Source organism: Sesamum indicum, linkage group LG4 (assembly GCF_026168435.1).
Source record: "Sesamum indicum cultivar Baizhima isolate 11 linkage group LG4, ASM2616843v1, whole genome shotgun sequence".
Lineage (NCBI taxonomy): Eukaryota > Viridiplantae > Streptophyta > Magnoliopsida > Lamiales > Pedaliaceae > Sesamum > Sesamum indicum.
In genome coordinates this window covers 16,509,688-16,562,500 of record NC_142660.1, presented here as the reverse complement: position 1 = coordinate 16,562,500, position 52,813 = coordinate 16,509,688, and the positions used below count along the sequence as shown (strand labels likewise).

The following is a 52,813-nucleotide window of genomic DNA, read 5'->3' as shown; positions in this document are numbered from 1 at the left end:
CGTTGGCGCAGAAAATAAAGGCAACACCTCAGTTCTTCTATGTTGAAAATGAAAGTAAAACATATTTTACCGTGACACACGCACACACACACAACCCCACACACCACACACACCCCCACACACCACACACACACACTACACTCACACACACACCCCCACACACCACACACACACACACACCGCACACGCACACACACACACACACACTCTTTCAGAACTGTACAGTTAAGAGAAAATGTTTAATCACGTAATAATTACGATGTATTTATTTTATAATTAATTTGATTCTGTCAAATTTAATTTGAACAAGATCAATTTTCGTACTTTCATTGTAAAGTTAGATAAATCCATTGCAACTTTTGCGTCAGCAAATAAAAAAGACATTGTACGGCATTTGCAATGGACGCTTGAGCGGAAAACTTGTATCCCCTTTTTATCATGCATTAATAGTTTTCGGGTAAAATGCTTGTTTAGTCCCATAAAGTAAGGACAAAATTTATTTTGGTACTATAAGTGTTGTTTTTAGTCCCATAAAACTTATAATCACGCATTTTTAGTCCCAAAAAGTAGTGTACGTTGTGGTTTCAGGGCTAAAAAGTGTTGTGATTCAGTCCCAAAGTTACATTTTTTTGGACTAAAAAGACATAATTTTGAGTTTTATGGAACTAAAAACGTCATATATCATAGTTGTGGTACCAAAAAAATTCTACCCTTATTTTATGAGACTAAAAAAACATTTCTCCCATAGTTTCCGCATCACATTTTTCCTTTCTTTTCATTTTTTCAGATATTACAATTATTGTGGCAGAGTTTTGGTTTCAATTATAGAATATTTGCGATGAGTACTCATTTTTTGCGAGTTTTTCTTCGTTATGCCCATCAAATTATGTCGTACGTGAAGTTTAATTTCTTTATCATCCATCACAATAATTTTGTTTTAGTGCAAACTTTAATAACTCAAAAACTTTTCTTTTGAGTAAATAGCTTTTACTTAATAGGTCATATACATAATTAACTTCTAAATATATATATAAAAAAAAAGAGATTTTAACCAAGCTTCTACTATGTCTATGCTTAATTTTAAGTTCTTTTATGACACGTACATTCATTTCATCAAAGTCAAACTCTACTACCCGTGGGGAAATTCTAGTTCGACTTGTCTCGCCTAAATCTGAATCAATTATATGATAAGTGTAATACACTTGTCGTGTGATTAATGTATAGTTCAAAAAGAATAATGAATCACATAGTAAGTATAGCACAATGATTCTTCAATTGATTTGATTCGACCAAATCTAATTTGAATAATTAAGAATTTTTCGTATTCGTGTAGGACAAAGACTTTTGGATAAATAAAAAGAGGCTATATAGTCAATATTACAATATCGACAGTATATATCGCCTGTTAATTATATATTGAAATACATAATTATTCAACACTTCTAGGAAAACAATATCAAAGGTATATATAAAACTGATCCAACAACCACCCTCTTACCCCACCCCCTACCCCCCAAAAAAAACAAAAAAAAAAAAAGGGAAAAAAGAATTCTCGTACATTCATAAAGTGTACAAAAATAGGATAAATTGTAAGAAGGCAGCATTTCCGGACAGCTACGTACTAAGGAGAGCAAATGCCTGTTTCCATTTACTATCTCCCTCAGTGAAGCATAAAGCTAGCGACCACCTTCTTGAATGCGTTAACCATTTTGGTATCAGGTTCTGAAGTTTGAGACACAGTCCCATCGTTCCCAGCAAGAACCCTGTACTTATCCTTCCTCGTAAAGTTGGTGCACTCAAACCCTAATGCTGCAGCCAAGATCCTCTGCACATAGTTCGCCACATCATGTGGGCTTTTACCAGCCGAGCATGTCGCTTCAACTGGCAACTGATTCAGAAAAGTGACCTCATAGATTGGTCTTGGGTTCATGAAGAAGAATATTGGGTCCATCGCTTTCCATCCTCGTGCTGTGGTAGGATGGAAGAACCCTACACTGTAATTCATGGCCACCGGCACGATTCGATCCGTTAGTTCGGCGAAGAGTGCACTGAACCTCAGTAGAAAGGGTTCTCGACAAGTTGTCCCTTCAGGGCAGACAACCAAGTCTCCTTTTTCGAGTTCCCGTTTGATTTTCTGGGCGTCGACGTCTCTATTTCTAGTCAGGCGGACGGTGGGGATGGGCGATAGGATCTCGGATAATCGGGAGATGGAGTAGGTGACGGCAGGGATTCGTCGTTGGATGGCAGCAGCAAGGACTACGGGGTCCATTAGGGTTCTGTGTGTGCATACGAAGAGAACGCCGGAATTGGAGGCGGAGGCGGGTGGCGGAGGGGTACCTTTGACCACAACCCGGCCGCCGAAAGCCGGGGCTACGCGAGGAATAGCCCACATGGGAAGCATCAAGCCTACTGCGATGCGGATGGCTGCTAGTAGGATTCCTAGAGGGATCCATAGGAGGATTACGAGGGCGGCTGATGGTGTTGGACGCTTAACGAGTCGGCCGTCGTGGAAGATCACCGGGAGGGGGCGGATGATGTGGTTTTCGTGCATTGGTTTTCTGTTGGGGAATGGTGGATGGCACTCTTCCTGTGAAGGATATGCATGAAATAGAAACTTGGTTCAACTATTCAACCATGTTACAAAATGGAACTGGAAATGAGCGAAAATTCTAGCTGAACTACATCAAATGACAGCAAATCAATTATACACAACACAACTATTTTATGGGAATTTTAGATGGATTCAATCAAACTTGAAATAATCATATAATACGTGTAATATACTTATGGTATGATTAGTGCACAGTTTAAAAATAAAAAATATAATTTTAGTCCTGTAATTTATGGGGTGGCAGTTTTGGTCATGCACGAATTGATTTTCGCAATTTAGTCCTATAACTTTAAAAATTTGATAATTTCATCTTTTTCAAGCCAAAATATTACATGTGACTTGTATATGACCTAATTAAATTGCAATCTTAGTCCTCTAACTTAGAAGAACGTAGCATTTTTAGTCCTATAACTTGGAAGAGTTTTGGCCAAATTGGCCTAAAAAAGGACTAGAATTGCAAACTTATGAAGTTACAGGACTAAATTGTGAAAATCAATTTGTACAGGACAAAAAATACCACCCTCCTAAATTACAGGACTAAAATTATAATTTTTTTATTTAAGAAAAATGGAAAACCACATACCTATTTTGTGATTGGTTTATTTTAATCAGATTCTATCTAGGCAAAAGTTTTACATATTTTATGTGACAAAAAAAAAAAAAAAAACACTTGTTGTAGATAGAATTTATTATTTTTTAAAATTATACAGTAATAATATGATAAATACGATATACTCATTCTTTGATTAGTTTTGATTTGATCGAATTTTGATGTGATCTAGAAATTTTGGAAAACTTTTGTCTGGACCCAATTTGGGCAAACTGAACCAATTATATTGGTGTACAATTTAAAAAAAATAATCAATATATTTTATGATTGAATTGGTTTGACCGAATCAAATCTCGTTAAGTATTTTCCAGAAATTCCTTAAAAATGAGCATTTCAGTACTCATAGTTTGGGTGTAGTCTAAAACTTTCCGTTTAGCACTCCTTATATCTCAAAATAAAGCTTATGCATAACCAGCTGGACATGTGATTTAAAGAAAGAGTTAATTAAAAATATTCAAATTTTACTTACATTAATGCCCTTAAAGGTATTCATCATCAAGTATATTAAGAGATGGAAAAATCCCAATATTTTGGTGTTGCACTTTTTATTCATTTCGATTTTAATTTTACAATTGAGGATAATAATTTAAAAATAGTATATCTGATCCAATTTGTGTTGGAAAATGCCAATATTTAAATGGAAAAAACGATTATCACATGCTACATGTGTTTTTTTTAATGACGAAATTGATATTTTTTGATAGAATTTTGACTAAATGTACTACTTTTTTAAATTAATATCCTCAATACAAAATTGAAATTAGAGTGAATCAAAAGTGTCATTCCACCGCAATTACGGGATGCAAAATGCATTTTTCCCATTAAGAGCTACTAAGTAATGTCAAATTATTAAGTTGACGTTTATTTTATAAACTAAAATTTTCATATGAAGAAATGAAATAGTCGCATTCAACGTGGCAACATGAAAATAATTAAAGTGATCATAATTGGGGGATCGATTAAGATCAAATTCTAAAGTAGCAATTTTATTTTCATTAAAATAGATATTATATATAGTTTTGCTCTTCATATGTACATGTCATGCACAAAACTCATAGAATTTGGGGAACTAAATCTTTTTTTACACATATAACTTATTAAAAAAGTGCAATTTTCATCGTGCAACTTACTGGGTGGCAATTTGGTGCACAAAGTTATTTTCATGATTTAGTTTTATAACTTTGAACATTTGATAATTTTGGTTCTATCTGGCGAGAAAGCGTCATGTGCCCGACACATGTATTTTTCAGCAAAAAAGGACTAAAAATTTTTATTTTTTAAAGTTGTAGGACTAAATTACAAAAATTAATTTGTGTAGGACCAAAATTACCACCCACAAGTTACATGATGACAATTGCATTTTTTTTTTTTTTGTTTTTTTAGTTGATTTGTTCAGTACTACCCTGGGCAGTCGCTATGCTAAGGGCATGTTGATTTGCAAGTGCTGGAAAATTATATTTTTAAGGCTCTAATTTTTGAATTATGAATTGTACTAATTTATTTTCTTTAAGGCGAGTAAAAAATAGGTGAATTTTTAGTTACAGGTAATGTTTTTTTATAGTTTACTTGCTCAATACTACCTCAAATCCCTTGTTGGGGGCATATTGATTTGCTAAGCTTGAAAAAAAATTACTTTTAAGGCTCTAATTTTTAAATTATAAGACTATTAATTTAATTTCTCTACAAGGAGTAATAAATAGTGGAATTTTCAACAAAATATATGTGTATGAGTTTTTTGAATCCACTTGTTCAGCACTGCCCTCAGCACACTCCATGTTGAGGGCATGTTTATCTGCATTGCTTGAATATTATATTTTTATGACTCTAATTTTTTTAAGTATAGGCTTTCTTAATTTATTTCTCCAAGAGGAGTAAAAGTATATAGGTGATTTTTTAATAAAAATAATATTTTTATAGTCTACTTGTTTATCACAACTCTCACCAAATCCTATGTTGGGGCATATTGATTTGCGAAGTTTAAAAAATATATTTTTAAGGCTCTCTAATTTTTTAATTATATACTTTATTAATTTATTTTATCTATGAGGAGTAAAACATAGTGGAACTTTCAGCAAAAATTACGAGTTGTTCAGGAAAAAATAACAATTTTTATCGTGTAACCTAAGAGAGGTGGCAAGTTGGTCTTGCATGAATTAATTTTCCCAATTTAGTTCCTATAACTTTGAAAAATTTACAATTTTGGTACCAATCCGATCAGTAAAGGTCATGTGCACAACGCATGCATTTTTCTGGCAGAAAAATACTAAACTTGTCAAATTTTCAAAGTTATAGAGCTAAATTACGAAAATCAATTCTACATGATCAAAATTACCGCCCCTTACTTATTGGAGGAAAGTTGCAGCCCTTATAATGGATACAGTGATAAAGTAGAGCGTGTTGGTAACTTTTCGAGCATGTAACTTACCTGGCACAACGGCATGAATAATGAGCTGAAACCACATTTCGGCCTTCCTAGGCCTAATCTAGGTTTTTCATCCCCGAACAATTCCGTCACTTTCTTACCAATTGAGCCAATACCACTTTTGATGAAGCCGGTCGCGAGTCCAAATCGATTAACGGAGAGTTCAGTTCCAACGACATCACCAGCCATGAGGTGCTCCTTCCCAAACCTCTCCACCATGATTCTAGGCATTCTAGTTACCACAACTCGCCTATCGTACGAGCTGAACACTCTCCAAGCCCTCATGTTGATGTCATCCAAGTAGAACTTGGGCAAAACAGCTCTTGCCACTGCTTCAATCTCTGAGACAGGGACTCCAACAGTGGCTGCAAATACAGTGAGCCTAAGCCCATCATCTCCCCTCCCACAAACCTCAAGAAGCCGAATCAACGGCCACAACGCCAACAAGAAGGCGAACCGGACAAGCCCGGATGCCTCGAATGCTATCAGCATGAAGTATGAGAAAACATGAGGGTCCTTCAAAAGGGTCCCTTCAAGCTCTGAAACAACAGACTCCATTAGAGTTTATGGTAATTTTTATCTATTATATATGGGATTCTCTCTTTATTATCTCTCTCCGATTCTATCAAGAAACAAAGATTTCAACTTTGTGGTTTGTGATTGGACACAGATAAGATAAAGAAGGATTTACAAGAATGGAGGATGAAGGTGGATATGACCCTGAGGAGAAGGCCGTTTATCAGCATACAACTAACACATTTGCCTACGTGTTGCCTTATTTATATCCAGAACTCTTTAGCGTGTTCACTGCAAGAAACAGGATAAGATATTTACATAACCAAAAAAAAAAAAGGGTTGGAATAAAATTTTATTATTTTGTTAATTGTGTATTAAGTGGCAATAATAATAAATTTAATTATTTTATAACACTAGAAAAAATATGATCTTGGCTAATTATCATGGGCTAAAATTAGGTGAGAAGCCACTGTGGTTCTGCAATGGCTATATTAGTTATTATTTTTACCAGTGAGATGAAAATATTAGCTATAATTAAAGTTTATGGCAAATTATAGTTGGCGAAGTTGAGGCACAATGAACTTAGATGTCATGGGTTCGAACCCCATTATATGCATGCGATGTTATTTTGCTGCATAGTAGGTGTTGTCTACTGTGTTCAATTAATAATAAATTATCGCTTTCAAATGCAAAAATATGTGGCTGATGTTAATTAACTATGGTCAAAATTTAAGTTTTTCATTAATTTTATTTGATTGTAGTAGATAACAATTCGTTCTTTATTGATGGAAGAAGAAATTAAGGAAAGGACTAAAGGCAATTTTCGTCCCCTAACTTCAGACTATTCTCGGTTTAGTCTCCTAAGTTACTAGGGTTCCATTTTGGTCCTATAAAATTGAAAAAATCTCAATTTTGGTACAAATTTGGTCGGAAAGTTGAGTCACTCGCCGGAAAAACTCACATGCCAGACATGTGACTTTTTAAATTGGTGCTTGCATTGTGATTGGCTGAAAAATACCCCATTCATCATTGAGACGAGAGGAGAAAAAAAAAAAAAAAAGAAAGAGACTTATATTTATATTCTAATCTAATTGTACCAAATTGCACCCCCGAACATTTTTCGTCCCATCATTTACAGTGTATTTATAATTATTTTGTGAAAATTATCCCTAGTGAAAAAGTAGAGACAAAAGATTTGTGTATAAGATTTGCTCTAAAAAAATTTAATCAAGAGCCATTACGAATGTGGCATTAATTTTTAGAAAAGTTAGGCAAAATTCTTAGGTAATTATTCATACCAAACCTTTTGTATACATAATTAATGCCTATCTATTGACAACCTACGCAGAATTCTTGTTAGTTATTATAAGTGTCTGAAAATTATTCTATGGTCGATGAAATTTAAATCGTTGTCATTTTATATATATTTATGATCATAGTTTCAAAATCTTATTTAATAGTTATTATTGATATTATTTTTTTGTTGCAACGGGTTTGAATTTGATCTTTAGGTAGGTGCATTAATATATCTAAGTGGATTAGGATTGTACGCCACGTTAACATATGTATAAATATATAAATTGATAACTTAACCTCAACAACTTGGTCGGAAATTAGAATGTCTTGAAAACCCTTCATGCTAAGGGGTCCACGTCTCCACCAAATTAAATCTACCTATACTGTGTCAAATTTAGGTGACTGCTAAGAAGGGCTGCCGTAATTTTTGAGTATTATAAACGGGTAAATTGCAATTTTATAATTATACACAGTTCAGATTTTTGTCAATGTTATTTAAATTTATAAATATATTACAAAGTCATATATATTTTTATATATTTAAATATAAATTTATGTATCTTTAAGTTATAGATATATAAATATATATTACATTTAATCCATGTATATGTGTATATAAAGAGAGCGGATGAGAGGCGTCGTCCGTTGGACGATGAAGATGGAGGGATGAGGTGGACGAGGAAGAGGCGGATGGGAGGGGAGGAGGATGCGCGTGGGGGAGTCAGGGAGAAGGTGGACTGCAACGTGGTGTTAGTCACTGTGAGGAGGACGACGGCTAGGGTAAGCGGTTTGAGTGGCGGCAATGAGATGTCATCGATGGGGTGCGGAAGAAAACCGCATTTTATAAAATATATTTAAATATTTTATTTTTTTTTAGTAAATAAAAATATGATATACATATATATATAGAATCTCGACCAAAAATATAAAGTAAATAAAATCAGGGCCATTGAATTGTGTGTTAAATCTGAACATTCGGTTCAAATATAATAAAATCTAACCATCGATCTATTTTTTACAAAATTTTAATTGTTAGATGTATAACAAATAAGATGTGACGGTTCATATATTAAGAAGCACAAATTAATTTATTGATAAAAATTAATGCCCAGTCACATGAAGGATGCGTGCGCTACACCAATAGAATTGGAGTGTTGTTTGCTATATTTTAAAAATTATAGTATTTCATTACAGGAAGTATTTGAAACATTTTTACCTTATTATAAACTGTGTGCTCTTATAAAAAGAAGTTACTAATAGAAAAGCAGGCCTGCAGCAAGAATTTCTCCTAATTTTGTTTGTCTATTTACAATGTATTTGCTCTTCCAAATTTTGATTTGCATACTTATGTTTCAGACAGCTTGTCCAGAAGAGTGTTCAGCTTTTTCTGATATTTTTCATATTATTTTCGAATTCACTCTTTTGATGTAGGTAGAAATGGAAATTCCCAAGAAAATAAGAATAAAAAATCCCATCTTTTACACTTGAAAAGTTCTAGTAAGTGCTAGTAGTTTTTCTGCTCATTATACTTATAAATGAAGTATGGGGTCCTCATGAGAGGGAGAGAGAGAATCTATTTTTCTCTTTTTAGTTTTTTATCAGTCCGTCTATGATGTATAGACATGGATACGACGATATGAAAAATATAAAAAAATTAGAACACGACACACACTGATACGGTTATATATAATATATCTTTATTATATAAATTCTTAATTTTTTATAAAATTAAAATACGCAATATGAAAAATATTAAGAAAATATAAAATAAGCATGTCTTACATTTACATTTTTAATCGAATATGGCTTAAAAAATATACATAGTCAGTTTATTTTAAAAAGAACGTAATAAAAATTTTCTAATAATTTAAATTAGTTAAATTATCGCGAACATCTCTCGAACTTTTAGTATTTTTATCGTAATATTTTTAGTTTAAGAGAAGTGAATTAATTCCTTTTCTTTTTCATTAAGTCTAAAATTCATTTTTTCTTAAAGACAGCGCAAAATTTTTTGAAATTATAAAAAAAGAATTTCAAAATGTGTCCAAATATGTAGGACACGCCAACAAGTGTGTTTGTGGCATGTCTGACGCCGTGTCCATTTTTTTCTTTTTTGTTTTAACTTATGAACACACTGATGCCATGTCCATGTCCACACTATATCTAATAATTTTTCAGAGTGTTCGTGCATTATAGTAGCCTGTTTATAGGGGTATGGATAATCGGGAAATTTATTTTAAAAATGCAGAAAATTTTTTTTAGTAAAGTAGGGTGAAATTGAGGCTATTAGAAAAGTAAGTGGCACCGCGGTGCCACAATTTTTATAAAAAAAAAAAAAAAAATTCTTTATGTCACTGCGGTTAATCACCGCGGTGACATAGATTTTATAAAAAAAATATTTTTTAATATGCTGACCGCGGTGGCAATGATATTTTGAAAAAAAAAAAGTTTTAATAGCCATCGTGGTGATGAACCGCGGTGGCATTGATATTTAAAAAAAAAAAAAAAAAAAATTAATAGCCACCGCGGTAAGCTACCGCGGTGGCACATTTTTGCCGTTCAAATTTTCGGCCTATGACATAGCGCGGTGACAATCAATTTTTCTTTTTCTAGTTTCTGACACCGCACTATCTTAGCACGGTGATAATCAATTTTTCTGCATTATCGTCTGTGGTACCGCGATTGCTTAGTGCAGTTTTTTTAGCTATATAAATCAGACGATATTCTCACATTCATACACACTGAAAAATCAGGAGAAGTAGCTTAAAAAAATTAGCATTCAGTTTCTTATCCCCTTACTTTCTGAAAATCAGCCTTCGAAAAATTCATACACCACCATACCTCGCAATTCTTCTAAAATTTCTTCACTTTTTATTTGAAGATTTACAATTAAAAAGGCGTATAGTAAGTTATTTATTAAATTTTTGTGTTATTTGTTCCTTTTTTAAATATCTTATTATATTATGAAAAAAATTTATATTGATGTATATTTTATTTTGTTTTGAAAATATGGCGGAGCAAAACACTGTTGATAATTATATATTTTGGAGGTCAACAAATCAATTCGAATGGTTCTATAAGTTATGATCGCCCTCCACTCGGATTCATGCAAATTTCTCGTAGTACTACATTTGCTAAGTTAGAGTTAATTTTGTATGAAGAAATTGGTATGGATAAGAATAATTTTAAATTGCATATATTCTATAAATACATAACATTTAATTTTGGCCAAAGGAATGAGATGTTGTTGGCAATTAAGAAGGATCGTGATATGCAATTTTTTTTAAATCCGGTGAATGGATATGTGTCGATTGATATTTTTGTCGAAGCGAAGAAAGTTCTGCAAAATGCTGTACCAGATGACTCAGCTATTGGTGATTGGGGAACGTATATGTTTATGATAACCCAAGATTTGCCGAGCTTACCAGTAGTAACTCAAGAAATGGGGCGATTTGGTATTAATGAAGATTATGTAGGTCCATCATCGTATGCAGACCCATCATCATATGCAGGTCCATCGTCGTATGCAGACTCATCATCATATGCAGGGACAAATGCATATTCAGGTTCATCGAATTATGCATGTCCATCGGATTATGCGGGTTCATCTGAGGACAATGATGAAGATGCCGAGTTTGAAGCTGATAGCTTGTTGAACATTGAGCAAGCTGACTTAGAACCAGATGCGGTCGAAGTAGAAGACTAGATTGACCAGAATAATGACGATGATGGTGATGTAAGTATACCTGTTATGATGGATGTTCTTGGTGAAAATGCACAAGAGCATTTTGGTTGACTATACAATAAACCTTATTTCACTTTGCTAAATAATAATTAATCAGTGTCATAATTAAGGTTGATCGGAAATTTTTGTTCAGCTTGTGTTTGACTAGACCTGATTAATTATATGATAAATTTTGTTGCACATTGTTACCTTTACAAATTCACATGTCTCATAATTAGGGTTAGCGAGTAAAATCGAACTTGATTTATTACATAATAAATCTTATTACATTTTGGTACGGATAATAACTCATTTCTGTCATAATTACGGTTAGTCAAAAGAGTATTATTAGGATTATGTTCAGTCAACCAAATTTAATATATAATTATATTGACTGCTTTTAATTATATTCTAAATACGTAATAAGTATATTGAACATATCATAAGGCCTGGTTTGCTTTGAAAGCCGCTAGAGAAGAAGTGTATGGCACTTGGGAGAATTCTGTTCAGAAGCTGCCCAAATATATGGCGGCATTGCAAAAATAGAATCCTGGGCCGGTTGTGGAGTGGCTGCATTTGGAAACAGACAGCCCGAGGCGATACATGTTGAATTATGTTTTCTAGTTTTTCAGACCATGCATTAAGGGATATCGCTATTGCCGTGACGTTATAAGCGTAGACGGAACACATTTGTACACGAAGTACAAGCATAAAATGCTGGTAGCAGTAACTTTAGATGCAAATCAGCAGGTGTTGCGTTAGCGTTTGCACTCGTGGATGAAGAATCGCTTGCGTCATGGCGTTGGTTCCTCCGAATGCTTTCCAAATATTTGTTGCCGTCAGAGGATGATTGAGTTTATTTGCCGCATATTTTGCAATGGAATTACAAACATTTAGATTTTTGTGGCAAAGTCCGCCGCAAAATAATAAAATTGTGCAACGGACATCTCGCGGCAAATGTTACCATGGACACACATTCATTACAAATTTACAACCGTTTGACAATAATTAATATCCGTGGCACCAATATTCACAATGGATTTAAAATAATATAGTTGTTAGTCTTGCCACGAACTTCTTGATATTTTTTTTCATTGCAAATTAAAGAGTTGAGGGTTGCAATGGATTTTTCCTTGGATGCAAATCCATGGCAAAGTTGCCGATAAATTTGTAATAACTTTTGCAATGGACATTTGATCCTTTGCAATCTATATAAGGTAGTTGGAGTCATTCATTTTTTAGATGCTACATTTGCCATTTGTAAAGGACATTTGATTCGTTGCAATCCGTACAAGGTGGTTGGACGTATTCAATATTAAGATGTTACATTTGCCATAGAGTTTGCAACGGATGTGTGATCTGTTGCAATCCTTACAACACAACTGTAGTGCAATATTTATAAAATCGCACTTTTTCCTCAAATTTTGCAGCAAATGTGAGGTTGTGGCAAAATTCGTGGTAAAATCTGCTGTAAAAATATGATAAAAGAATACTTATACCCTTCTTCATTCTTATTTTCTTATCCATTTTTCATTTATTCTTGCTACTCATTTCCTTTACTCTACTGAAATTTTGTTCTTCTATGTACGATTAACTGTTTGTGATCAAGTCGGTGCAACAAGTCATATGTCTGGAGGTTTTTAACCAGCTTATTGTATATGTATGTTATTGAATGTATCTATATATATATATATATATATAATATATTTGTTGATTTTAGAATGCAAGTATTGAGAGAGTTGAGAAAGTGGATGTATATGAAGAATTTGGTCCATAACGAAAAATGTTGTTACCATTAATGGTCGTCTAGCACGGTCTATGACACGAGAGACTAGGTATAAAGTAGTGTAAACATTTAGGCTTTAAGTTTCATACGAGTACGGTCCTATTGTTAACGGCCTCCTGCCATTAGTTTAGGGCATGGAATTGGGTATCGATTCCCATCTTTGACTCGATATCTATGCTTCATAATCGACATGTGTTTGCTCTACTGATTGACGTAGAAAGTCCCTTCCCACTCAACCAAACACTATGACCGTAGACTTAAAGAGTCTTAACCATCTCAAAGCGCATAGGAGACATCCTTGTCATAATACTTGACAGGAGATAGATCCTTTTTTGGAATTCACTGTCCTTGCTACATACTCTAACTACACTTGACAAAGTTATAATAACCATATCTCATGATATAATCATCGCACATCAGATCCAAGATATAGTCTTCTTATGAATGACTGTCATGATTCCTTAAGTCTAACGACTAATTTGTACTATCAGAATGGAGAAATCAAGTCATACCGATCAAGCCTCTAAGGATTTCATATGACGATTCCCTCGAGCCAATTCCGTCAATCGACTACATTACCAACTAACTTACTAAACTTGCATAAATGACTTACATTTCTCGTCAATGAAACACAACACTTGAATACTTAGTGCAAGCCCTTATAAGACTCTTGATGCCCTGCCTCGATGTCCTCAACTTAAAATGTTTAAGATCGACCCTCAAAACTTGGTCTCATAGCTAGCAACCTATGCGCAATCGAACTCCATGGGTTTAACCTTTCGATCTGTGTGCATTTACTGTGACATTAAAATGCCGTTCAATATAAGTAGTAAGCACAACAAGCACATGAACCAATAATTAATACTTACTCTATTCATCTCAATAATAATATATCTGTAAAAATCGACAAATAACAACTAATCCAAGCTTTTAATTACCTATTCTAACAATTTGATCTTGCCACATAATGTGATGTCTTCTATTTTTTAAATAATTCTAGTGGTATCATCAGAGAGTGAAACTTGTTTGGACTTGGGGTTAATTTTGTGTTAGAAAAGAGTGAGTACTAGTGCACATGTGGCTTGCTGACATTGTCTCTACAATTTAAGATCCACAAGCCAATGAATCTACCCAACTTTAAAAAAATAAAAAATGGTTTCTTACCTGCAAAATCAATTGCATGCGTATAATAACCGATTATTGCACAATTTCGCTATTACTTCATGAGAAGTTATACATAATTCCCAAACAAGCTATAGATTTTTTTTTTTTAATTTTGTAAATATATAAGGGCCAAAATCATAATTTACCCATTGATTTACCATAAAAGAAGAAAAAGATTAACTTTTATTTGGTTGAATTAAAATATTTAGCAAGAATAAATATTATAAGACACAAGTATTTTTATTTGTTTTCAATGATATCTATTTGAATTTAATTGAGATATTAAAATCTAACTAAAAAATTTAAATTCTATATTATATTTTGAGGTCACAATATGTATTGGATTTTAGTTTATATATAATTAATTATCAAATAATAATTTATCGTATTTGATATTTATACATAAATTAGTGGAAGATAACAAAAAATACAGAAGTTACATTTTGGTCCCTATATAGCAACTTATTCATTTTTAGTCCATAATATTCACATTTCATGATTTTGGCCTATAATATTTACAAAATTTTATAAATTTGGTCCTAATTTGACGATAGGATCCGATTATAAAATATTATAGATATTAAGAACATAAATATTAAATACTAAAAAAACGAATAAGTGTATAAATAGAGGGACTAAAAATATAATTTACCCTTTTCTTTTTAACACCAAACCCCTCTCTGGAAATGCGTATGTATGCATTTCTTCTATTTCTCAACCACTGAAAATTTCCTCTCCACTCTCTCTACTCACCATCCCCCAACTCCAATCGACGTCGGCGTAATGGCGTCGTCCCTCTCCACCAAACACCTCCTCGGAGCTTCCTCTTCTTCCGATGGAGCCGCCCGACTAGGATTCCTTCAATCGCCGCAGGTGCTGCCGTGGCCGAGCCTCAGGTTGCCTGCTCGCCGATCCCAGTCCAGACGCCTTGGTGCGAATCTCCCTATCTTTTCGTTATTCGATTTTTTTGATTCGTGATGCTGCTTTATATCTTTGATAATGTTTGATAACGATAGTTGGTTCTTCTTTCCCCGAAATTTGTTGGTGTTTCGTGGGGCGGAATCGGTGTGGGTACTTGTGTTTGTTGTGCTGGAATAAGTTAGGGATATCTGATGTAATGTTAGTGAATTTAAAAAGCTAATGCAGAGGTTTACGGGAGCTGGGTTCAATTTTTTTCCCGAGTTGTTAATTTGAAACGGCATTTGTTTTGTTATCTTTGTAGGAAAATTATAATTGAGTTTGTCTGAGCTGAGCTTCAGTCGAATGCTTGTTTGAAGAGGACAGAGCTATTATTTGTTTACCAAGTCTATTTAAGCTTGAATTGCATCATTGGTAGCTTAATAAGCTGAGGTCGAATGATTTGGAGAGGCCATGTTGAGAGTAACGTTGAAAGATTTGCGACCCCTTGGAAAGGCTACCTGATAAGAATCCTTAAATAATATTTATAGCTACATATTTCACCCTTTCCATATGGAACCTATGCTTGACTGTTCCTATAGAACTGTAGTCTTTCTCGAGGGATCGGTTCATATTCGTTTGGCTACTTCTTCCAAGGAGAAATCTCCAGAAACAAAATAAGATAGAAGAAGAAGAAAAACTTCAAAAATTACTTAGAAAACCTGTGCTTGACACCATTGATAAAGGACTAGGGCATTTTGACCTAGCAATAGATTAGCCCCTTACTGAATATCCACAATTCTCATGCTACAACTCTCAGGATAGTTTTTTTAGCCTGCTTGTTTTTCTACTCCTTGGGGAAAATTATAACTAAATAAAATTTGAAGTCTCATATTGATTCCCAGAAGTCTGTTTGAAATGGAGGAGTGATACAGTTTTATTTTCCGATTTTTACCTTGGGTTCTTTGAACTTGAACTTAATCTTCTGGTGATTATGATTAGCATCTAGGTAGAATTTTCTTGAATTTATGGTGTTTTGTGCCCTTCAACAGAAATTCTCAAGCTGTGCTAATTGTTTCTTGGGAAGTGCAAAACTGGAATGGAGCTTAATGCTTATATATTGTTCAGTGCAATGTTTGGCAATTGAAGATACTGACATTCCTACTCTTGACAGAAATACAGGTTGCTGGTAGCACGAGTGGTACTTACTTTCGTGTTCCAACATTTGGAGAATCTCATGATGGTGGTGTAAGGTGTGTTATTGATGGATGCTCTCCTAGACTTCCCATCTCAGAAGCTAATATGCAAGTAGATCTTGATAAAAGGTATTCCCTAGCTATTGCATTGTCCTTTTTAGTGTTGTTTGCACCCTTCTTATGCATGAAATATATTTTTCTATCTGGTTCCTCGTGGTTAACATATACCTCAGTTCACTTATGAGCATAGTTATTAATGGCGCGCCATGGCGCACACATTGTGCAGGCTCATAAAAATGGCGCTGAGTTGCTTATGGCGACGTTATGGCGCCTCTATGAAGCCCTAGCCTTTTTGGGCTGGGGCACAAAAAAAATTGGGAGAAGCCCAGGTTTTTTCAAACACTGGGCTCTTCCATTGGAAATAAAGGCTGGGCTTTTTAGCCCAGTCTTTATTTCTGTTAATTTATTAAAAATAAAAAATAAAAACAGTCTGGTTTTGAGTCTTTATTTTCTTTGTTGCTGTGAATTTAACAAAGAAAATGGCTATTTCATGTCTAGAGATAGGTAGCAGCAATGCCTCTTTTTATAGTAAGGCTGCAGTTCTTGTTCTATTTCACCAAAACTATATGCTTCAGTTTGACTCACACATTTAACGTTTAGTTTGTAAGAGAGCAATTTATCACTTGCAAAGTGGGTGCCAAGAATTGATCTTGAGACTATGAGCAATTAGTCACTAATTTCTGTTGCAATATACTTGGACTAGTTTCTTTCACAAGGTTCTTTATTGTATATGTTTGGTGACTTGCGTTGTTTTCGAGTTTAGCAACTGTCTCTAAATTCAACTTCTTTTTGATTAACCATCAATTTTCTACTAAAATATTAAATGTTTCTGGCAGTGATAATGCTTATCAAAATGTTTTCCTTTTGATCATGTGAATTATTTTCTCTATATAAATGGTTGCCTTTTGCATATGTAACTTAAAGGATTAATTGATGATCAAAGAGATTGAATTCAGTTCGTTTCTATCTTTTTGCAATTGCTTTTGTTTCTTGGCTATGCAGAAACTCATGAACTTGGATACAGGAAACTTATTAAGAAGTCGAGAAAGAAGGAACACCACCTGTGGCGTAAGAGAGATTCAGCTGGTTCTGGACAAAAGGCACTTAACCTTGTTCGAACTGTATGTTTAGTTTGCCTTTCCTCGTTAGATTCTCTGTGATACTCATTATGTTATAGAAAAACATGATATCATCATGTTGAAATAAAAATCAACTAATTTTGCAGGTTTCTCGTCTTCCAAATGAGAAAGAGGTTGTTTATGGCGCCTTAGATAAATGGATAGCATGGGAGACCGAATTTCCATTAATTGCCGCAGCAAAGGCATTAAGAATCCTAAGGAAGGGGAGCCAGTGGAAACGTATTATTCAAGTATGAACCTTGCAAATCTTATCTTCTGTGTCATGTGTAAATGAATACCTCTATTACTTGCTCTCATATGTGAGATATATGTTGAACTTGTGTGATCCTCTGTTTATTTACATCAGCACCCCTATATGATTTAACAGTCATACTCATATGTATTGTATTTATGCTAATTATTTATAACCTGTAGGTTTGACCGGTGTCATTGTGTGGATCAGGTGGTGAAATGGATGTTGAGCAAAGGTCAAGGGGCAACAATGGCGACCTACGACAGTCTTCTACTGGCATTTGACATGGACGGAAGGGTAGATGAAGCGGAAATGTTATGGAACATGATTTTACATGCACAGAATCGCTCTATTTCGAAGAAGCTTTTTTCTAGGATGATATCCTTGTATGACCATCATAATGTGCCAAATAAGGTTATAGAGGTGACTGTTTCCCCAATCTGAACCTGTTATAACTTATTCAATGAATACATATGTTTAGGTTTCCTTTATTTCTTGATAATGGATGTGTAATGAATTATCCAGACCATCTTGTGCTAAATTTCTTTCTCGTTTATGAAACTTCAGGTATTTGCTGACATGGAAGAGCTAGGGGTGAAACCAGATCAGGACACTGTTAGAAGAGTTGCTCGAGCCTTCGAGGTGTTAGGTCAAGAGGACAAACAGAGGTTGGTTAGGCTGAAGTACCAAAGTAAATGGAAATACATCCACTTCAATGGGGAAAGGGTTCGGGTAAGAACCTGATTTATGGGTTGAAATTAGCTATTTCGACTTCACAACCTGTTGATTTCCTCACAAATTCACCCACTGAGCAAATATCTAATACAAATGTGAAGCTGAAAGCAATTCGGCTTATTGTACATCTCAAGTTTGGTTTAACAAGAATTGTAGTCCAGCGGAGCTGATTGTTTCATCATGTATATATAACCCATCTGGTTCGTTATATTGAATTCAGGTTGTTAATTGATCATCACTTTAATTGGTGCAACAATTCCAATTAGCTATATTGTATTTTATTTTATTGTTATAATATTGTTATTGAACACCATTTGTGAAAGGACCATAAAAACCTATCATGCATTAAAGGTTATTAATTCAAGGTTTGCATCTTAATGACTAGAGCTCACATACCATTGACTTGAAGCAATCACCACCTCTTTATACAGAGGGTGTTGGAGCCGTAGTGTGTGTCTATATATATATATACATACTGGTGTAATTGGCATAACTAGTTGCTAATATGTAACAACAAAGTGATCTAAAATATGGATACAATTACATGATTAAATCCATAGATAGATAGAGTTAAATTGAGGAAATGATGAGAAAAGAATGGTATTTGGTATGTATATAAGGGTATATGGGGATGAGTGTTTTACATTCATCTTGTGTTTCTCGTTGGAAGTTTATGTACAACATAAACTCCTTATATAAAGTTTAATGTTCAAGTGATGTCTGAAGTATTATGGAGACTATAGTGAATGTCTCTGTCTCAGTATATATCTTTAGCAGCAAAATATTTGAATTTATCCGATATTAACCTGAAACTACTAATTTACACCAAATCTCAAAGGAGAGTCTAATTATCCCATAATACAATTCATGCGCAACGGACATGCTTCTCAAGAATATAATAATAGGGTTCAATATTTTCGTTGAATTCAAAAAAAGAAAAAAATAGTTACACATAGTGTAAAGTAAAAGCACACAAAAATGTAGATAAACATAAGTAGAAAAAGAAAAGTTTTTAAATAGGAGAATGGCGGCGATAGCATGATGAGGGATGAATAAAATCTGTTCGAAAGATCCATCAATTCAAATGCACCCTTCAATATTTTTAAGTTCTTTGAGGGTTAAAAGAGAGAGTTTTTTCAAATTATTTCTTAAAATCTTATGGATTCCTTTCGCTCCATCAAGTAGGGTTGAATAATAATTTTTATATATCTGGTACTTGATAGAAATTGCTTTTTAAAAGTTCACGCGAGCCTCATACATTTAACATAACAGATCAAATTTAACATTTTTTTTCTGTACGATAATTCTATAACTGAACATTATATTAGAGATTATGGGTTTCAAATCTCGTTATATGCGTGGGATATTTTTACTACATAATAGGTATTGTCTATCGTAATAGTAGATGTCGGTTAGATTTAGTTATTCTGACATTATTGATCAGGTATGATTATTGTAAGGATCTTTGTTAGATATTGATATTTGATAAGAATGAATATCAATCGATTTATTTTAATTAACAATAATTTACTGCTCTAACCTAAAAAAAAAAGATGTGAAAAATTTTGAATTTTGAATAATTATTCAAACTCCCTTATATCATTCGAATTAGTTCAAATTCTGTAGTTTCAATAACTAAATAAAGTTCAAAACACAATAAAAAAAATGAAAACTGAACTCAAAATTGTGCATTATTTGAATCAAACTCAATTCCTCATACCAGATTTCAATTGGATAAACCGAGTATCATGGCTGACTAAAACATTCATTCCCAACACAGAAAGTCCCTCAACTTTTCTAGAATCTCAACGCCAGAATCTACGGCATCATTGTGGGAACTTTTTTCCAAAAATAGATACCCATATGATGAGCGTCACTTAGAAAAATTTAAAATATGGATGATTACACCATTTTCTCTTCAATATTTATGTAATTATACGTAAATTTTATCTAGTTCTTAATATTTATTTTCATTTAACAAAAAGATTTATAAGTAAGTAAAATTCATGGAATTTGTTGAAATCAGCAAAAAAGTCTAATGAAAATCCATATTTGATCCCCGATTGACTTGTTACAAACTTATTGCAGGTCAAATAAATTTTTTTCTAACCAAACTATACTCTTATATGAGTGAAACGACGAAAACATACCTCCTCACATGTTTTAGTATGTGAAAATGTATAATGATAGATTAGTTAGAAAAATGTTCGTTTAACCTGCAATAAGTTTGTAATAAGTCAATCGGGGATCAAATATGAATTTTAATTAGACTTTTTTGCTAATGTCACCAAATTCCATGAATATTGCTAACGGGTGAATTTATTGTTGAAATTGGAAACAAACTTACGTCAATGCCACTAAATATAGTTTCCCAACTCACAGAAAACTTTTATATAATTATACTAAATCTTGAAGAAGAACGGTGTAATTATTCCTTAAAAACATAATGCATATCAATGAATGGTACAGTGAAAAGTAAGCCAAGGAAGAAAAATGATTAGATTGCAATAATTATTTTCCAGCTTAAGCAATCTGATGACACACTTTTGGGCATGCATGTAATGAATACAGAAGTGGAGAATTAATGCATTGCAGGATGATAAAGAAAAGGCTGAAGCAGCTCCTTGGCAGTGCAAACATGCGTGTTCACAATGTGAAATGAATGGCCATAATTACCTACACTTTGATCAAACTGTGAGGATTATAGTACTCTAGATGTTCCTTGACCTTAGTCATGAAAGAAGAAAACATATCGAAGGAGCTGCGAGTGAATGGTGATGTCAGTACTACCTATCCATTGAGGTTCAGTGGTTACGGTAGAATGTTGCAACGGTCATGTTATGAGTTTGAATCTTTGCCAAGATATTTGATGGGACTAAACATGTTTTATGACCATAGATCAGCTATAAGAACCCCTAGCCAGCACACATGGCGCAAAACGTAATCCTCCCTAACAAGTCTATGGGGCGCCACACCTGTTTTCTTGTATTATTCACAAAAAGAGAAACAGAATAGAGACAACAGTACTGCAAGGTTTGGGTTAGAAACTAACGCAAAAACAACCCGCTCGAGCATCGAGCTGCGGAGCGTGGTGTATCATTATGATCCTAATGCAAGGTATGAGACTTAACCCCACATTGATATTATGGGGTGCTAACTTGAGGCTTGTACTGTCATATACTATCACATTCCAATAGCTAGCTTCTGTGTTAGGATTGTTCCAATCCAAAGTGCGTATCAAAAGCAACACCATGTAAGTTAAAAACTGGATCCACTAGTACTTCCCCAAACGTAAGCTATTGACAGTAGACGCAAATTCAAGACCTGATTCATGCAAAGTAGTCTCTAAGTTTCATATGACAAACATGTTCGGATGATGAAACTGTACAAGGGCACTAAAAAGTTATTTAAAAGTGAAATAAGAAGAAGACGAGGAACAGCTAACTGAGCAAGAACTTGATGTAAGTCTGTGATACTATTTGCAAATTAGTTACCAGCTAAGTACAAAACAGAAGCATGACACGTTATTAGGACGATTACGGTTCTACTAAACAAGAAAAAAACGTCATGCAACCGTACATGTAAGGATCCTCCGCCCTGTGCTTAACACAACAGGCTCTGCACACGGCAACGTTTGTACATTCACCATCACAACACTTCACTTGGCAATGATTGTACAGTCACGAACATTACACTTCACTTTCCTTCTCTTTACACCCTCATTTGTATAGCAAGACCTATTTCTTCTGAAGCACCCTCAGGTACGTTCACCATCTTGGCCTCTTGACCGGACTCTGGGTATATCATTAACACTAAGAATGTACAACTCAAAAAAGTAGAAGCAACATTGTTTATGCTTAACATCTCTTCCCGTTCGAAAAAAAGAACAAAGTTGTAGCCAGACATGAAAAAGAAAGTGCTCATACTATTCTCAGTTAGCTGTACAAATTTCCGTCCGTATGCCATTAGGTAGAATATGAAGAAAGGATGCTGATCCTCCTCTCTGCAAGAGATCAAGCACCTTGTTACATAAACATAACATAGTATGAGAATATGTTGAAACTTTATGAAATACTTTGTCATCTATATACAAACAAAATTGTGTGTATGTGTGTTTTTGCTGATGAAGTTCAGACAAATACAATTCTGTCGAAAAGGATAAGTACAGGGTCAGACAAATTTCTTTTTAGCCTTGTAAAGGGAATTATAGTCTTGTGGAAGACGAGGAATATCACAAGTGCATAAGCAGGTGTAAATGCATATAATCTGAAACAAATAATAAAATTTACCGCCTCACACAGACGTTATGAAACAGCCAATTCTTTGACAGCTTGTAGATTATAAAGAGTGGAACGTGAGAAATAGAAATGAAAGATCCCATGACAAGTTGAGCAAGAACAAGGAAAATTACCTCCAGCGGCGACAAGTTTCTCTACACGGGCAACTATATGCTTTCCGTAAGTATATTTCTTGAGTGCATTTAAGTGAACCTTTATTCGATTAAGAAGCAGTTCGAGTTGCTGGTCATCACAAGTCTCCAGCACTTTCTGTACAACGTAGTTGGCGAACTGATCTTTCATCATTACCTGACTCCAGATTAAAGTAAATCAGTATAAACAACATGAAAATAAATAGTCAAGTACACACAATTCATGCATTCTGAAGGAATTTACATAACATATACATCATGTTGATTTCGCTTACTGATTAGAAATTGGTCAAAAACCCATTTCAAAAGCGCATAAATGATAAAATATACTGAATATATGGATCCGCATTATTTACCGTTCAATGTAATAAGCAACTAACCTGAAGAGGTTCATTTTCATCAGTCGAGCCGAGCATCTCACGTACTAGGGTTTGACGTTCTTCAGTTGTTCCAAAGGACAAGCATTTCTCTATTACATTTGAAGCAAACTTCTGTTGGCTCATCTCAACAATCTTTCCAATTAATTGACTAATTATAGCTGATCGCTCATGAGGCTTTCCATGTTCCAGCACATGCTGTCATGGCAGAGAGCAAAGTTAGTTGTTGTCCATAGTTAACATAGACATGCAAAAAACCAGTGCCCCTAAACGAGAAACAAGAGGATATAAGAAGTATATTGCTGTACATCATCTAATCACATATTATACTGCCAAAGAATCATTCTTCAACTTGTTTGCTGCTGTGAGTATGCAATCCATCATGTTACAGCTTATATATTACAAAGAAACAATAATGCAGCAGAAGCACATTGCTTTATATGGCCCGTTTCTTTGTATACACTTCAAACAAATACCAATTCAAGATCAATTGAAAAAGGATTCAGGTAGCATTAATTACACCTGGGGACCAGTGTAGGCTTTCTCATCCCAACAGAGGCTTAATAATTGGAATAAGAAGGGAAAACCATTACAAGAAACAAAATTTCCTTAAAACCCAGATTGGACATGAAGAATTATTCTAGGGACTAACAGTGTCCAAAGTCTAAAAACCCTGCTTCGTAACTTTATACAATTTGAAAAACACTTCTTCAAGCAGTTAAGTGTTCCTAACCTGAATAACATAGTTTCCATATTGATCTTGAGCTAATAGGCAAACTGATTGCAAAATTTCATTCATCACTATACTCTGGGTTTTGGGACTATGGCAGTGCTCCAGAACTCTCTGCAACAGAAAGCAAGCTTTAGAATCATAGGAACCTTTTCCATCTACCATTAGCATTTCCACTTACAAAAACCTGTAGTACACAGATGAGATAAATTCTTGACCTGTATCACCCGACAACCATAGGGATGTGTAGACAATGTTACAACTTGATCGTAAAAAGTAGCAACAATAAACTGAATGGCGGCTTCAGGAACACATTCAATACATTTTTGTATGACATGATTCCCATTCTGATCACGTACACAACGCATTACATGGCCATCAAGCTCTGTGACCATTTTAGTCTGCTGGTCGAGTTCAATAACTTCTATTGCCTGGAAAATTCAGAAAAGAAAAGCCAAGACCACTAAGCATCAAGGAATCTTCTAAATTTAGCTATAAGTCTCATAGATAATTACACTTTCTACAGAGCCAAAAAGTTGTCCAGTTTGTGGTCATGAGATTAACCTTCTGAAACCTTTTTCCGCTTACCCATTTAATCTGGATTAAAATACCAATTAAAACCAGCGATAACTGAAAGAAAATAAAACAGTACTTGAAGAGCAGGATGTCAGTTATCAAAATCGACAGAAGATCTAAACTTATCGACGCAGATATGCTTCCAAAAAACAAGTTATACTAGTTCTACAGCTATTAACAGCGATCTCCTAGGTTAACTAGTTTCCAAGTCTGACAATAGTTAAGCTAAATAATAGGAAATAGAAAAGGAAGAATATGAAAAGGCAACAGGAATCAAACATAACTCAACAGCATTCAGCAGGAGATTGGACAAATAAGTAAATCTTATGATTTGACTCTTTAGATTAGTACAGAAGAAATAAAGAGATTTCAGTATCACAGCATGAATTAGTTGTCCATTTACATAAGAGAAAAATTAGCTGACTCACAAAGTTAGGATATCTTATGTTCCTTCAGAAGGAAATGGATGATTCCCCAGTATTATATGTGCTCAAAACATGCAAAGTGTGATAGGTGAAAAAAATTATGCAGCTCCAGAAAGGAGCATTAAAATAATCGAGGCACCAAAATTTTGCAGGCAAATAGAATATAGCTCTATGAAAAAATCAGATAAAGATATCGATTACCTTCTGGATAACTCGACAGCCATACATTTGGAGGCTAAGGGTAAGGACGTGCCCAATTAGCTGCTCAGCCAGTTGTCTGATCTGGGAGGCACTTCCATGTTCAAAAAACTGAAAAAAGAGAGCAGGTGAAAGCAGGAGAATATGTGAGTATTTATATGCTCATCCTATTAATGTACTTTACAACAACAGGAAGAACAGACCTATACCCGAGTGTTTACACACATTACCTTTTGGATCACATAGTTGCCAAAGACATCTGTCATAAGGGAAAGAGCGTGCGGCATAATTTCATGGAAAACCATGTTTTTCTCTTGTGTACTAGCAGTTTCAAGCTTCTGCTGAATAAATCGACTTCCATACTGGTCCGCACTGTCCAGGAAAGTTTTTATGAGGACCTTGTCAAGTTCCAGAGTAGATTAATGAACAGTGGAAAGTAGGGAAAAAAGTTTACCTAAACTCAACAACATGACCAGCTATCTCTGCAAGCTCGAAACACCTCGTCTTGTTGCCCTTAAATTCATCCAAAAGGGAAGCTGCAAAACTTTCCTCCAAATTACAGCCAGGTTCTGAAGGCCATTGTCCCATAAAATTACCAGCTACATTCCTTAAACTAGCAGGAAAGTGCATCATCTGTTCCACATGCTTGATAGGACCACCACCAGATCCAATGGGAGAGTTTGGGTAAATTGGGCCCCCCATCGGATTTACAGGGTAAGGAAAACCAACACCAAATGCAGAATTTCCATGGAAACCATTGCTCAGAGTACTAGATTTTCCAAAAGCCAAGCTGTACTGAGACTTCTGATGCAAAGCTTCAAAGTAAGCTTTCTGAAGTGCAAGAAGCTCCATGTGTGAATTTGCCAGAGATTCTCGGCTTGTTCTCAGATCAGCACCAGCTGCTGTAGAATATTCATTTGCTCTTAGATATTGGATGTATGATGGATCCATTAGCAAAGCATCCCGTGAGCTGTGATTTCCAAGTCTAGCAAGGTTCTCCATCTCAGCAGCAGCAGCCAATAAATTTGATCCCAATGCCAACCCTCCACTCAATGCTCTTGGGTCAACTCCAGATATGCCAATTGCTGTCCCTGCAGTGACATTCTCAAATAAAGGTGGAATATTACCACCACCTACCTGATTGCCCAACACAAATGGTGATGCAGGGTATCCACCTAAGCCATAGTTTGACAATGATGAAGTTGGACTAGCAATGTTAAGATATTGGGATGGTGAACTTCCTCCACTATTTAGAGTAGGTCCAGGCGGCCCTTTCAAGTTCTCATTCAAATAAGGATGTCTGATGGGATTCTTATTTCTTTGCAACTGTGAGAGGTTATGGTGAGCATCAACTTCATCCTGCATTAGAGGCTTCAGATGCTTCCTTTCATCCACCAGGCTGTTGGCTGATAGGCTTAAGCCTGACAGAGACGCAATGAGATCTGCAGACTCCACCTTGTCATGTGAAACTCCATCATATAAGTTTGCAACATTTAAATTTCTCCTATCCAATGAGCTCATCCTAGCACCGCTTACAGCTGGAATCTGAGGAGTAGGAGATCTAACGACAACTTGAGGGTCAGGAGTAGCAGTTCTTGACAATGAAGCGTAAGTTTTAGGTACAGATGAACTGGTGCTTAGGAGTGAACAGACACCTTGCGAATTCAAGCCAGAATGTATTGCATCCAATGATGTCAACTCATGATGGAGCGTGACATGGGATTCAGAGGTTTCAGCATCTTCAAAAGCACAGCTGGCTGGGTGAGAGGGATGTCTAGTAACAAATGCCGCATTCTGTATGTCATCCTGTATCAGAACCACAAGTCATAATTCAGGTCTAAAAAGCCACAGAAGCAACAAACACCGAGATTTCACTAACAATGGAAGTCATATAAACATGAGGCCCAGTATTCAACTATAAAACCATGAAATCAATGACAAGCCAATGATAAACTTCTGCCTTTCCAAAATCAATTACAATAATTCAGCAAAATGGCAACCACACAGAACAACCATAAAACAAAGAAATGAAAAAGTCGAACAATTATGCTTTCAAAAATTCCCTCAGACACACGTTCTGGTTATAATCCCCTCTATACCTTCTGCCTATCCTTTTATGTTGCTAGATGGATTAATTAAGGCATAAGAGACCATAATCTAGGAAACAAATAACTGTATAGCCAGGCAATACAATTGGTGTATAGTCAGAAGTGCATTGGTGTCACGGTAATGAAATGCATTTATTCAAATGGAAAATCAAATTAAATGCAGTGTAATCAGAATTTTAATTGGAAAATGGTTAAAAGTAAAAGGCATACAGCGAGATTAAAACAAAAGTAAACTGCCTATAAAACACGAAATACTTATTCTACTTTTATTGTCAGGATGTGAGATCAACTTTAGGATATTCCATCTTTTCAGAATTCACTATTGTCTGTATTAATGGGCACCAAGATATCAAGGATACCCTGCTTCATTGAAAACATTTGAAGAAGCCTCCAAATTTGTACAAATATAATGCTATTTCAGTCGGTGAAGAATCGGATGGAATGTTCACTTGACAAAGAAAAACTTTCTCCTATTAATGATTATATTGCAGAAAATCTGTGAAGATCAAACATGCATGAACTTCCCACAACCAGCGATGTGCATCCTTGCATGACATGAAAGTTGCATGCATAATATTTTATTGAGCAAAATGGATCACTGCTCCACACTAGGACACAATGAAGACTGAAACAACAGTCATAGTTTAGCAACATCAAGCATCAGATATAACTAAACATACACAAGCAAGCAATTCTTTAATACATTTAGTACCACTATCCAACCGCTTAAAGAAAAATGCATTCAAATATGAACTCCCAACAATAACTTAACCTGGGTGCAAGATATAATCACTAATAGAAAAGTTACTCCAAAAAAATAACCAAAACGACAAATTTTTGCCACGTTTATCAACCTGAACCGTATTTGTGATGCTCTTCTGCTGACTTCCTAGTCCCAACCCTGGCAATCCAATTAATCCATCACCACTCCAGTCCTTCGCCTGCATCATAGGCTCTTTTTCTGAAACACCAAAGTCCGGCTGCATGGAAAAAAGAGACTCCCCTCCACCACCAGTCCCACTCATTTTCCTCCTGTCACCAATTGCTGAGCTCCCACGGCTTCCACTTGGGCCCTGCAGACGCCGAGCAGATGGCCAGTCCTCTTTCGATAGCAGAGGAGTTTGGGGCCGCGGTTGGAGGTTCACATTCTGGTAGTAGTAGGAACTGTCTGCATCAGACCTCTGCTCCCCCTCAGAAACATCGCCACCAAGAAAGCCGGCACCCAAAGATCCCTGGACAATAGGCGGGGCGGAGCCACTGCGAAGAACGCTGAGCTCCCTGTCTCGATCACTCGCCTCTTGCGCAGCCGCTCTCTCTTTCAGAAGCCACCCCAGTTCTTCGCTATAATCACTGCTCCTGCCCCCACCAAGGACCGATCGCACCCCCATTTCCGATATCATCTCCGAATAGCTACCAGTAATCATTACATATACAAATGTACATACACCAAGGAATTAACAAACAAAACTGAAACAAATTAGGTAAACAAAAACAAAACCCACCAAGAGAACCTCCAGAAAATCAGACCATCTACCTTAAATTAGCAAGAAAAAATTAAAGGCGATAAAGGTTTCATAAAAACCCAATCTTTATAAATAAGCTCCAGTAAATTTTTACCAAGGTATCAAATTTCGAGAGAAACTCAAAAGAATCTAGGAAGAATACTGGTTTTCCCATTGAGAGTGTTCGCTTTCCTTCATTTCACTCTAATGGTAGTTCAATTTTGCTGGGGGAGTGAGGGATCGGAGTGAGAGTGAGTAATAGTACAAGGAGTGATGTCATTTTTAAAGGGGAAGAGGAGAGAGAACGGTGTGAGAAGGGGGACACGACAGGGGAGTGATAGCATGAATAAAGAAGAAAAGAGGACCGCTGGATGAAGAGGTAAACGGCCAAGATGAAAAGTTCAAATGGGGGCTGCTGCTTCTTCTTACAGTGGACTGTCTCCCTTGTTGTGGTGGTTACAGGTAAAAACTTGTTAGGGTTTTTAGTTCCGCTAATGGTGGATTGCCTGAATTTTTGGATTAGATTTGTCCTTTTCTCTATTATATTTATTTTGATGACATGGAATTTTATGGGTAGTATTTATTTAGTTGAGAAAATATCTCATTTAGGGTTGGAACAAATTAGATTCTTACAATTAGAAGAGTAAATTAGATTGCCCAAATCTTGTTCTCATTGTATTATATATACTTTTACTCATATTTGAGAATATCTAGGGGTCTTTTCTAATTTTGGGGTATTTCTTCATTTGTGGAAATACTACGTACCCTCGTATTAATTGAAAAAAATATAATTTTTTCATAAAAATATCTTGAAAAGAAATAATTTTTTGAAGCACTTGTCTGGTCTTGGCTCATTTTTTTACTAAGAGGATTAGGTTTTGGTCCTTATCCATCGCCATTTAGTTGTAAAAGAATTTGGTAACTGTACACCCGTAGGACAATCTTCCCTTCTAGGTTTACATGGTGTCACCTCTATTTTTCTATTTTTGCAACAAAAAATTAAAACTATTGGATACATTGATATTTTGTTATAGAGTTTGTAGCCTCTCAAACTTGGGCATATATATAGACTCCTCTCGGATAATTTACCATAATTTTTCTTGAAAATTTACTTTTTTGGCTTCAAATAGGTATTTCTGTGAGAGTTGGGTGTACACATATTTGACGAAATTAAATTTTATCTTTGTTGTGATAGGTTCTGCACTGCACTCAGGTGGCGCATAAGTGAAACTTGGCCCCTTGCCTCTTCTTCCATGTGGATTCGCATTATCAAAGTTTCAATTGTTGTTTTCTTTTGCTTGTGATGCATTGTTTTTTTTTTGAAATTCCTTCCATGCAGGTAGAAGTTCGTCAATGATGCCACAAACAATAAGGTTATCTCTAATTTTGACGTCCTCCTACCTGACTCTCCAACAATCATAATAAAATCTTGAGTTTGGTCAGCCGCTGATTTGTTATCAACCATTTATAATCGAAAAATTCTGCTAGCAATATATTTTTTCGCACCTGCCTCTTCGCTATACTTACTCTACAATACTTTTCAAATTTTCTTTGAATTAGAGTATGTTTTATCATAACAATCATAAAAATTATTAGATACACAGTTGAGAAGATAATACTGACATTTGAATGCATCATTGTTATAGTTCTCCACTTTCTCTTGGTGGATAGCATACTTATTTCATTCATGTTAGTGTCATTGACCTTGTTTGGGATTTATTTTTCAGTAAGAATATAGAAAACCTTGAGAAGGCTTACGCAAAAAAGTATTTTATCCTTCCACCTCTTGAATGGGTACCATTGAAACGGAAGGGTTTGTTGAGATCTCCCACATTGACATCCGCTGGTTTTTCAACTGTAGCCATATGAATCTCCTTAAAGTTGTTGTAGAAATAACAATTACAGTTGAAAAAATAAAAATAAATTTTCAGGTTGAGGTGCGGATATCTCACTCTCTTTAAGGAGATTCAACCCATTGTAGCAAAATTCTCACTGGTCCAGGAGTATCACTCTTGACTTGTCCCCTTCAGGATATAATAGCCCGATAATGTCGTACGACTCTAACTCACTCTAAAGAAGTAATAGAGTCCCAAGCTCCCTTAGAAAGAACATCTTCCAATAACTAATATAACTCTCTCTTATACAATAATTGTGTGTGGTATCCACCATTTAATGTGAATTTATGCAGTTACAAGAGATAGTGGGGATAAATAATTGATAATGTGGATATAATATTGTGCATGAGTATGGTGTAGTGGGAAGACGGAATTGAAGAGAGATTGTTACAAATATTATGGCCATAAACATCTACCTAAACCACTAATCTCAACATCAATGGATGGAATATGAAGAGACATATATATGGATAATTTAAATATTAAAATGCAATATATATTAATATATATACTAACAATCTCCCGCTCATTTTAATATTAAATTAAAGAGAGTGCACTAGTTGAAGGGAGACTATTATGCATAATGAAGGCGTGTTCTGTATTGAACCTTCACTTAGTGAAAAAAACAATCTCTGCTCTAGAGTCAGTAGTGGTCTGAGACTTGAACTATGACTACCAGGGAAAATAAAGTATCACTGCACACATATAACAGTCAAGGTGTTAATATGTGCTTTATTATCCAGGACATTACGATTTTGTGCTATCCTGATTTTCATGAGTGTTTTTTAGAATAAGCTTAATTCTTATAGGAAGAGGCCTCTTCCACACTCTTATAGGTAAAATTTGTCAAGGGTGCTCCTGTAATTCTTACACCCTACTCATTCAAGTTACAGATCTTCATTAAGAGTTAATAAACTCAACCTCCATAAATCATTATAGGATAAAAATGCACTTACATCATATGAATGACAAATAATTAAAATAAGATAGTGCATATCAAATTAACCCCATCCCCCTTGATGTGTTCCAAACCCTTTCTCTTGCGAAGGTTTTGGTTAATAGATCTGCAAGATAATCACAAGATTTAATATAATCAACATTGATATTATCACTTATCAAGTATGACCTCACAGTATTGTGTTTTCTTCTTACAGGTCTGGATTTACCATTATAATAACGGCTTTGTGCTCTACCAATCACAGTGGTGCTCTTACAATGAATAATTGGAGCAGTTGGTTCAATATATGGTATTTGAAATAATAAATCTCTAAATCAATTTGCTTCCTCACTAACAGAAGTTAAAACAATAAGCTCTACCTCCATGGTAGAGTTAGCAATAATTGTTTGCTTTTAGACTTCCAACAAATAACAGCACCACCAAAAACAAAAATATAACCAGTGGTAGAACATGAATCACCTGATAAGGTGTTCCAATCAGCATCAGAAAAATCTTCAAGTACAACAGGATATTTTTTTGTAAAACAAGCCACACTTTTTTGTACCAAGTAAATATCTCATAATCCTAGTTACGGCATACCAATGTTCAATACCTGCAAGAGCATTGAGTGATGCATTCCAATTTGGTTAAGCAGGATCATAAGAAAATAAACTATAACATTCGATATTATGTCGTAGGCTGATATGTGATCGTGGGCATGTGTTATTTCTTATATTTATGTTATTATATGACGAATATTGGTTGTTTGGTATTATTGTATTGTACTTGACTTGCTACATATATATACTGGTTAATATACTTAACGAGTAGGCACTCATTTTTTGTCGCGTACTTTTTCAGGAGATAAGTCACAATGACTATCCATATCGAATTTTGAGTTGTGTCGTTATTCGTATTAGGTGGATCAGCCGTGATATCTGAAGTCGAGATTTTGGTTATGTAGTTATTAAATATGCTAGTCTGTCGCGGGGTTTGCGTCTAAGACTTTGTACAGCTGGATATTACATCAGTGAAAAGTAAATATAGACTTTTGGCGATGGTTCTTATCTCTTATTATACTTATATTTTATATCGATAAAAATAGAATATATTTCATCGATTAAATAAAAATTTCTTATAAAATGAGTTGGAATTAAGGAAAGGGGTATGATAGAGGGTGGTAATTAGCGGTAATAAAGTGTAGTATCATAAGGAGTGCTACACTTTGTTTCGAGTTGTTTAGTTTTCCAGTGCACCTCTTTATATTTGAAATCCCTTTGTGCAGTGTTATATAGGCTTGCACTTAGAGGACTCGTTTACTTTATAATTCAGATAAATGATTGATGGTGTCCAAATAAATTTTTATAAAATATGATAAATTAATAAAAGTAATATGATGTTTACTGCGATAGTGTAAGTAATGGATAAAAAAATGACAAAAGTCAAAATATTGTGTACTTCAATGGATAATAAGTGTGATAAATGGATATAAGAGCAAAAATCAAAATATATGGGTTGGATTTGACAAAATCAGGCCACAAGAGGTCTAATTTCTTATTGGGGCAAATGGAGGTAAATCTTGGGCAGCATGAGTTTTCACCAGGCCCAACTTATGCAAAGGAAATGATGGACAAGGGTTGATTTCTAGCCCAATCCACCCTTATTGATATGGGTAGATCCCAGTGCAGGATTATCAATCTTCAAGACTTTCATGTAGAGTTTGAGGGGAAAATAAGAATAATTAAGCCAATTTGTCTGAAGACTGTGCTGAAAAAAAGGAAATAAATAAATAAATATTATATTTGATCCCTTGAATTTTCGTTTAAAATTATTTTAGTCAATCAAGTTCATTTCTTAATTTTCATCTCTAGACTTTAAATTTTTGTTTTAATTTGGTCCATATTGACAATTTTTCGGTTAAAATGTGGTTGAATTTTGACTTTTTTAAGGGTAAAATGGTCAATTTAAGTTTTATTTTCTCATTTTAATTTCTTAAGTTTGTAATATTGTCAAATTAGTCCTTTTTTTAAATAAAGAAAACCGTTGTTTTTTATATTTTTATATGATGAATATGACATAATTATCTTGTGTGAATAATGAAAACTTTGAACTCTTGTAAAAATAATAATAACGTATTGTTTAACTTAAAATAAAATAGCCTCTCTTTTTTTTTTTTTTCATTTCAGAAGTGACAAAAAAATCAAAATTATGAATAAAGTTTATAAAACTTATCTAATATGAAATTATAATAAAAAATCAAATCAGTATTTTAATCTAAGGAGTTAAAGAGAAGTTTAAAAAAACTAAATTTTAAAATATTTATTAAATATTAAGATAAATTACAACCACCTCTCTTGAGGTTTGGATAATTACAAATACCTCCTTGTTGTTTGAAAAATTAACAATAACCCCCTGATTTTAACGTCCGTCTAACAATGAGCCCATTCCATTAGGTATCCATCCAATTTTTGTGATGAACTCACCAAAATGCTCTTTTAAATTATAAGTTATAATTTTATATATATTTTATAATTTTTTAAAATATTTTTATGAACTAGTATTCCTTCTAGATTATCTATTTTATTTACCCTCAATTTTTTCCTTTACATTCTTTTTAAATACTTTTTTTTTAATTTTTTTAAAAAATTCAACAAGGGTAAAATAGCAATATTCACTTCACCATTTACGAGCTACATGTTATTTATAATTTTTCAAACAACGAGAGGGTATTTATAATTATGCCAAACTTCAGGGGAGACAATTGTAACTTACCCTAAATATTAACAGTTACAATTTCGAATAAAAAATTGGTGGAATTTAAAAAAAAAAAAATCAGCAACAATAAATAGTAAAACTATAAAAAAGTTATTTTTCGCTATACTGTAAAAGACAACTACTTAAAAACCCTTGGTGATCAATAATAATTAACCACTGTCAAACAGAATCAATGCGAGAACTTAAATTTTTATCACAGTAAATTAATATTTATCATAATTTTTAACTATGGTTAATGTTTGACCTCACTTATAGAAACAACGATTAATAACCGTTGTGAAGCCGTGCTCAATTTGTATTATTCTTGATTCTTTCTATTGACCAGAGTAAGTGACTGAAGCTTCATAAATGATTTGTATTCATTATGGTTCTTCCTTTTGTCATGGTAATTAATTGTAATAAAAAAATTTATTTTTACTAGTGTAATTTCACCTCATTGTATAGGAGTTATATACTTATTCTCTATTTGATGGAGATATTTGTAATTTTTCAAGCAACGAGTAAAAAAAAAAATGTCATACTTTCTAATTCAAAGAAACAAGCAGAAAATTCAACATGCCAAGAAGTGCTAACATTTTCAAACACACTACTTTTAAAATAGTTACCAATTTCTTTGCTCAATTTGAATTATTATACACGTCTTCATGAGCACGTTACCTGGTCCATCTTCATTTATGTGTCGTGTTTCCCGTAGCATCAGCAGCTGGGACCGTTTGCAAGTAATAATTTTGATATCAAATTTAAAAAGAAAAAAAATCCAAAATTGTCGATAATCAGCACTTCAAAAAATAATTTACTGGTCTATCACATCTTTCCTTGCCAACAACAAGAAATATACGAGGGATTGTTTGAAAGAGTTTTCTCATCTGGTGAAATTTTTTTTCTTTTTATATATATGTTTGTTGGTGAGAAATTTCTCAAAGTATATGTCAAATATATTTAACTGTTCTATTATAAGAGTTATAAGCAGATTTGATCCTATATCTTTTGCAATTTAATATTTTCGTCTTTTGTCTTTTGAGGGTAGCTAGCAAATAGGTCATGCAATTTTTTAATTTTTGTGATTTTGATCTTTCAGTCGTCGGAGTTTGCAAATATTGCTGGAAAAAAACATGTACCCTGCACATGTTCTTTCTTCCCCCCCCCCCCCCCCAATTTAGGACTTCTGTTCCCATTAGTCGATTTAATGGATCAAAATTGCGAAAATTAAAAGTAACAGGACCTATTTGCTACCCTAGAAAAATAAAGAACTAAACATCAAAATACAAAAATTACAGGATCAAAAATTTACTTTCATGTTGGCAGAAATTGACCAATAAGAATAAAAGTCCCAAAATAAAAACAGCATGGTGGGGGCACATCATGAGTTTTTTTACTACATCTGCAAACTCTAGTGGCTATAGGACCAAAAACACAAAAAATTAAAAAGTTATAGAATCTATTACCGATGACTAAAGTATGATAAGAGATTCACATAATAAGAATATCACATGCACATGTGTAGTATACAAGATCCTGGCCCATGTCTTATCTAATTCTATCCTTTATTCTCCAGATTGAGCCATATATTGAAGTTCAAGAATAAACTCCTTATTACCTTTAAGAAGATCGCATTGATAAACCCAACTCTAATTATAATTCAAGTGGTTACAACTTATTCGGACATCAACGTTGTCCTTACAGAAAGAGAACAAGAAAGAAAAGGAAAAACATTGGGCAAAGCTTTGGTTGTCACTTTGAGACAGGGCGTTGAAGACGGAGCAATCTTACCTTAATTGTTTCGTTGCTTGGAATTCAGATACAGAGATTAACAGCAAAAACTCTGACGGAACATAATGTGCAAGGTGCAAAATTTCATGGCAACAAACTTTCAAGGATTTCCTTAAAAACTGTGGTAAAAGCATCCATTTGAACCTTTGGCTTCGACAAGCCGATCTCCAGACCACCCTCAAAGTCCCTGGATTTGCATAGTGAAATGGATCCTCCACCATCAATGAACAATGCTTCAAATTTCTTGGGCTTTCCCCACCCGTAATCCACCGCGTAAAAGTTGAACCTCGGTGATCCAGCCACCCCATACTGTCTCTTTCCCACCAACTTCCCGTATTCATCCGGCCATTTCTCAGCGCCGTACAAAACTCCCTTCTCAGAGTAAACAGTTTCTTTGATAGCCTCTCCGATGGCCTTTGCTGCCATTACAAATCCATCGTTTCCCTTTACTTCTCCGTGATTTAGCTCAGCCTTCACAAGGGCCACACAGTTTCCGAAATAATTAGCAGGCAACGGTGGATTCAATCTTCCCCGGCAATCTGCCACAAAGCCGAAGTACTCGGGCTCGTCGTCTGGGACGTGCTCTCCACTTGGTGCCGCTGACTTTGCCGAGCAGACCCATACCAGCGCACAAATGATGGTGAAAGACGAAAGATGACCGATGTTGGGACACTTGGCCAAAACGAAATTCTTCAGCCTTTGGATATCCTCTTTCTTGAGAACAAATGTTGCGCGGAGCTTGTTGATCGGAAGTTCCACCGACGGGGGCTCTGCGGGACAAGAACATTCTACAATCTCGTGCCAGTATATGTCATCCAGCCCATTGATATTGGTCACGGCTTTTCTATCGTAAAATTGCAACAAATTTCCTTCTGTCAACAGATCACGAATATTATCAGTCCTATTGGGCTTGCTTCTGTTGATCAGAGCCCAGGCCTGCATAAACGACACAACCGTGCTGGCATCGGCCACAGCGTGGTGAGTTACAAACCCGATGCACAGGCCCTGTCCAGGGAATAATGTTACTTGGAGAGCTAAAACAGGACAAGAACTGGAGCTTTCCGAATTGGTAGCTGGGGGCAAATGAGGGGCAAAAGCATAGAATTCATCACAAACACGAGGATCATTTCCGACAAGGTGATTGAGATCAGCGGTGGACTCAGAAACTGTAAAAGAAACTGAATTCCCAGTTTCATAACGTAAGACGAGCTTATCTCCAGGGTTGAGAGGATGAATGATGTTTCCGGCAAGTGGGAGAAATTGACTGAGAGTGAGGGAGAGGGAACTTTTGAGGTCAGGAATAATGGTTTCAACGAAATGGGATTTTGAACAAGGAAACTCAAAGAATAGAACACTTTGATTTGCTGCGAACCCATACCATACCATATCGAAAAATACAATCGGGAGAGAGAACTCCGGCGCCGAGTCCAGCGCCGGTGAGATTTGAGAGCGTTCAAGAATTGTAGCCATGGAGGTTCGGGATCTGAGTCTGGCGCTGGTCAGTGATCAGAAAACGATGCGGAGAATTTAATATCATTAATGCTGCCTAAGCCCACAACAAATCATTATTGTATTATGCACGTGTATTTTTTATTTTACAAAATTTACCTTTATCAAAAAAAAAAAAAATATATTTTCTAGCTTTCGAATATTTATTATTGATAAATGTCAATTTTAAATTTGATAAAGGAATTTTTGGGAGCTGCTTGGACGTTTTCCAGCTAGAAATGTTATGAAGGATAAATGTAGAAATGTTGTAAAGAAAGTGGTAATTATTTTGAAGGTAGTTGTCCGAAGATATCTAACGATTCGTCTGTTTATTTTTGTACAAACATAAAAAAGTAAACTTTAATTTGAATAATCATATGTTTTATTTTTCTTTATACTAATTATTGTCACACGCGATCCCTCCGAGTATATAAAAAAATATAAATAAATGAAAAAAAATAAAAAAGACACAAATATTGTGTGAGATGAGGATAAAGAATGAAGTTTGTTAGGAGAAAGAAATGTGGAGTAAAATGAGAAAGAAAAAAATATAAATGTTGGTTTACAAAAAATACGAAAGTTTGCCGAGCAAAAAAATATAGAGAAGGTGAGAGAGAAAAAAAGAAATTATAATTATGGGTTTACTAAAAATATGAAAATTTATGAGGAAAAACATAAAGAATGTGGGGGAGAAATATGGAATAGTGGGTTGAGACTTGAGAGGGTAGAGAAATCGTAATTATGATATTACTGAAAATATTAAAATTACTATATTGACCAATTGTTTTTTAAAAGAATAATTATGATATTAAAAATATTAAAATTACTATATTACAATGATGATTAACTAAAATTAAGTTTATTTTGATTAAATATTAATTTCTGATAATTTTAAAATTTTAATCATTAATTAGAAATTTCAGTTTTTTAAATTAAAATTAAACTTGTATTTATATAAAAAATCACATCTTCAAGATGAGAGATTATCCACACTCGATTCTACCTTCAAAATTATGATACTAATCCGTACTGCATGTATACGAATAATTACACTTAAACTTTCTCTAAAACTGTTAAATTACATTATTCCAAAAACGTTTTGAAATTTTCAAAAATTCTCAATCTATACTTGACCCCCTTTCGAAAATTCTCAATCTACACTGTTAAAAATTCTAATTATATAAGCAAAAAAATTTCATATAAATTTTCAATTTAGCCCATCATTTAATATTTCCGTACATGTATATTTCTGTACTTATAAAGGAATAATTTTAACCGTGTATAGTACGAGTTCTACGCTAGTATATATATATGGAGCGAGGTTAACATCATTATATTTTCTTCTTCTTTAGTGCAAAAATTATTACATAAAAATATTAAATAAGGGATAAAATTGGTTATGCAATTTTTTTTTGCACTAAATCAATATTTTTCGTTCAAATCCCGACGAAAGAATGTTTGTATAAACAGTGAATTTTCAGTGAGAGTGTCAGTGTAATTTCAAAATTTATTTATAAAAAAATATAATTTTATTATTTTTATAAAAAATATAAATGCAAATTATCCCTATATATATGTGTATATTTGTATATATCAGATCATGATATCGAATGTAAATATTTTTCTCCACCAAATAATTAATGACAACGATTGCAAGCTGTGTCATGTGGTACGTTGACAATAAAAGTATGAACATTTCATGTTGGACAAACAATCAACAAATACTACATAGAAAATCGAAAATTAGAGTTGAAGAAAGAAGCTGACAGGCCAACAGATCCATTAAAAATTAAATTTATACTTATTTTCTAAAAAAAAAAAAAAAAAAAAAAACCTATCTTCAAGATTAGTGTTTATCTATACTAAATTCTACCTTAAAATTTAGGATACTAATGCAAATTGTATTTGCTTTAAACATTTTTAACTTTTAGGATTATTTTTTTTATTGTAAAAAAATATTTATCTTATCACTAATTATTTATTTTCATTTTAATCTATACTTTTCAATCAATTAACTTATATCAATCTCTTGGTATATCTCACGCATTAAATTATTAATTAGGTAACATCATTATTTTTTACAGTTTATATCTTTTAGATTCATTCAATTTTTTTTCTTTTTCTTAGTTTTTGAATTTGAATTTTAATGTTCCATTGTTATTCAGGTTTGAAAAATCATATGGCACTATTTTTCCTTAATGTAGTAATTTGGCTAAATTACCTTTTTTGGTTCCATAAAGAAGAGAATTTTCTTTTTTACTCCCATGGTTTACGCGATTTTTGTTTAGTTCCATTTTTTACCAAAAAGTTTTCAATTTAGTCCAAATTCTATTTTTCATCAAATTTTAACCGAAGAATGGAGAGTCTATTAAAATATGGGACTAAAAAGGAAATCGCGTAAACCGTGAGACTAAAAAGAAAAAATCCATTCTTTATGGGACGAAAAAATAGTTGATATAGGACAGTTATTAAATATAACTTAGCATTATGTAATTAAGTCGAAAATATTATTAATTTTATAAATTTTTTTGTGCATAGTACAGAATTCATGCTAATAGATATGTATAATAGAATAGATAATATATATATTTATGTACATAATATATATATACATATATGCAAAAACCCGGACTATTTTTTTTTTTACGAAAATAAATCTGGAACATGAATTATTGTTAAAAAAGTATTTTATTATTAAAAAGAAGAAACATCGTACAAGGAGCACGTGTAACACACCGTTGGCTCAATGAGGGTCTTTTGCCCTTTTTTTTTTGAAATCGTCGGAGTGGTTTTTGTAACTACTTTTTCATATGGCCTTGTTTTGCACTTTCAGTAACACAGGGATAAATTGTATTTAATCTATAGAAAAACTAATAATTAAGAGGAAAAATTCTTACTAAAATTAGATTTGTTGAACAAAATCAATTAAATGACAATTGTAATATGTTTGTCGTGTGTTGATCATTTTTCTTGAGCTATACACAAATCATGATGCGACATGTTTATTATACTTGTCGTCTGATTAAATGAGGCTAGAGTTAGAATTGCTAATAAAGGGAGCACCAAATTATATATATTGTAGAACCTAATTGGCATGATTGGATCAATAAAACAAATAATAAACACTACACAACTGATAAAAGCTAATTGCATTTTCCAGTTCGGTCATAACTGGTCCTAACCAGCAAAATAATAGTGCGATTGTGGAAAAGTGAAAGTAAATGTAATTGAAAAAACAAATTAAGGAATCTTAATTATTTATTTAATTAAAACTTATGACTTGCGTTATTACCGCAGTGTACATCACCTTGTGAAAAGTAACACAAATAAACAGAAAAATTAACCAAGAAAAGGGATCGAAGCAACTTCCCATTATTTTGTCAGTCACAAGCTGCAATCTTTCAGAACGACCAATTAAGTTAACATGGAGGGAGCATCAACATTCATACATTTCATCTGGATGCTCGAATTGATGTCCATGATTTGAGATCTGTCGGAATTAAGACAACGGGATTCATGTACATACAATTCCATGTCGTCGTAGAAGAACTTCCTGAAAGCTTCCATGTGGGGTTCTTGAAGACATGCTATAACAACAACAGATCCATCAGAATCATGTCCACTGGGGATAATCAAACAGTCACCATCATTACCATAATCCACAGGGCCCATATAAGCTTCTTTTCCCCATCCAAAATCTAAGCCATGAAATTGCAAAGTAGACCAACTAGTAACGCAAAGATTAGGATTCCCACAGAAAAACCCTTTGTCGTCATCATCATCATCATCATCATCATCACTGCTGATTGAGTTCCAATCCTGAAACGACGACAAATCGTCCACCGCTCTCAAGAAATCAATGGTTGAAGTCACATACTCATTCGTCACCTTATTGATGGCTTCCCGAATTTTACTAGCAGCATAAGATAGCGGTTTCGAGACCAACTCACCAGCATAATCCAACGCCACCACGTCAAGAACTGCATTGCCCAAATAAGTTTTCGGCAATGGTGGCCGCATGCGCCGCCTTATGTCTACCGAGATGCTCAGCCTCGACCGCTGCTCCCGCACGTGCCGCCGCGCTTTGCATGTACATCTCCAGATATGGGCTGTTATAACCTCGTAACTTGTAAAACTAGATCCGGCAGCAGCTGGCCCACGATTCTCATTTGCTTTCCTTCTCATCATCTCGATCTGGAATTTCGTCAACCTTAAAGAAGCCCGGGTGGTGGTCTTTTCCCTCTCATTTTTGCAGCCAGACTCACCAATCAATAATGGTGGCACGTCAAACTCCGGTGGCGGTTGCAGTGGCGGAGCAGCAGAGTGTGGCTTTCTGCCGACATCTCCTAGCAATTTCCGATCAAGAAAAGGTTGGGTTTCTAGTTGCTCTCCTCTAGCAAGCCTAGCCCATTCCGTGTAGAAATGGGAGGCGCTTTGGCCATCCACGGCTGCGTGTGACATTGCGACGCCAAGGCAAACGCCACCGCACTTAAACCTAGTGAGCTGGACGGCAACCAGAGGAAGTTGCTCAAGATCAAAGGAAGGAACAAGTTGGTGGTGCTCAAACTCTTTGAGCTCATCCAAAGTGGCGTCCGACTCGGCTTCTGTGAGCGGAACTCCGATGCCACTGCAGTCGATCTGAAACCGCCCTCGGGATATTCGGCTCCAGCGACCGGCCAATGGATGAAATGGGACCAATACTTTGCTTAACGAGCTCTTCAATGTTCTTGAAATGGCTTCTGGTGGACTTAACCAATCTTGTGGAGGTCTGTAGAGATGGATCAAGCTAACATAGCCAAGACTCCCTATTTGATCCAACTCCGACAAGGGTAAAGACCCGTTCCATGTGGGTTCAGCTGGTTTTACCAAACAACTACTGATCAATCTGATCTTCATTTTTTTTCTTTGGATTTTTCATACAATTGAGGAGATTGTCTTGATTGACGAGGAAATGAGGACCTGTACGCAGCTCAATACAAGTTTTCTAGGATCTGTAATGTAAGGACATCACCTAACTTAATAGAAAACGTAAGAACTCTGCATTCCGTATCTAAAAAATTATCAAATGATAATATAAACATGCTCGGCACGACTTTCCTCATGCAATATAGAATATCTCATCCCTTGAAATTAGGATTAAATACACTTTACTCTTCTAAATTATTCTTGATGTAATATTTATTTTTTAAATTAAAAAAATATAACACTTAATATCCCATTCATGTCTGATAATTATATTATTTTTAATATTTTGCATATTAAATCATCACCAAATTATTTTTTTAAAAAAAAAAGTATTTTTATTAAGTGAATAATTTAAATTTCAAGGGAAGTAATAAATTAATAAATTCAATAAATATAATATCCCAACAACTCATCTATACTTTCAAGAGGAAATTGCAGTATATATGCTTTATAAATAATTAAACACTAGAGAAAAATACAGAAAACAAAAACCATCAATTAGTATTAATAAAAAAACAAACTTTTGGTGCAATTTTTTTACTCGAATTAAAACATAAGAAAAAAAAGTTGCTAATCTAATGCTATGCCTGGACCGGATTGTTGACCCATCCCAAAGACATGCCCTTTTTTCGGGCCCCCAATTGCAGCGTATCCTCTTGTATCACTAAGGTTGTTGAAGATGAAGCCTCAAGGGACTAGTGTTGGGAGGCATGTTACACCACCAACTTTCAGAACATCACCTGAAATTAGAATGAAAGATAATTAATTCGCAATGACTCTTCAAAAATGTTTAACTTATGAAAGGAAAAATACTTACTGCACCCGCCTCTGTCCTAAGGCTCCTCCGGTCTGCGTAGAGTTTCATTTGCTTGGGCAGTCCGTCGAGTTCGGACTCCTGTGAAAAAAATTGAACATTAATTATTTAGATTCACTACACAAAAAAAAAAAAAAGGGAAATTTGAAGCAGAAAAAATGATGATTCCAAAAATCGTTTCTAATATGGATCCGTTCATTGAAACTATAGAGGGATGGAATCAGGTCATTGACGTCCTAACCCCTGCGAGAATATAGCTGCAAAGGAAGGTTCAAAACTTGATTTTTGAAACGATTTGAAGCTGATTTGGATATCTTTTCATGGTTGAGATTATAATTGCTGGAGAAATTTTTTAAAGTTAATAGATTTAATTCCTTTAGTCTTTTACTTTAATTAGGAATTTATCTTTTTTAAACTTAATAGAATTAGGTAACTAATTAGTTTATATACGTGATGTAATTCACATTATAGGCATCTTTGAACCTTTGGATCTTGGATCTCTCTGCTCAAAATATTCTCTACAATTTTGATATTTTTTTTTCTTCATGAGCATGTATAGCACGTATAAAGGGGCATGAAGTGGATCCCCCCAAAGCACAAGAAGCATCCTCTTATACTGATGTATTTTGCATTAACATGATTATATATGTATGTCATTGATATCGAAACAATGGACATATATTTCCATACTGACAAGTATAAATATGTGTTGGAATTACGGCTAAATTTTTTATTCCAAGGCAAAAGTTTACACAAACACTCCCTGAAAAGTATTATATTAACACTCCTTAGGGGATCTAGTTATAATTTTAAAAAAGATATGAGGTATTTATATATTTTAACCTAATTTTAAAGAATGTTAATTTAATTTATCCTTAAATTTTAAAACCCAAATTTTTATTTCTTTCAACTCTCAGTCTCATCGCATGATTAAGAAAATAGAATAATAAATGATAATAATTAAAAATGGCGAGAGATTGATGAAAAATATATATATATCACATTAATTACAACTACGACGGATTATTTTTTTATATAATATATTTTATATATATCATGTCAATTATCATTATTACATTTTTATCTCGTATTTAATTACATATTTCAAAACAATCTTATCTCAATCAAACTCATTTCTTTCTCGTTCAAATTAGACGGGATGAAATGACAAGCAATCATAGTTGGGATTGTATAAATCATAGTGAATGAAAGTAATTATTTGCAATGTAATTATTGATTCCAATAATATTGAGAGGAAATTGTTTGTTTATGGTTTGGCAGACAACTGATATTCATGTCGGTAATAACAATCCAAAAACCAAAAAACACAAAGAAAATACCCAAAGATAAGGTACATACATACATGGCAATTATTAGGGGTATGGGTAGAAGAGAAAATATTGCTGAAAAGCCTGCCATAATTCAAAACAAGACATAATTTGTATATGTACATTCCAACCATTCACTCAAAGATGAAGCATTAGGCCCACCCTTGTCAACTTCATCAAACTTTCTTTTCTTTTTTCTTTTAGTAGATAATTACACAGTCATCTCTTGAATTTTTTTATAATTAATTCTAAATTTTTTGTGGTTTAAAAATTTATATTTAGTACATATGAAATTTGTTTAGTTTAAGAAATTAATTAACATGTTAGTCAAAGATCATTGAATTTGCTGATATTTGAAAGAAATACTGAGTGTTTTGTTGTGTTTTGTGGAGATAGAGAGGGAAATTATCAACAAAGATAAATAAATGTGTGTTAGAGATAATATGTATGTTTGGATTTATTTTTTGAGATAATATAAAATAAGTATTGTATGTTTAATTTTGTGTTTTCGGAGACAAAAATTACTATTTATTGTCAAATCATATCTTTTTTATATATATTTATGTATATATATTTATGCTAAAACAGTTTAAAACACCTAAATAAGGTGTTTTTGAATGATGGCAAACATTGAGTATGTTGTGACTTATCCCAAAAATAACTTAAAAATAAAAACAAACATAGTGATAGAGTTTTGCAATGCTCAATCTTCCAAATATATGTTAAAGTTCTTTCTTCAATTTTAATTTCGATGTTAGATATATTATTATTTTATATGTAGTATTGGTTGATTGATGTACCTACATTAAATGTCCCTACTAATAATTAATGCAGTGTCAACGTACCACATGATACAGCCTGCATTAGTCATTTACATACCATATCATGATCTCATTGAAAATATACATTTTGCATTCAATGTCGTGATCCGACGGATAAAATCTTTAGTTATACTTTATTGCCATGCCTTACGTGTGTCATTTCCTAGTTGATATATAATTATGATCCTCATACAAATTTTATATCTTTTTCAAATTACTTTTATATACCTTCACATTTTAATGCACACGAACGACTTATTTGTTAGTTGGAAACAAATTTTATGGGTATTAAATATAATTTTTTAACTTACGGGGGTCTACTATAATCACATATACCCATCATTGTTTGAAAAATTACAAATACTCCCACTGAAATTATAAATACTGCACTAATAAATACCCGCTACAATGAACTGTCACAAAAAAGATATATTAGGATAGTATTTGTAATTTCAAAAAATATTTATAATTTTTTAAATTGTAATTTTGTCAAACGACTAACGTTGTAATTTACCCAATTTGTTATGTTATCATTAGCAAGTGAGGACCCTTTTGTGATGATTAAAATGGTATAATATCATTAACTTGACACTTGAATATTTACTTAATGCTTGCATTGAAGTGTTTCTCTATTAAAATTGCAGTACATAATTTTTCCACCAATACATTATTTAATTTCCGCATCGTTTAAAATTACTTTTCGGGTAAATTATAATGACTTTTTCTGATATTTGACATAATTATAAATACTTTTCATTATTTAAAAAATTACAAATACCCCTAATATTTGATGAAATTATCTAATCTTTGAATGGATGTATAAAATTATCAACTTTGCCCTTACTGTATTTTTTTATTTTTTTAAAAAATTAAAAACTTATAAAAAAAATCAAACGGGATGGATGTAAAAAATTTAAAAATTATATAAAAAAAAATTATCCACTTAGTCTATAATTTTTTTTAAAAAATAAATAAAATTATAATTTTTAATACACAATGGTATTTTGGTTAGTTCATCATAAAAATGGATAAAAATCTAACGGATTGAGCTAATTGTTAGACGACTATTAAAATTAGAGGGATATTGATAATTTTTCAAACAATTAGGGGTATTTATAATCATACCAAACCCCAGGAAAAGTCGTTGTAATTTATCCTTACTTTTAATTGGATGCTAAATTAAATAGGGTTAAATACATTTATCATTCCTAAAGTATCCACCCCAGATCAATTACCCCCTAAAGTATTAAAACCTTCAACTAGTATCATTTATTCATCAACCTCTTTTTATTTTTATAATCCTAAAGTACTTGGGCCAATTTTATTTTAGTTTCACTTGTTTATCAGACAAAGTTAAAAATAAATTTATACATGCATATAATTATCATATATATATATATATATTATAAATATGTATTGATTATTTACTTTAATTTGTTATTTGTTCATCTCTCATTTTAGTTTTATTAATTGTATGTTTTTAAGTAGATATATAAATAATATATATATATATATGCATGTATAAATTTATTTTTAATTTAGTTTGACCAACAAGTGCAACTAAAAAATTGTGAGCTTCAAGTACTTTAGGATTACGATAACAAAAAAGAGTTTGATAAATAAATAAAATTAGAATTGAAAAATCTTTTGACAAAAGATGATTTGACATTTTAGAAATTCATTTAATTTTTTTTTAGAAAATAATTTTATAACGATAAAAAATGGACTTTTCAAATTTAAAAATAAAAAGTCGGGTTTTTTTCTAAAAGATTTTAATACTTTAGGGGTAATTGAAATGGGGTAAATACTTTAGGGGTGGTAACAATATTTAAGTCAGTGAAGTATAATTAGTCAAAAGGTTAACACTGATTCTACTTTAATTCATCCCATAAATAAATTTTAATCAATTTAAGAAAAAATTAGCACAATTTCTTGCTGTATCCTCTTCAGTGATTAGCACAGCACATAGATGTGAAGAATCCTGATCCTTGGTGTCAGACTTAGCGGATAGATCTGATAGCCTGTCAGGTTCTTTCTTCAATTCTAATTTCGATGTGGGATTATTTTTTTATATGTATTATTGGTTGATCGATCTACCTACATTAAATGTTCATACTAATTAATGCACTGTCAACGTACCACATGATACAGCTATCATTAGTTATTTACATACCATGCATATCATGATCTCATGGAAAATATACATTTGCATTCAATTACCTTTGTTTAATTGTACTTTATTGCCATGCCTTAAGTGTTATCATTTCTTAATTGATAATTATGATCCTCCTACAGATTTTATATCTTTATCCATATTCTTCACTCTGTTTGTATTATAAAAATACGAACAACTTAAAAATAGCTTATATTCTATTGAGAAAACCGAATGTCAAAGATGTAGAGAGCAACTATGGGAAAATTTTCATGTATTCATTAAAATTTGCTGAATATAGGGATTAAAATAGGAGGATGTTAGGCGGGGAAGCTTCTCAACTAACTTGCCAGTGTGGCACCAGCTGTTCCTGGTCTAAAATGGAAAACTGCTACTGCTCACTGATGAACGTGTTACAAAGAAAGAACAACTATCTTACAAAAGGAATAGAGGACAAAAAATGTGTGAATGAAAGTGGGAACAAGGGAAATGCGCGTTTGTACAAAACGATCATCTCAACAGTTGCAACCCAAAGTCATTGTACTACTCCGATAATCTTGACATTCCTCCTCCCCCGCCTAAAGCTGAATCGCGGGCAAGTGAATCTAGAGCAACCTGGAAATCAGATTGTAGAAACAGTGGCGAGGAAGAATATAAGTGGGCAAGTGAATCAAGAACAGATGAGCAAGTTGGAGCTTGCTGGCAACATAAAAGATAAGAATAAAACCTGCCTTATATTGATCCAGGACAATGTGATGGTCGATGTCTAAGTGTTTAGTGCTTTCATGTGATGTGTAAAGCGACCTAATTATCACACAAAAATGGGATAGAAATAGAGACAACAATGTGGAAATCCCGGAGCATATAAGACAATAACTGGAGTTCACAAACTGTATTCTGTTTCTTCAACTTTCAAGAAATGAGTGTTGAACCGAGGAAGATACAATCGACGCAAGAAGCCCAATTAGAGTCAGTATATGCAACAAGTTGAAAGTCATTCAAGGCAGGAAGAAATAGCCCCGCTGAAGTGGATCCTTTCAAATATCGATGACATGTAGAGCAACATCCCAATGAAGGTCTGTGGGACATTGAAAAAACTGACTAATTTGTTGAACTGCAAAACATATGCCAAGTCTAATGAAGCCCAAGTAGAGTAATCTACCAATTAGTCGCCTGAATTTTTTGGGGTCTTGAAGATGAGACCCGTGCTCAGTGCTGAGCTTTAGTCATGCTAGTCTATGTAAGGATGTCTAGTATATATTCGTGTTGCGTGCTGCTCATCCCATCATTCCAGCGTGCAATCTCAAGGCCTAAAACATACTTGGCATGGCCAAGGTCCTTGATAGTGAAGATGTCATTAGGTATCTCTTCACTACAATGATCAAATCTGTTGAATGCCCCATAATCAATATTTCTTCCACGTATACCAATAAGTCCAATTCTGCTCAAGAGCTACAATTTTCTTGATCCATAGCCTACTGCCACTCTTCATGTCTTTTAGCCTGTAAATATGAACGAGGTTCCTACAACTTAGACAATTGTGCAATGAAATCCATATGTGCAGTAGAACAAGAAGGAAAGAGCAACTATCTTACAATTGGTTTTCCACCTGAAAATTGTTAGAAATTATTTTCGACAAGCTCTTTTGTGATGTAAAGTAGTTTCTTGGGAAATTCCGTCAAAAATGATAAATCCATTTATTCCTTTGGAATTACCATCACGATTAAGCGTTCATTTTATACATATAGATATAGATATATATAGTGAATTCACTTTGCAAAATTTGTCGAAAATAATCAAACTCATGGAGTAAGATGGAAATCAAATCGTTCATCAGAGTGACACCAGCTACAACATAGGAGGGCTTCGAATCAACCCTTATTCGAAATTGTAACAATGGAAAGATATGCGAGTGTCTTCAAACCAATGCATGCAAACAAACAAAGATCAACGCTTACAAACCAAACCAACGCAAAATGGAAATATATAAAAATAAAAACTATTCAGTTCTGTATTTTGAGGTAATCGATGTTGACGTATTTATCTTCCTCCGTTTCCTTGGTCTGTGTGTATAGAAGGTATTCAATATACGTGAGTCCATTCTTGTAAAGTGGAGGGTGATCATCATCCACCATGGTTTTGAGTGGGTCCAGCTTCGCCTCATTGCTTGGAATCACAAATGATATGATACCGTATCTCGGCTTTTCCACATTTGCAACAACTCTATGCGGAAGGCTCTTGTATTTTCCATTGCTCCACGACTACAATATTGCCAGAGACCATGCGTTAAGTTTAACCAGAATTGCACAAGATTAATAGGGTGTTTGGCTATACGCTTAAAAGCTTTTCAAATTATCTTATAGTATGTATACCACATTGGGAATTCAGTCCTTAAAATTTTAACATTTCACAAAGTAAATATTAGGGCAATTATATTGGCACTCTCCAATATTAGACCAAAACACACAAATTAACACCCCTTACGTTTTGTAAAATTACAGCGACAATCTATGAGATTATAATAGTAATTAATATTAGATCCTATGTTCAAAGGCAAAGCTCTCGCGAAAATCCCATGAAGAACATTACACTAACAAACTCAGGGGTGTAGCTGTGATCACTAGAAAAAAAATATATAATTTTATGCTACGGTTAATTATTATAGTCAAAAGAAAAAAAAAAAACCGTAGCAAATACAAATCAAGCATGGATTAATATATATTTACCTCCATAACATCACCAACGAGGACAGAAATTGCATTTGGAATTGGCTTCACTGGTACCCACATTTCGTTGTGCTTAATTTGGAGAGCTGTAATGTCGAAATCTTGCAAAATAAAGCTTATTGAGGTGTAATCACAATGTGGACTAAGTGCATACACTAAATCAGGTCTAGCACAAGCCGGATAGTAATTCATCCTAGTCCCTTGTTTCACTTCTCCATGTAACTCTTTGAGAAAATCTCTTTCCAGACCCATCAACAACGATAAATTCCCCAAGATTTCATAGGTCACCCTCTGCATTTCGGTTGCATACTCTTCCACCGACTCCCTGTTTGCATGTAGAGATATATCTTAGTTAAAAATTTGCATATATAGTAAAATATGAATTACAGGTTATACATACTGGAAACCGGGTATTGCTAGAGGCCAGTATTTGGTGTTCCTGGAGTGGGCTGGCATTGTGAGCAACCAAAGAAGGTCCATCCAATCACGTTTCTTGTCCTCAGCTTTGTTGTCTTGTCCATATCCTTCGAAGTAATCTGGTGGCATCGCGTATTTCTTCTTCTCCGACAGTGGTAGATCAAAAAATTGTGCGGCAGCAGCCTTCATCTTTGGTATAGCCTCCTCCACCCCATGGTTAATGATCTGCATACAACACCATCGTCCTACTAATCTCCTCTTTTGTCATGAAACAGAAATTAAGAACTATGTTCAATTGTTATTACCTGAAAAAAACTCCATTCCTTGCAGGCAACCTCTAACTTTCTTCTTTCTTCTTCGTCTCCTTGAGCAAGCAAAGAGAAATCTATGACCGGAATGTGGTCGTCCGGAACCAGGCTTATCTCGGTAGAGTTAGGCCTGTTGTCAGGGTTCCTTATGTATCTTTCCGGTACATTTTCAGCATCACTTCTTACTATCTCCTGAACACTAAGTATCGGCAAGCAAGTTCCGTTTCCTAATGCTTCGTCTTGCGGCATTTTTCCACTGCTCACGCCAACTACTCAACGTATTCTTACAGATCTTTATCTCAATGAACCTTCCATTATATGCTTCGAACCATATCTATTTATATAGATTTCTAAGTGATAAGATGTTATGGATCAAACTTATAAATTTAATTGTGCATAGACATACCATAGGTATCTATTCATAATTTATCTGGCCTCGAGATGGATGCCATTCTTTTTTCTTTATTTTTTTCTTTTTTAATTCATAAGTAGTAGTTGGAACTATTATTTATAGATTGTATTTGCTAATAGACATGATATACATTAGTTTTCGTGCTGGCATTTAATTTCAAATATTCAAATGACGGATTCATAAGTCGTCGCACATACCAAGACAACATGGCCGGGTTTTTTAATTTTGATAGGCGCCAGTTTCATATAATATTATAATTGGGTTATGTACAAATCACATGTAATTTTTCATTCAAATAGATCGAAAAATAATTAAAATATTTAAAATTTTAAAATTACGAAACTAAATTATGAAAATTAATTCATACAGAATTAAAAATATCAACCCCTAAATTAGAGGATTAAAATTATAATTTTCTCAAATATATTTATTGGGACACTTTTTGGGATGATTTTTTACATATGTCACCAAATTATTATATTAGGACACAATCCAATTGCGTCTCATTAAATTAATCTTAAAGTGGTATTTAAATATATAATCTAATTTAAGTGAAAAATAAATTAGGTAATATTTTACTTTTTTATTTTATTTTATTATTTCTCCTTTTCTTCATGCTTTCCCATTAGAATTCATCGAGAAAATATCATTTTTAGTCCCATAAGTTAGCTCATATCATTTTTCATCTCATTCATTACAGGATTAGCACTTTTAGTCTCATAACTTACAAAAATTAGTATTTTTGGTCTTTATACACTTTTTCATCTATAATTTAACAATGTAGGTCACATGCCTAGTATGTTGCGATTAAATATTTTTGGTTGGAGGAAAAATTGTCCATTTTTTTTTCAATAGTAGCATATGAGCGCTTCATTTGGCCTACTTGATTCACATGTAGAAGACCTGATTGTTTGTGTTACTTGTACTTGGTTTTATCTTATAGAAATATGAGAAAGATAGGATTCAATTTTTGTGAGAAAAGAAGGAGATCGTTATGTTTTATTCCCTAATTTCCTTCAAAAAAATTTTTTTTTTTCGCAAATGTAATTATATTTTTCATCCCCTCTTCCACGTTCTCTCTCCTTCCTGTCTCTGTTCTTCTTTCTTTTCGTTCCTTCGTCTTCATCCCCTCTTGCACATTTTCTCTCTAGGCGTCTCCTTCCCCTCTCTTTTCGTTTAATCTCTGCCTTGCAAAAACCAATAACGGTAATATTTGATGGATTTTTATTTTTTTTTTTGGTTGTTTTAGTTTAAATTGTTAATGAATTTCTG

At 33.8% G+C, this 52,813-nt stretch overlaps 5 protein-coding genes and 1 pseudogene across 7 annotated transcripts; 1 reads left to right on the top strand and 5 right to left on the bottom strand.

Moving 5' to 3' along the window:
- Nucleotides 1-1,374: 1,374 nt before the first annotated feature.
- On the bottom strand, nt 1,375-6,386 carry LOC105160959 (glycerol-3-phosphate acyltransferase 5). The gene is made up of 2 exons (XM_011078505.3): nt 5,647-6,386; nt 1,375-2,587 (listed from the first exon to the last, which is right to left on the bottom strand). The coding sequence occupies exons 1-2, from the start codon at nt 6,199-6,201 to the stop codon at nt 1,661-1,663; spliced, it is 1,482 nt and encodes a 493-aa protein (XP_011076807.1). The 5' UTR covers nt 6,202-6,386; the 3' UTR covers nt 1,375-1,660.
- Nucleotides 6,387-14,805: 8,419 nt separating this feature from the next.
- LOC105160958 (Pentatricopeptide repeat (PPR) superfamily protein) lies at nt 14,806-18,626 on the top strand. Of its 2 annotated transcripts, none has more exons than XM_088879427.1 (6): nt 14,806-15,060; nt 16,201-16,351; nt 17,307-17,403; nt 17,508-17,651; nt 17,864-18,067; nt 18,221-18,626. In XM_088879427.1, the coding sequence occupies exons 1-6, from the start codon at nt 14,826-14,828 to the stop codon at nt 18,395-18,397; spliced, it is 1,008 nt and encodes a 335-aa protein (XP_088735553.1). In that variant the 5' UTR covers nt 14,806-14,825; the 3' UTR covers nt 18,398-18,626. The 2 variants fall into 2 exon arrangements, with proteins under 2 accessions (XP_088735553.1, XP_011076805.1); XM_011078503.3 differs by having other exon boundaries at nt 14,808-15,060; nt 17,864-18,076.
- A 3,207-nt stretch (nt 18,627-21,833) lies between these two features.
- LOC105160957 (pumilio homolog 2) lies at nt 21,834-29,198 on the bottom strand. Of its 2 annotated transcripts, XM_011078502.3 has the most exons (10): nt 28,849-29,198; nt 28,086-28,641; nt 25,578-26,929; nt 25,354-25,495; nt 25,127-25,234; nt 24,143-24,355; nt 23,928-24,038; nt 23,198-23,392; nt 22,800-22,974; nt 21,834-22,391 (listed from the first exon to the last, which is right to left on the bottom strand). In XM_011078502.3, the coding sequence occupies exons 2-10, from the start codon at nt 28,629-28,631 to the stop codon at nt 22,354-22,356; spliced, it is 2,880 nt and encodes a 959-aa protein (XP_011076804.2). In that variant the 5' UTR covers nt 28,632-28,641; nt 28,849-29,198; the 3' UTR covers nt 21,834-22,353. The 2 variants fall into 2 exon arrangements, with proteins under 2 accessions (XP_011076804.2, XP_011076803.2); XM_011078501.3 differs by having other exon boundaries at nt 28,086-29,198.
- Nucleotides 29,199-35,953: 6,755 nt separating this feature from the next.
- Nucleotides 35,954-37,654, bottom strand: LOC105160956 (phenolic glucoside malonyltransferase 1). Its single transcript, XM_011078500.3, has one exon. The coding sequence runs from the start codon at nt 37,578-37,580 to the stop codon at nt 36,195-36,197; it is 1,386 nt and encodes a 461-aa protein (XP_011076802.1). The 5' UTR covers nt 37,581-37,654; the 3' UTR covers nt 35,954-36,194.
- A 3,171-nt stretch (nt 37,655-40,825) lies between these two features.
- LOC105160994 (spermidine hydroxycinnamoyl transferase pseudogene) lies at nt 40,826-42,689 on the bottom strand (annotated as a pseudogene).
- Nucleotides 42,690-49,488: 6,799 nt separating this feature from the next.
- Nucleotides 49,489-51,515, bottom strand: LOC105160954 (protein LATERAL BRANCHING OXIDOREDUCTASE 1). Its single transcript, XM_011078499.3, has 4 exons — nt 51,127-51,515; nt 50,805-51,046; nt 50,405-50,729; nt 49,489-49,939 (listed from the first exon to the last, which is right to left on the bottom strand). Exons 1-4 carry the CDS (start codon nt 51,376-51,378, stop codon nt 49,682-49,684), a joined length of 1,077 nt encoding a protein of 358 aa, XP_011076801.1. The 5' UTR covers nt 51,379-51,515; the 3' UTR covers nt 49,489-49,681.
- Between the last annotated feature and the right edge of the window lie 1,298 nt (nt 51,516-52,813).

What these genes read in the sequence shown, in the direction of transcription:
- LOC105160959 (XM_011078505.3), bottom strand. Translation starts at nt 6,201, where the DNA reads ATGGAGTCTGTTGTTTCAGAGCTTGAAGGGACCCTTTTGAAGGACCCT. An exon ending in TATTCATGCCGTTGTGCCAG is followed by an intron (nt 2,588 to 5,646) that starts GTAAGTTACATG and finishes TATCCTTCACAG; the next exon opens with GAAGAGTGCCATCCACCATT.
- LOC105160958 (XM_011078503.3), top strand. Translation starts at nt 14,826, where the DNA reads ATGCATTTCTTCTATTTCTCAACCACTGAAAATTTCCTCTCCACTCTC. An exon ending in CAAGTAGATCTTGATAAAAG is followed by an intron (nt 16,352 to 17,306) that starts GTATTCCCTAGC and finishes ACTTGGATACAG; the next exon opens with GAAACTTATTAAGAAGTCGA. An exon ending in AGTGGAAACGTATTATTCAA is followed by an intron (nt 17,652 to 17,863) that starts GTATGAACCTTG and finishes TGTGTGGATCAG; the next exon opens with GTGGTGAAATGGATGTTGAG.
- LOC105160957 (XM_011078501.3), bottom strand. Translation starts at nt 28,655, where the DNA reads ATGATTACTGGTAGCTATTCGGAGATGATATCGGAAATGGGGGTGCGA. An exon ending in ATGGAAACTATGTTATTCAG is followed by an intron (nt 23,393 to 23,927) that starts GTTAGGAACACT and finishes CTGCCATGACAG; the next exon opens with CATGTGCTGGAACATGGAAA. An exon ending in GAAACTTGTCGCCGCTGGAG is followed by an intron (nt 22,392 to 22,799) that starts GTAATTTTCCTT and finishes GATCTCTTGCAG; the next exon opens with AGAGGAGGATCAGCATCCTT.
- LOC105160956 (XM_011078500.3), bottom strand. Translation starts at nt 37,580, where the DNA reads ATGGCTACAATTCTTGAACGCTCTCAAATCTCACCGGCGCTGGACTCG.
- LOC105160954 (XM_011078499.3), bottom strand. Translation starts at nt 51,378, where the DNA reads ATGCCGCAAGACGAAGCATTAGGAAACGGAACTTGCTTGCCGATACTT. An exon ending in AGGAATGGAGTTTTTTTCAG is followed by an intron (nt 51,047 to 51,126) that starts GTAATAACAATT and finishes TGTTGTATGCAG; the next exon opens with ATCATTAACCATGGGGTGGA. An exon ending in CTAGCAATACCCGGTTTCCA is followed by an intron (nt 50,730 to 50,804) that starts GTATGTATAACC and finishes ACATGCAAACAG; the next exon opens with GGAGTCGGTGGAAGAGTATG.